Raw genomic sequence first — 72089 nt, 5'->3', positions numbered from 1 at the left:
GTGTGAAGAAGAACAAGATAAACCCTAGTTGAGGTGCTTGGGGGCGATTTCCGGCAGATTCAGAATGAGAATAAGTTATATACTTTATTTCTCAATGAATGAAAATACGATAGAATTCTATTATATAGAATTCTAAACCTAGCATATGTCTTGTTAATCAAGAAACATAATTAAAATAAAAGATTACAAAAGATATGGAAAATAAATAAAGATAACTAAATAAAATAAAAGATACTCTAAAATATTGGAGATGATCTTCGGCGATATTTGCTAGATCGAGGACCCTATCACTCAACTTGGCCATATACTACTAAAAAATTATTCCAATGCTTCTTCGCATCTTCTTGACAGCAATCAGCTTCGTGCAGGTGATGGAGGATTGGGTCGTTGCAGAATAGTTAAAAACTTCACATTTTTATTAGTATTTTGAATTTTGATTAGTTTCCCATTGTAAGATTTATTCTTTATATAATAGAACTTAATACTATATCTTTAATTTTGTTATGAATACTTCACGTTAGTGACGTTACAAATAGATGATCTTAACAATAACATAAGAAGGTGAAAGAGCCATCCGATTTAGGGATGAGAAAGAAGAGGGCAGATCTAGACGAATCACGAACGCAATTAAGGTTGAGAGGGAGTGGAGTAGTGACAGTGATGGACGTTGACTAATTAAGACAGGTTCGAAGACAGAAAGACCGTTTCCAACCGTGTCTAAAATTATTGAATTTGTTAAAACTTCACCCTAATCACCACCAACTATCATCAAAATATTCAGAAAAAGTAAAATATTGAATAAAAATCCAATTACCGGTGAATCACGGCCAGCAAACAAGAAATAAACACTGAATATAAATAAACATGTCAAGCCTAACCCCTAATTATATGCCAAATCCGAATTTATTAGTTATTTCAAATTTTCCAATTTCAATTCATACAATTAAGATTCTTGAACTAGTCTTGAATCTTTTTCAATTATCTTTTCAAACCAGAGTACTAAAATTGGACTGGATTAGCCGAATCGGTCGCGGCTGGGAACTCGAATGTTGCCCGGTCCGATTAGAACATAAAAATCTCCAAACTTTAATTCGACCTTATTAAACCGGTCCGATCATTAAAGCTCGCAAATGGTTGAACCGATGTTTTTTTTATTGTTAAATGAACATAAATTTAAAGACTTGTGTCACGATAGACTCAAGTCCGAAATCTTTGGCCTTTGATATTTAGCACTAGGCCAACATACGACATACATACACTTGAACCAATGTTTCTATTTTCAAAAGAAGTTTCTTTATTTATTTTGGTTTAATCACAGGTGTACTGAATTCTCTTTGGCGGAATCTGACTAATCCCGCTCGACTGGGTTTGCAGATTAAAACCAAAAGTCTCCCAGCAGGTGGTGAGGTTTGAACCCTGAGCTCAAGGTCGCCACAACTGCGCTACAGCCCGTTGGTTAGAAATTTACTATTTTTAAGTGAATGCAACTTCACGGAGAGAAGATGGCGAGGTGGCGGCCAAACCGATATAATCAAACATCACAAACTAGTTTAGCTTATAATAACATCATAGTAGGTTAACTTTCAAAATCAACCTTAAAAAAACATCAAACATCCTCAATATTGTAGTTTAACCTTCAAAATCAATACGCGGTTGAACCAGTCTAGTATTATTTTTTATTTTAAGTACTTATGTGAATTCAACCCGGCTGAAGGAGCCGGCTGACATGCGTTCAAATCGATTTGATCAAATCTGTCCCAAGTTTAACGTCAATAAAATAAAATATGTCGGAAGTTACTTCCTGTGCGAGTTAGAGACAAAAATAATACCCCATGCATCCTTCCATGAGAGCATTCCCAACCCTGTCTCTTGCCCGGCCACAATTCACCGACAAGTTATTATTCTCTTCATTTTCTACGCCAAGCCACAACTTCTACACACGTCCCATTTTACTTTACATTATTCATTCCAAATTTGCTATTTGAATCTGTTTTATAAAAATAAATATTTTTATTTTTGATAGCTTTTTTTCCTTTTAATGAAATGGATCTCATTTTTTATTAACATATTCCATTTATTTTTTTTATCTATTTCCTATTTACCAATTGTTTTTATATGTTATTATAAAATAGTATGTTATTTTTATGAAAGTCGAGACGGAGGGAGTATGAGCTATTTGGAATACATATTTAGATTCTTACCGAGAATATAAAATATTGACTTTTTAACGCATATTCCAATGCGGAAGCCAGCAATGTGTGCACGCATCATGATGCCAATAATGTTTACGTAGAGATTAATTTTTGATTGATTGTGTAATTGTGTTCCCATGTCCCCATTCAGCTTTGACTCTTTCTTTTTAGATTAGCATAAGTAAACAAAAAATCTTGTATTAGGATAATAGCTATGTACATAACAAAAGTTTGATCAAATTTGGTTATTGTTCTAATATTTGAAAACTTAATATTAAATCGCATGTTTAATTGTTTATAAAACGGAATTTTTTATTTTAATAAACAATGTTGTTTTGAGCATTACCCAAACATATGTTTTTGCACTTAAATAAAAAAAAATGTGATTTCACAATATAATGTATTTGTTTTTAAATATTAAAATTTGACTAAATTTCATGATTTAAATTACCACTATATATCCGTATTCTATTTTATAGGTCGTGGAACTATATTTTTTACTACGTGAGCATTAATAAATCCCCTTATACCCCCTATTTTACCATCTGTTCATGTAATTGAAGATCTCATGCGAATTATTCACTGCGTAGCAATTTACAGAAAACAAGGGATTCACATATAATAAATAAATGAATTAGCAATGAATTAAAAAATGTTATCCAAGAGACTCGAACACTATTCATTACTTTGTGTACAAACCGTACCCCTTATTCTCACACAGTTACACGTTGTAATAACATTAGTAGGTTCTAAAATTTTACAAAGGCATCAACGGAGGATCACCTCACCGGTCGCCGTGAATTTCTTCATCATCCCGAAAGATCCACCTTCCCTTGTACCACACAACCACCAAGAAGAATAAGATGCAGGCAGAAGCACTCAAAAGTGCCCGAAAATCGCAGTACATGTTGAAGCTATTGTTAACTATATCATCTTGGAAGCAGCTGAAATCCCCTCTGCAGAAGATGATAACGCCAAGTATGTTCAGCAAAGCACCAAGTCTCCTCGCAAGTTCCCCCAAAGCCGGCCCGTATCTCTTTAAGTGAGACGGAACCTGAGATTCGTATAGCGATTCAAACCCATCTTTCGCTAGTTCCACCGCCAGTCCCAGTATGAAGAAGAGTGGAGTTAGCCAATACACGCTCATCACCGTCCCCATAGCAAGGGTGCAGAATAGCACGGAGCACGACAATGCCACGCCGATTTTCAGCAGCCCCATCATCTCTTGCTTGGGTGGCTGAATCTCCCCCCAAGTTCTCTGAGCTTAAATCTCACCAGACTGTTAAGTGAAAGAATGGCAGTTGGATAGTCACGGCCCTTGAATGGGCTGGCGTCTAAGAAGAAGAAGGTGCTTGGGGAAGCAGAAACTAGGCTTAAAATGAGCACACATATCCACAACAAGAAAAATACAACGGCCTCGTCTCTACTCTTCTACTCTGACTCCGATTGTCTGCCTCTGTCGCTCTGACATAGCCTGTTGTCATTGCGTCATAGTCTGTGTTGTTGAAGGAGCATAACAAGAACACGGATAACAGACAGAGCATCACAGTGATTAATAATCCCGTTGAGGCTCCAAGCGGGCGAATTCGGCAGCCACTAAGGAGACGGGACTCCACAAGAGCTTGGTGAGTCGTTTTCTCTGAGAGTAATCGCGACACATCAGCTTTAAATGATCGTCAAGCACTTCTTTCAGAGTGACTGTCAGCGCCGCTTGCGCCGAGGCCATTACCACCATAGAAAGGTATAATGCCCATAAATGAAGCTGCTCTTTATCGTCATTTCCAGCAGCCACAAACATATAGTATGTGATCAGTCCCTGCCAATATCACACACAATTCACTATCAGTATCACTAGAATGGATTTGATCCAGATTAATTATATGTAGATCCAAATTCATATTTTTCGTACTTTCAAATAAATCCTACGAGTGTCCACCCGCCATGCCACCGCCACAAAAAAACTTGTCGTCTAGCCATCCCAGCTAAAAAAAACTCTTCCGCCACATCATCACAAAATAAATTAAGAAAATAAAAAAAACGGCTGTGGCGTATTACGATCCCCAAATCTTAGGTTTACCCTATTATTTAGTTATCTTTTGATTCATCAAATCTTTCCATATATTGTTATATTATTCAATAAGTTAGGGCATTAGTAGTTTAGTATTATAAATAGGATAGAATTTTATCATATTAGGGAATCAATGAATGAAGAAATATTTGCCCACATTACTTGTGCAATACACTTGAAACCCTATTGGCTGCCGACGGAAGAGACTTCCGCGCCAGTTCTCGCTTTCTAACCGCCAAGCTTTGAGACGCCAGAATCGTGTGTTGTGTGTGACGTTGACAGAAGTTCTTGAGACGCCGGAATCGTGTGTTGTGTGTGACGTTGACAGAAGTTCTTCGTTAAGAGAGGAGTGCTCTTAACAAACTGGTGCTTTCATCCCGTACTCATCCTCCGTATTCGTTCATCCATATCCCCCAAATTATTCACCAATATCAAAAAAAATTCAGGCGCAGCGCCACATCACAGCCACTCCTACTCCTCCACCTTCTTCATCCATAACCCATATCTCGCCAACCCAAAAAAAAAGAAGTTACCTTCTTCACCAAAACAAATACCACCGAACCCTCCACTCCAACTTCATTTTTCCCCTTATTAGTTATGGCTATTTACCAGCAATATCAGCCCCCGCATCAGATGCACTCAATTAATGCAAAGTTTGATCGCCTATTGGACATGATGGAGTCCCGTATGGACGCAGTTGATCGGCGCGTGGAAAACCTTTGTCGGAAACAATACCCCAGCCCACACCAATCTGGGAGGTCGCGCAACATCCCCGACGGCTTTTTCAGCCGCCATCCGGAGGATGCAGCCAATCGCTGCATTGGCTACCCTCGTGCACCTCCGCTGCCGGAGCCACCGCCACATCGGACTCCATCCCCACCGTCCGTGCAGCGAACCCTCCGTAGCTATCTGCCCCACAGTCAGCCGCCGGCCGCGCGCTCTAATTATAGATGTTATACTGCTCGAAAGAAGGCCCACCAGCCGCCGCCCGATGCCTTCACTGCTGGGGATCAGTTCAAGGAGCAGGAGCTGCGCCGAATCCCTCACTCGGGTAATTTTTTGCCAGTCACACACACAGCAGTTTCTGCCTGCGAAAAAGTTGACTCGTCGGGACCCGCCAGTTCTGAGACAGTATGTGGGGTTTCCGGTCGATGAAGCTCCAAGGACGCGCCCAACCATGTACTCGGATCCGCCTAAAAAGTGCATTCAGCTGCGAGTGTCGGTTGACGAGCCACAGCCCCTGATCGGATGGCCTCTACGACCACAACCGTCGCCCTTGCATCAGCCAGCTTGTTGGGACCCGCCGAAACAGCAGGAATACTCGACGCATGAACCACCAACACATGTGGATCCCCTTGACCGTGGGTTTATAAAATTCCAACCCTTGCCGCAGCCACCACTTCTGCATCGCTTTCGGAGTGCGGTAGACGAGAACAGATGTTATGGAGAGGTCGTTACTCACACGCATTCGCCAACATTTGACGGCAATGAGGAGCTTTGTGATTCAGAGGACTCCATATTAGATAAGGAGCTTTGTGATTCAGAGACACTCATGGATCGTGATCGTGGCTTGCCTAGTGAGAATTGGGGATCTAGGGAAGGTAGATATGGCAAACTCGACGACCAACAAGTTTCATCTTTTGTGGAAATCTGCCCACCGCGCAATCCCGATACGAGTACAGCGAAGGAGAAAAAGGCATTGTTGAACGATGTAGAGGAGGACGATTCCTCTAATGAAGTGAAGAAGGTCGTCGCCTCACTCAATGTTGTTCAAGTGCCATCCAAAAATGTTGTTGGACACTGTTGGGGTAAGAAAGGAGATGGTGCTTACACCGGTTTGCCCGCCATTGCTTGTGTCGGTGATGTACCAAGTATGAATCATCGATCAACATCGCTCGACACTGATGCAAGGTTGATCCCTCCACGGTATAACACGCAATATTTGAGCATTCTTGGAGGTGATAAAGGAAGAAATTCAGTTGGTCGATATGTGTTTGATCCAGGAGGAAACGCCTCGCTAAAGCTTTTGCTTTCAACTCTCGTCGTTGGTTTGTGGTTTCCACCTTGAGGACAAGGTGGATTTCAACTCTTCTCCTCGTTGTGGTTAATTTGGGTAATGTTTTTTTCATAATTAGTGTATGATCAAATGTTAGGAAATTTAACAAACCATCTAATATGTACTATAAGCTAAACTTACGAGGATGGAAGATACAGTGGAGAAATACACTACAACGAAACGGACCAAGCTGCCCCCGGTCGCATATGTGAAAACCAATATGAAAACACTGGTTATTCCTTGAAGCAGATTCACTACAACAAGACTTGGGAGGTCGTAAACTTCGCCGGCGCCGCAGATTAAGATCCTGACGAATGTCTTCTCCATCATCGTGCTCCATGCCAGCCCTGTGTTTTTGTAGCATAATCATAATCATATGGTAAAAGTCGAGTAGATTGATTTAGCAAGATTTTTACCTATAATGATCAGGATGGATTTGATTAAGAAGGTGTGGTGGCGGAACCAGTTTCGGATCGCCCGGAAACAGTTTCAATTGATCGGGTGATCTCTAATATTTTCACGGAGTAATCAACTAATTAAAGACGTATATGTAGCGTAATTAATAACTTTCATTCATCATAATCCCTTTATCCATAAAAAATAGGATTATCACAAGCTTTAATAAAAAAATCGATAAAATAATAGACAGTAAAAAATAGATAAAGTATGAGAGGCTGGAAAAAAAGAAGTATAAGAGAAAAAGAGAAAATATGGATAGTTAAGTAGGTATAAATTGTGAACAAGTGATAATGTAAGGATAATAATTTGAGATAAAATTTCCTTTTTGAAATGGTACTCTCTATTTTCAGTAGATCCATAAATAGCGAAATGTGACTATTTTTTATGAGCGGAGTAAGTATGATTATAATAGTGAATAGCCAACTTTTTTTTACTTTCCAATTCCCATAACCTTTTCCAATACCCAACCAATCATCTTTGATTCTTTGTACCGCAGCGTGGCTAAGTTGTTAATTTTTGTATAATTTGAAATAAGTGGTATAATATGCAAACTTACTAAATAGGTGTTTCAATTAATCAATTGTGAGTTTACTTTATTTAAGTTCTAAATGATCAATTAGAGAAACACGGGATTCTCCATATTGAGGATTTAATTGTTAAATCTTGGAAAGCTGAAATGAAAATTATATTAGAAAAAAAGTAAAAAAAAATCGATTGATTTATGTTCGAATTGACCAGTCAAGAATTCATTAGATCAATTGGGAACTAATCAAATCAATACTGGTTGTAATCGAATTTCATACTCTATCCGTCCACAGAAAATAATCACATTTATGGGCGGTTTGAGTTTTAATGAAAAATTATTGGTTAAGTACAAGAAAAAAATAAAAAGTGAATAAAATATGAAAGAGATAAGAAGAAAAAGTAAGCAAAATATGAGGATATTTTTTTCATTTAGAAATGAGACTATTTTTTATGGACTTCATAAAATAGCTAAATGAAATTATTTTTAATGGACCGAGTGATTAGATTCCAATAACTGTCACATGACTTAGCTTCGAATAGGATTGATGAAACTAATATCAATAATTAATTGTTAGATAATGTAAGTAAAATTGTTTTTGTCTTTGACAATTTGCCTCCACTTTGGATTTGGTTGGGTCTGTATTATTTTAATATTGTTAGGAAATAGTACTACTTGGTTGCTTTTAGATTAACAATTCCGAGTTAGTATTTTTCTTTATAAGAATTTAAAATTAATCTGTAGTACTATTTTTAATAACAGTTTATGTTGATAAGGTGAAGTAAAATACAAAACTCAGAGAAAAAGCAGACACACAAAAACTGCAATCTGCCCGCATCGGGTTATTTTATTCATGCTTCGAGCATATATTGATCTTCCAATAGGGTACTGAACTCAAAATTGACAGAAAATTAGTAATACTCGTTGAGGCTACTATTGTCCATGTCATTCTGGAACCATTTAAATTGTTAATGAAAACGCAAACTATGCTCGGAATGCTTCCAAAGACCAGCCGTATCTCATGGTCCCGACAGCAAAGTTGCAGCAATTAGAAATATGATCGTAATGAGCGGAGTACTTTTGCTAGATTTTTTACCTAAGATGAAAATGAAGGATTTGGTGAAGCCGACGTAGTGACGAAACACCATGGCTGAATAATAGGAGTACTAGGAGATTTCATCAGTTTACATATGCATATATACGATTATTATATTCTCCTCAACTTGCCCATATATAATACTACTAGTAATCCAATGGTTCCTCGAAAAGTCGAACCTGCTTTGCAGAAATCAGCTTTGTGCAGAGCGATGGAGGATTGGGTCGTTATAGATTAGATAATGAAATTCACATTTTTATTTTTATTTTAATTCGCTCCCCCATTATATTAGTTATTCCTTGTATATTTCCTATCTAGGGTATATTGAATTTTGTTGTGAATACATCACGTTAGTGACGTTTATAATAGACGATCTCAACATATAGAGAGTGAAACACTCAAAAAAAAAAAAAAAACTTTTAGTGACACAAGAATTGAGATGCAATTACTAGTGTATTAGAAATTTTAAAAAAAAAATCATAATTTAGGATGCAAAAGAAAACGTCCTAAGCGTATGATAAATTAGCTTAATCTTTTACTTTTCTAGGATGTTTTTATTTATGTCCCATAATTTTGATTGGGACACTAACAATAAGGACACTTAATCCAATCATTATTGAATCACGACCCACTAGAAAGAGATAAACACGCATATAAGTAAAAAGAGCAAATTGGCTAAAAATCATTATTTTTTGTCGAATTCTGATCCATCAAGCAGCTTTGAAAAACCATGAAATTTTAAAAAAAATCTCATTTGTCCCTTAAGAGCATCCACAATGGTCAAGATTTCGTCCGGATGAGGCCTCATCCGCGCACTCGTCCGGACTCGTCCAACCATTGCAGGTCTCCGAACAAGCACCTAGCCCGAAAGTTTGGTCGTGGAGGAAGGGGGCCCGACTGTCGTCCGTCTCCTCTTCCGCCCACTGCAGGAGTACGGACAACGAATGATAAAAAATATTTTTTTAATTATAAAAAAATAAATTTTCAATTTTAAAATTATTTTTTTAAATTAAAATAAAAAGACTATAATTTCATAATAATCCATACTAAAAGACGGATCCGTAAATTAGTTGAGGGTAAGGACACTGAATTACTAGTTTTCTCTTAGACAAATTTTCTGTAATATGGCCTCCTTATTGGCTGCCATATTTGATTACTCAGAGAAACTCGTTCTATTGTTAATCATTGTGACAGTGTGTTTTATCTTCGTGTTCTTCTTGAGTTCCCATTCCTACGTCAGAGCGACGTCGGAGCTACACCACAACATTGAGGGTACAACTGTAGAGATGAGTCTTTGGTGGTTGTGGGTTTTTTTGCTCATATTAAGCGTAGTTTCTGCTTCTGGAAGCACCTTCTTCTTTTTAGAAGACAGCACACCCAATGGCGACTATCTAAAAGAAATTCTACCACTAGACTACTGGCTGAGAGTTGCTAAAGCATCCAGCTTCGCGTTCAAGGATTTTGGGGATATTCAGCGATTCAACCAAGAGATAATGGAGCTGCTGAGAATCGGCATTCCATTGCTGCACTCGGTGTTGTGGTGCGCCATTTCTTTGGTAATGACTGCGATGAGCGTGTATAGGCTAACTCTACACTGCATTTTAATGGGACTGATGATGGGGCTAGCGAAAAACGGGTTTCAGTGGTTGTACGAATCTCAGGCTCCGTCTCACTTAAAGAGCTACGGCTGGGCTTTGGGGGAACTTGCGGGGGGCTCGGTTGCTTACTGAGTATACTTTGCATTATTGTCTTCCGCGGAGGGGATTTTTCTGGCATGTACAACGTTATTATGGCAGGTTTGAGCGTTTTTAACATCATGTTATACTTGTCGGTTGCATTTTGGTACATGGGCGAATGGACCCTACTGGAAGATCACGAAGTTTATGAGCACTTTGAATAAGATGAGTTGTTGATGTTCTCAGGGGTGGATGCAGAAAATTGTTTTAGTATAGAGGCTGTCTGTTTTGAATTTTGATTTCAGAATTTTGAGATAATAATTTTCTTGTGATGACATGGGGACTCAAATAAAACACCAAAAAATTCATTCATGTTCTATAAGTACAAAAATTATTTTGTACGGAGTACTATGTTTTCTTTTCTAGGATATATAAGTGTGGAGGAGTGTGATCAATTGCTAACTTTCTTAAGTTGCTAACTTGCTAACTCATCAATGCAGTGTATTAAAAATGTCAACACGATGACATTAAAATGTCAACACATAATTTTGTTGAACTTAAATATAATGTGTTGATATTATGTGTTGACATTTTGATGTCACCGTGTTGACATTTTTAATACACTGTATTGATGAGTTAGCAACTTAAATAGTTAGCAATATAACGTACCCCCTAAGTGTGGATTAGGTATATCTATAACTTGAGTGTTTGTTATGAAATCGACAAATGGGCCCATCTCCAATCACCTGATTCATCTGGGCCGGGCTCAATTGGGGGCTCGCAAGGCCCTGCTATTTACAGAAATATTCTGCGATAGGGCTGAATAATATATCCAACAACTGCACCATATTTTATTGGTTTCAATAATGCTCGACTTGTTCTTATTTATCTGCTACAAAAGAAGTTGGGAGAATAATTGTAGAACTAATCTAATAGGTAAGTTGTCTTATTTCATCTTTGAATAAAAGAGTGGCTGTCTACTTGTTATATTATATTCTTCGATGTTTCATAACAACCCTATGATTTAATTTAATTAATCGCAGTGGTAATATTTTACGAGTGACGAGTGTTTAGACATGGAAGTTGAAGTATATCCATATTTACTCATTCAAAGAGTTTGTATCTGACAACTTCAGCGTATTTAATTCAATATGACTTCTTCATTTTTCTCATAAAATAGTTTCATTACATGTGCAAGGTCTCCAATAGTTTTCCAGTCGATGTAACACGTTTAACCTCTATAATTATAAATGGGAGCTTAGAGATTTATATATTTATAGTGGTTCCACTAACATTTTAATAAGAATCCATAGAAAGTCATGTATCCAACAACTGTAGCATATATTATTGAAGATGCAGTTGTTAAGGAACATTTTGATATTCATGCTTGGACTAAAAATTCTCAAACTTATAATGTTAGAGGAACACTAAGGGTACGCTTGGTATTAGTGTTAAACATGGATACAGGTTATCATCCATCATTATCATTGTGTTCAAGTAAGTGTAGATTCAAATAGTGACATGAGAGAATGAAAAATTGAATGATATGAGTGACAATCAATTGGAAGAAAAATTATAGTACAAACTTTTATATGGCAGAAGGCATGTCATAATAATGGAGGATATGTGAGTGTAAAGGTGTGGGAGAAGATTAAAATTTTCTTTCCTAAATACAAAAATGGGAGTTACATAATCGTAACAACTAGGTTGCCAAACTTGATTTTTTTTATAAAAAAAAACCCTTGATTTCTCATTTGAATGGGTTTAATAAAGTTGGTATGAAATTTCAGATGAGACTTGTAGTCAGAGATTGATTTGTAAGATTGTGTTTGGGGAAGATAGTTGTCCTTTTGAGTTGGATATATTGGAAAGAATATTGTAGCAAATCCGAAAGCTGTGAAGACGAAGCTAGCTCATTACAATAATGAACTAGACTCTTTTTTTGTAACCTTGTAATATTGTTTTAAGCTCCTTCTATTGTTACTTATGTTCTAAGAATTTATGAAATTTTTGCAATGAATGAAGATTGATTTCAAAATAAAGTGTCATGTATGGGTAAAACCATGTCTGCCTAAGTACATCAAGAAGAAAACGGCTAATTGGCATATTTATTTAATGAGATTAAATACCCTAGGTTAACGGATAATTGGCCGAGGTTAATTAATTGTATTTATTTAAGGCTTACTGAAAGGCCCATCATCGCCATTCTCCCGGCCCGTTATACTGAAAGGCCCAAATAGTTCCATCATTAAAATGAGTGGGCTGGGCTCCTTGAAATAGGCCCATCAAGGAGTAGAAATAATGGTGTAAATATGCCTACTACGCGAAAGTCAACACCAATCACACAGAATCAGATCCATATTTCACTGAACACAGCACACAGAATCATTATTTTGCTCCTAAGATTTAATCACCTACTACGTGAAACTGTGAAAGTCAATACCTGTCACATTTTATGAACGCTGCGGATATCATTCACACCATTAATTATACAGTGTGCACTGTGCCGTCATGTTATTCTCTATATATATCCAACCAAAAAGTTTTGGTCATATTATTCAGACATGTATCTCATCAAAGATATCTTATTCTTGTTTCCTACATACATCATCGGCTTCAAAAAATCAATTCTGTTCATCCTAGGTAAAAATATCGCAAAATCAATCTACTGGATTATTATTATGATATGTATTGATTGTGCTAAAAAAACTCAGGGCTCATATGGAGCTTCAAGATGGTGGAGAAGACATTTCTCAACATATTAATCACGCGTCTCACCGCAGAGAATAAGTACGACCTTCGGAGTTCTGTGGTACTCGTGAATTTGCTGGAACTAATATCCGTTGTTCTCGTAGTGATCTCCACATACGCAACCAAGATTTGCAAGGGCCGCTTCTTGATGGTGGTGTTCTCCACTACAGTATTCATCGTGGTTAGTGTTGGAAGACCGCTTGATCAGGCTGATTCCCAAGGCCAAGCACGCCCGCTTAATCAGACTGATTCCCCAGGTCAATCACGCGACTTGATCAAGCAGAATTACCTGCTTGATCAGGCTAATTCCTCAGGTCAAGCGCGCGACTGGATCAAGCAGGATTGCCCGCTTGACCAAGCAGGTGTTCGCCTAACCAAACAGAAGTGTGGAGAGAAAAGAGAGAGCGCATTGGCTGTGAGCAAGAAGGAGTGCACGAGATCACAGACAGCTAAGGGAGTTGAGGACCACTTCTATACGTACAAGGATGTACTAATGAACAAGATTAAAGTAAAGGACAGTTAGTTAAAGTTATGCAGAGCAGTGAGCTGGAGTTTGTTAGATTCTTGGCGTTACATTAAGTTCTAGATTGTTCTCTTCATTGTATAAATAGTGGCAATGTAATCTTGAACAATCAATCAATGAAATACAGAGTTTAAACTCCATTACAATGTTTTACTCTAAATTACAAAGTTACATAGCTTCGATTTTATTCTTTCATGGTATCAGAGCGGGATCTTCCTGATCCTGTCTCTATACTCCCTTTCTCTTTTCTTTGGTTTCTTTCCACAAATGGCTAGCTCCAGCGCAATGTCTGGAGGAGTGGCTCAGAGTCAAGGAACTCAGCCATTCTATGCGCAGCTCCCTCCAATTTCAGTAAAGCTAACTGATGGGAACTTTTTGATGTGGCAACAACAAGTGGATGTCACGGCCTATGGATATGGACTTGAAGGATTTCTGAATGGTGAGAGAAGACCTCCACCTCAGTTGATTCTCACCACAGAAGAAGAAGGAGGCTCAGTGGTGAATGAAGAATTTGTCTCATGGCAGAGACAAGATAGGAGAGTGGCTGCTTGGTTGTTGTCTTCTCTCTCTGAGGGAGCTCTTGGTCTTGTTGTTGGGCTGAGATCTGCAAGGGACATATGGAATGCCCTAGAAACAAACTTTGCTAGCAGATCAACAGCAAAGATTATGCAATATAGACAGCAGATGCAGAATTTGAAGAAGGATTCTCTGACTATGAGCGAGTATGTTGGAAAAATGAGGAATTATTTTGATCTTCTTGGCTCAGTTGGGTGTAGGATTTTTGAAGATGAACAAGTCCTACACATTCTTGGTGGTCTTGGGCAGGAATATGATCCAGCTGTTTGTGCTATAAGCTCAAGGTCTGATTCTTGGAGTCTGGGAGATGCTACTGCCTTTTTGCTCACTTTTGAGTCAAGAATGGAGTCCTCAAGAACTCACTCCTCTAGTACAGAGGGCTCACAGCCAGCACTGAATCTGGTCCAACAGGCGACGCAAAAGAGGGATTACACTCCTTATGGCTCTAGATTTGATTCTGGAGGAGGAAGAGGAGGATCCAGAAATCAAAGAGGTGGAAGAGGTGGAAGGAGCTTTGGAAGAGGAAATGTCAAAGTGGTCTGTCAGCTGTGTGACAAACCAGGACACACTGCAGCCAAATGCTGGCATAGATTTGAGCAACATTATGCTCCTCCACTCTCACAACTCAGAGGAAATGGCCTAACTCAGCAGCAACAACAAGGGTCTTTCAATCCAGCGGCACACCTTGTTCAGACATCAGCTCCAAGGCCATCAGCCTCTTTTAGCGCTGACACTTCTTCTGAGTTTGGTTTTGACTCATCTTCCTCCACTAATTGGTATCCAGATTCAGGGGCTACTCATCATGTTTCAGGAGATCTAAGCAACCTGAATGTTAGCTCTGAGTACACTGGAGGTAATAAACTCTTACTTGGAGATGGGACAGCAATTTCTATTGCCAATGTTGGTGAATCTTGTTTGAAATCTAATTGTTCTGGTTTCTCTAGGAAACTTCATTTAAGAAATCTTCTTCATGTTCCTAGCATAACCAAAAATCTCCTTAGTGTGTCAAAATTTGCCAAAGATAATTGTGTCTTTTTTTAGTTTCATCCTGACTTTTGTTTTGTCAAGGATCTGGGAACCAGGGAGGTCGTGCTCAAGGGAACTTTTGACAAAGGCCTATATCATTTCCTAGTTGATCATTCACCAATCAAGGGAAGCTCTAGCTCCACCATTCAGCCCTCCTTTCCTTCATTCAATCAAGGCAGCCCAGCCATTCATTCTGTCATCTCTAATGTAGCAGCAGCTAGTGCTGATAGCAGTAGTGATCTTGCTTTGTGGCACAATAGATTAGGGCATCCTACTCTTGAAGTAGTCAAAAATGTTCTTAAGAGCTGTAATATCTCTTCTTTATCAATGAACAATTCTCAACTTTGTCATTCATGTTGTGAATCAAAAGCTCATAAGCTGCCTTATAGCTCTTCAGACACAATCATCTCTTCACCTCTTTATTTGATACACAGTGATCTCTGGGGTCCATCTCCAGTGATCTCAAGGAATGGATTTAGATATTATGTCTCTTTTGTTGATCATTATTCAAGGTTTACATGGATATATTTCTTGAAAAACAAGAGTGATGTAGCTGATGTTTTCAAGAAGTTCAAATTGTTGACAGAAAATGTTTTTCAATGCAAAATGAGGTATTTTCAGTCTGATTGGGGTGGAGAATTTCAAAGCCTAACTGCATTTTTTAAGGAGAATGGGATTATGCATAGAATTTCTCGTCCCCATACTCCTCAATAAAATGGCTTGGCAGAGAGGAAGCATAGGCATATTGTGGAGACTGGTCTTGCTCTTTTATCTCATTCTTCCCTTACAAATAAATTCTGGGATGATGCTTTTGCTTCTGCTGTGTATTTGATAAATAGAATGCCATCCAAAGTGATTGATAATGTGTCTCCATATCAGAAGTTATTTTCACAGAAACCTGATTATTCATCATTAAGGGTTTTTGGGTGTCTGTGTTTTCCTCTGATGAGACCTTACAACAAGAACAAGCTTGAGAAGAGATCAGTTAAGTCCATATTTTTGGGGTATAGTGGATCTCACAAAGGATACAAGGTTTTGCTTCCAGATGGGAGAGTGATGGTTTCAAGAGATGTTATTTTTGATGAAAAGGTGTTTCCTTATAGACAAAACTCTCCTGATATTAACTCCACCGTAAGAAATGAACTGATTTCCACATCACATCGTGTTTTAAGTTCTTTTGTTCCATCTGCTGCATCTCCTTCCTTATCAAATGATGATTCAAGCCCAGGATATTCACCTCAAAACTTGGTTTCTACTCCTCAGTTTCATGATAGTTTGGAGTCTATTCCAGATTCTTCTTCTCCAGTTGATAACATTCCTACTCATCAGGATCCTTCATCTGATCTCTCACACCATCAAGAATCGGATGCTGCTGTCATTGAAGAGCCTTCTAGACATCATATGACAACTAGATCAAAGGCTGGGATTTTTAAGCCTAAGTTGTATACTCTTGTGTCTTCATCACATCAAGTTCCAAAATCTGCTGCTGATGCCTTGCTTATTCCCTGTTGGAAGGCAGCTATGCAATCTGAATTTTTGGCTCTTCTTAAGAATAAGACATGGATTTTGACCACCTTACCACCAGGAAGAAATCTTGTTGGCTGCACATGGGTTTTTAAATTGAAGCTTCATCTTTCTGGAGAGGTGGCTAGACACAAAGCTAGACTTGTGGCTCAAGGTTTTTCACAGCAACCGGGTTTTGATTTCAATGAAACCTTTAGTCCGGTGGTTAAGCCTGCAACTATACGATTGATTCTTACTATTGCAGTGACATCTGGATGGAAAGTGACACATCTCGATGTGAATAATGCATTTCTGAATGGTGATTTGAAGGAAGACATCTATATGAAGCAACCCCTGGGTTTTGAGCAAGGAGGACCTCATTTAGTGTGTAAACTGAACAAGGCAATCTATGGCCTTAAGCAGGCTTCTAGAGCATGGTTTTTCACCATCGTTCAGTTCTTCTTTCTCTCGGCTTTGAGCAATCAAGGGCAGATGCATCAATGTTTATCAGAAAGGTGAAATTTGAGATTACTTATCTTCTGATCTATGTAGATGACATGTTGATAACAGGAAATAGCTCTATTGCTATAAAGAAAGTGATAAATCAATTGAATGATCACTTTTCTTTGAAGGATCTTGGAAGTGTCAGCCTTTTCCTTGGAGTAGAGATAGTTAAAACTGAACATGGTCTGCATCTGTGTCAATCTACTTATATAAAAGATCTCTTGAAAAAGGCCAATATGCCAGGTGCCAAAGGGTGTCCTACCCCCATGGTTTCCACTTGTGAGCTTAGCAAATGTGTTGGAGAACCAGTCTCTGACGGAAGACTCTATAGAAGCATTGTGGGAGCTCTCCAGTATGCAGCCATCACCAGACCAGACATCAATTATGCTGTGAATAAAGTGAGTCAGTATATGGCTTCTCCCCTTGACACACACTGGAGAGCAGTGAAGAGAATCCTGAGATATCTATCAGGAACTCTTGATTTTGGAATTCAAATTCTCAAGTCTAATGGAGCCTTATCTGCTTTCTCTGATTCTGATTGGGCAGCAGACTTGGATGATAGAAGATCTACAACTGGCTTCTGCACATATTTTGGAAGAACTCTCATATCATGGTGTGTTAAGAAGCAAACTGTTGTAGCTCGTTCAAGCACTGAGGCTGAGTATAGAAGCCTGGCTCATGCTGCAGCAGAAGTAGCTTGGCTTACTTCTGTTCTTGGAGAATTGAAGATTTCTTCGAGATCAGAACCTGTTGTGTGGGTTGACAACTTAAGTGCCATAGCTCTTGCTTCTAACCCAATGTTGCATGCAAGAACAAAGCATATTGAGCTTGATGTTCACTTTATTAGAGATAAGGTTTTGAATAAGGAAATTGAGCTCAGACACGTTCCTACTCAAGATCAAGTGGCTGACATCCTCACAAAGCCTCTAAGTCAACAACCTTACATGAAGCTAAGAGACAGATTGGATGTAGTTTCTCTAGCTTCATTACGGTTGAGGGGGGCTGTTGGAAGACCGCTTGATCAGGCTGATTCCCAAGGCCAAGCACGCCCGCTTAATCAGACTGATTCCCCAGGTCAAGCACGCGACTTGATCAAGCAGAATTACCTGCTTGATCAGGCTAATTCCCCAGGTCAAGAGCGCGACTGGATCAAGCAGGATTGCCCGCTTGACCAAGTAGGTGTTCGCCTAACCAAACAGAAGTGTGGAGAGAAAAGAGAGAGCGCATTGGCTGTGAGCAAGAAGGAGTGCACGAGATCACAGCCTTTGACAGCTAAGGGATTTGAGGACCACTTCTATACGTACAAGGATGTACTAATGAACAAGATTAAAGTAAAGGACAGTTAGTTGAAGTTATGCAGAGCAGTGAGCTGGAGTTTGTTAGATTCTTGGCGTTACATTAAGTTCTAGATTGTTCTCTTCATTGTATAAATAGTGGCAATGTAATCTTGAACAATCAATCAATGAAATACAGAGTTTAAACTCCATTACAATGTTTTACTCTAAATTACAAAGTTACATAGCCTCGGTTTTATTCTTTCAGTTAGTAGTTTTTATCAAATTAATAGATTTGTTAGTCTTCCTAAATAACAGTATATAGTTTTGTAGATTATGTACATGTTTAGTGATATTGGCAGGGATCCATACTCAACTTTCCGGTGGCTGGACAGCTCAATTTGTGGTTATTCTACCCTGCAATGGTTCTGGCACACGCGGCGCTCGCGGTCACGTTGAAAGCGTTTCTTGACGACCAGTTTAGGCCCAAGTATCACGACGAAAATGAGAGACAACAGCACACCAAGTTCTGGTGGGCTATGGTTTCCGCTTCGGCTGCCATCTTCAATCAGTTGTCGCCTTTATCGGGATTTCACTTGAAGAAACTCGCTAAATTTCTTATCATTGCGATGGGGTGTTTCTTCTTAGTGTTCTTGTCGGGTTTCGAATACTACAGCGACGATCGGGAGAGCAGACACAGCGTCACGTTGATAGAGAAATCAAAGAGGCCAGTGAATATTTTGTCCTTGTGTATTTGTTTATCCATTTTAAACTTAGTTTCTGCCGCCGGAAGCACCTTCTTCTTCTTAGAAGCCATCACACTCGCCGTCCGCGACTATCTACCTGTAATCATCCTACTGGACAAGGTGGCGAGGCTCACAGAGTTCGTGGTCTCTGAGTCGTCCAGCTACCTCCTCAGGAAGCTCAGAGAGAGAAAGCGATTCAACCTACAGAAGATGGAGCTGCTGAGAATCGGCATTGGGATGTGGTGCTGAGTGTTGTGCTGCAACTTCGCCGTGGGAGTTTCAACACACAGGAAGTACGGCCCAGGTGGTGTAGAAATGAGCGTATACTGGCTAATTCCGCAGTTTTTTTTACTAGGACTGACGCGGGGACTCGCGAAAGAAGGGTTTCAGTCGTTGTACGGATATCAGGCTGAATCCCGGTTCAAGGGGTGGGCTTTGGGAGAATTTGCGAGGGGAGTTGGTTTGTTCTTGAGCATGATTTGTGTTTATATCTTCAACGGGAGGCGCTTTAGTTGGTTCGAGAAGAATATAGGCAGCAGTAGCCTCGACAAGTATTATATTTTTCTGGCTGTTTTGAGCGTCGGAAACGCTATGTTTTACTGCTGGGTTGCGGCTTGGTACCTAGCCTGGCCGTTCCTAGCGAAACCTGGGGATAAACAACAGACTACGGTGAGCGATAGCCGAATGCGCACTCCACAAGCCAAGACAGCGTCCCAAGGGAAAGATAGAGAAAAACGGCATAATGCAATGCACACTACAGAAGCCAGGCCGTCGTTGCAAGTGAATGATAGAGATAAACGGCCTAGAGGAGTAATGGCTAACGGGATACACACGCGTGAAGGAAGCTCATGGACATACAACAGTGGTGACAAGAAGCCGAAAGGTAATAAATTTATGTGATAGTTATGGTCCTGAAGCAGCCATAATTTGATTGCATGAAAATTCAAATTATCGATGCTTATGTTTGTTTGTTTGTTTCTGTTTTGTCGATATGTTGTTCATAACAAAAATGTTGTTGTTGTTGCTGCTGCCTTTCTGAGTGAAATAAATCCCTTGTTTATATAAAGCACTTTGATTTCATAGTTACATTATTTTCCGACAATTTCAGAAACCTAAGCGAGAAATGAATTCGCATGAGATCTTTAATTACATGCGATATAAGCTCGACAGATAAAATAGAATATTTTGTGATTACATATGCAAAACTATACGGCAGAAACGATAGCGTCAACTAAATATATTAATGTACTACTAGTATAATTTAAATATAATTGATATTGCGTAACCGCGTGGAAGGACACATTATCGTGATACCGGGGAAAACGTTGCTTTGCGCGTTGGAGCATGCGTGACTACAACTTCAAATTGAAAGGTCATTTAGTATAAAGTACTAATCCTATTTACTAAGTAGTACTCCCTCGGTCCTGGCTAAGATGACACATTTCTTAGTCGGCACGAGATTTTAGGAGTTATTGGTTAATGTATTTAATTGGAGAGAGAAAAAGTGGGTGTAAGTATTAAAATAGAGAGAGAAAGAAAGATGAATATTTTAATAGGGGTGAGAAAGAGTGGTTGAGTGTATTAATTGGAGAAAGAAAGTTTCCAAAAAAAGAAATGTGTCATCTTAGTAGGGACAAACTAAAAAGGAAAACGTGTCATCTTAAGCGGGACGGTGGAAGTAGTAATTAAATATTCATGGATAGTTGCCTTACTTTTTCTTAGTACCAAATTACGTAGATAAAAAAAAGTCAACTTTTGCAAACTTTGACGTCTCAGTTTGATTTTATCGGATAGGCTCGGCCGGCTCCGTCGTCAGCCAGGTTGCATTCACTTGGAAAAATAAGTGCGTATAAAATTAAAAAAAATTGGTTCAATCGGCTGTTGATAATGAAAGTTAAGCTATACTATGAGGATATTTGATGTTATTTTAAGGTTGATTTTGAAAGTTAAACTACTATAAGGATATTTTGTGTTATTATAAGGTTGATTTTGAAAGGTAACTACTGCTATGATGATATTTGATGATAAGTTGAACTAGAGTTTGTGACATAGTACTCCCTCCGTCCCAAGATAAGCGAGTAATATTCTTTTTTGGGACGTCTCACTATAAGTGAGTCATTTCCCTTTTTGGGAAAAAATCATTTCTCTTACTTTATTCTCTCTTCACTTTTCTACTTTTCTTTCTCTCATACTTTACTCTCTTCACTTTAACTATTTAAATACTAATTCATTAAATATTGTGCCCAAAAGAAGCGTTTCGCTTATCTTGGGACGGGGGGAGTATTTGACTGTATCGGTTTGGGGCCACTTCTCCATCATTCCTCCAGCGATGTTGAATTCACTAAAAAAGTAGTAGTACTACTTTCATCCCAGAGTAAGAGTCGTATTTAGTTATGACACAAGTTTTAAGATATTGTATAAAAAAAGGGGGTTAAAGTAAGTTAGTAAAAGTGGGTTAAAATAAGTTAGTGGTATATGAGTCTCATTTATATATATATATTAGTTTTATAATAATATCACTGGAATAAGTAGGTGGAATGTGGGGCCCACTTACCATTTATGGTAAAAGTGAAATAGAACTCTTATTCTTGGACGGACGGAAATGACTAAACATGACTCTTATTTAGGGACGGGGGGAGTAATTTTTATGCGTGTGTGGATTGAATGGTAGAGTGGTTAGTATACACACTAAGGTTACGAGTTCAAGTTCACTGTAACACAACCTTTAAATTTTTTTTTTTTTTAAAAACAACCGTTAAATTTTTTGTCTATTTATATAAAAAAATATTGTTTCTTTATTTAACAATTGGTTGAACTGTTTGTCGGTATATTGACCGAACCGACCGATTTTTCAGGATAATAACGATCCGAAAGTTTGGCAATTTTTATGCTCTGGTTGGACAGGGCAATGTGCCGATTCCCGGCCACGCCGAACCGGCCAATCCAATTCGATTTTAAACTCTGATGAAAAGACAATTGAAATATACTTGAGTCTAGCAAAAAATATACTGTATAATGATATATATTGAAATCATCACTTTCCAAACTACAATGTTTTGAAAATCGGACAATTCGACCGTTTTAGCTGCGAACTGGCACATAATTTGGTTCGGTATACATATAACATATTTAACCCAATAAAATTTTGAGTTGTTTAATACTGAAAAAATCATTTGTGTCACATGAACTGTCGACCGTTGGACCTATTCAAAAAAAAAATTAGCATTTCCTAAAAACATAGTCTGTACAAAGTCAAATTTGAATATTAGTGAACAAATATACTCTATTCATCCCATAAAAATAGATTATTTTTGTCATTTTAGTTTACCTCATAAAAATAAACATAACCTTTTTTTCTCTAATGAGAAGGGTCTCATTCTCCTACTAACATTACTCTAGTTAATATTTTCATTTTATATTTCTCTTACTTTATCAATTGTGCATTAAAACTTGTGTCATCCGAAAGTGTGTTATTTTTATACGACGTATAAAAACTGTAACCCCACCACAAGTATAGTTGTGAAATATTTTGAAATTTAAATATTCTTAGTATATAGAAACATTAAATTATTTTTTTATATTAACTAATAATTTATATTTAATTATAAAATTTATAGTTAAATAATTTATATATTGAATTTATAATTTTTATTGTCGATTAATTAGTAGTATATTTTTATCATTGACTAAAATTTAATATTTATTGCATAATACTTTTCTGTTTTTATATTTATAAATTATAGTACGTACAATTATTTACAAAATAGTTTAAACAACACAAAAAATGAATTTCCTATTTTTGAGTCACCAGAAACAATCAAACAATTATATTTTTTGTCACGAGGGTTATATTTCTCTTTTTTTTTCAACTTCTAAATTTTTTGAAATTTTCTAACATGATCTGTAGTTCTTACCAAGTTAATGTATTTAAAGACTAAAATACGGGAGGTTGTGTATTAGAGCATCCGCAACGCGGTGCCGTCGCCGTTCCTATGCCGTTCCGGAGGAACGGTTTCGCGGCGGCACGCGTTGCAGCGTGCGTTCCGTCGCCATTCCGTGCCGCCACCGTTCCCATGCCGTGCCGCGTTTCGTTCCTCCGGAACGCGGAACGAAACGTTCCGCCACGCGCCGAGGCGACGTGGCGGACTCCCATTCGACGCGTGAAGCCCACTCGCTGCCCCGCGAGTGGGCTTCGTCCCGATGACGCAATAATTCATTTTTTTTAAAAAAAATTCGAATTTAATAAAAAAAAATAAAAAAATTTTTATTAACGGTAATGAGACCGTTAATTTTATAGCCGTTTGTTTTTTTTTTATTTATTTATTTACTCTATAAATACTCCTATTTCATACTCATTTCAATCACAAACACACATCTATTTCTCTCTATTTCCACCCCAATTTTCATCTCAAATCAACTCTATTTTCCTTCTCCCAAATTTAATCAAACTAATGGATCCTTATGAACAAATGCGTCAAATATTGGAACAATCACTTGAAGAAGATCGACGACGGGAGGCGGAAGAAGCCGCTCCGCCCCAACGTCGCTCCCGTACGTACATCCATCGTAACCGGGAGGAAGCCGCCGCAAGGTTAGTACGCGACTACTTCTGCGATAACCCGGTTTGGGGAGATACGTACTTCCGTCGCCGTTTCCGCATGGGGAAACCGTTATTTCGACCCCGAATCCCCCGGAAGCTCAACCGCAAGTAGTCCGCCTCGAAGTGGAGCGCATCCGTCTATACAAGAACGGTTATCTATTCGTGCAAGGACACGCGACTCTAGCGCCCACACCCAACTCCAACATGATCTAATTGAGCACATTTGGGCAAACTTTGGCGGATGAAATTATTAAAATTGTGTACTTTTATTTTTTTTATGATTTTAATTGTGTGCTTTTTATTTTTTTTAAGTTTAAGTTGTAACTTTGTTTTAATGTTGTGTGTTTTTTAATAAAATGTGTTTGTTTTTTTAATTGAATTGAGTTGAAATTAAAAAAAAATGAAATTGAATGAATAGTAATTTAAGGAACGGTTAAGGAACGGTTAAGGAACGAGGGTTGCAGGTTCCGTTCCTTAGTTAAGGAATGGAGTAAAAAAGTACAGTGGGGCCCTCAAATAGTGGTTTAAGGAACGGTTTAGGAACGGTATAGGAACAGCGTTGTGGATGGCCTTAGGAAGTTGCTGGGCGATTTGGGAATCGGATGTTGCAGAAGAAATAACATAAACCAGTGGCGGACTTACTAAGGAGTTTGGGGGTCCCATGGAACCCCCAACAATTTCACTATTTATACTACATATAGTCATAAATTTTTAAAATTTCCTCAGCAGCTCAAGTGGCAAATGACTAGACTGGCAGTTCCCTTGCTTGAGTCGAATCCTCTGGAGCCATTTTTGGCTTTTAATATTTCTATTTGTCTTTTTGCTATTTTTTGTATTGTTTTTTATTTTCTTACGGCTATTAGGCACAAAAAAGTTTATGTTTTTTACTCCTCCTTCATGACTAACTTATTTAAAAGCATAAATTTCTCTAGTTTCAATATCATTTAATTATTTTTATCTCATTACCCGTCTCTTTCGCATCTTTATATTGTCAAAACTTTTGACAACACCGACACTTAAAAAATATCTTAGAGTTGGACCCCCCAACATCAAAATCCTGCGTCCGCCACTGACATAAACAATGACTGCCACGCTTATAAGAAAGAAGAAGTCTCAACTCCTAAACTTTAATTACGCCATTACATTGTTAAAAAAGTGACATGTTTGACTTTATATTAAAGATAAAAGTCCATCACTTTTTACAGTGATTTTTTAAGCAGTTTTGCGAACACCCTTTAATCAGAATTTAGAAGGGAAAAAAAAGAAAAATTAACAAATAGAATCGTCTAATTAATTCAGAAGAGTATAAAATTTAAGAAGTTAACAATCGTCGACGCAAAACCTTATTTCTTCTACATAAAACTTTTGCAACCAACTTGAGTTTGAGTTTTAACTTTTAAGTTTGAATTTGAGATGTTTAGAGCATCCGCAGCGGTGTCCTAACGGACGGACGCCGTCCGCGCATGCGCTGTCCGCCGATGCGCAGCTGTCCGTCCGTGCCGACGGCACGGCGTTGCTCGATAATAAGAGCACGCCCGTGCCGCTGAGCAGGCTGACGTGGCGGCACGCGATTGGTCAACTTTTTAGCCGTTGGATTTTCCTCTTTTTTTAAATCAAAATAATACCAAAAATTAAAAAATAATATTTTTGGATTCCCAAAAAATAGAGCCGTTTATTACCATTTTTTTGAATTTTTTTTATCCCAAAATCATCTATAAATACACAAATTCGACAACGAGTAGTGGGTTTTTTTATTTTATGAATTTAATTATGTAATTTTTATTTTTTAGGATTTAATTAATGTAATTTTTAATTTTTAGGATTTGAATTATGTGATTTTTAATTTTTTTGTAATTTGTAATAGTATTTCGGATATTTTTAATGTATTTTAATATTGAGGAAATATTTTTATTTAAATTGAATAATGGAATGGTAGGACCCTTGAGCTTGTCCTTGTGGAAGAGCATGAATGTGAGTGTTGTGCTCTTGCCTAAGAGCGGGGAGTAAAAAATGAATAAAAGTGGGTCCGGACACACATCCGTGCTCTTGCCAAAGAGGCAAGAGCACGGATGGGGATGCTCTTAGCGGGTTGAACTATTTGGGATCCTGATACGGTTATATTATTATTATTATTATTATTATCATATCTCTATTATTTAGTATCATATCTTCTATTTAGGTTATTATTGATTTAGCATATCTTTCTCATATATGATCTTTATTATCTTGTTCACCAAGTTAGGTTATTCGTAGGAGTATTATAAATAGGACCATGCACTACTCTAACAGTAATAATAATGGCAGGGACTGATGCTCAACTACGTGGAGGCTGGAAATGACGATAAAGGGCAGCTTCATTTGTGGCTATTCTTCTCTATGGGGCTAATGGATTTGGCGCAAGCCGGACTTAGAGTCACGCTGAGAGTGTTTCTTGAAGACCAGTTTAGGGAGGCGGATAGAGAAAAGGCCGATAGACAACGATACACCAAATTCTGGTGGATTCTGGTCTCCGCCGTTGCAGTCATCTTCGCTCAGTTGGAGACTTTGACAGGGTTTCACTTCAGAACACTTTTACAAGCGTGGTATCGTTTTTCTTCCTAGTTTTCGTATCTGGTTTCAACTTCTACCACAACGACGGGGAGAGCAACGAACGCAACGACGACAGAGCCACAAATGAGGGTTCAAAATGGAAAATGAGGGTTATTCTTTTGTTGCTGTGGGTTAGTTTATCCATTTTAGGCCTAGTTTCTGCTTCCGGAAGCACCTTCTTCTTGATAGAAGCCATCACACTCACTTCTCACCACAACAATCTATTTTCCATCCTCGTGCTCGCAAATCTGGTGAGATGCATGGAGATCGCGGCCTCAGAAGTGTCCCGGTGCGTAGTGGCACAGCTTGAAGAGAGTCGGGATTACAATATCCAGAAGATGGAGCTGTTGAGAATCGGAATTGGATTAGGTTGCTGCATGATGTGCTGCAACGTTGCTGTCGGGACCGGGACACACAGGAAGTATGCCAAGGGGGGTTGCAACATGAGCGTGTATTGGCTAATTCCGCAGTTCTTTTTTTTGGGGGGCTGATGCGGGGATTCGCTAAAGATGGGTTTCAATTGTTGTTTGAATCCAAAGTTCGGCCTCGGTTTAAGAGACATGGCCGGTCTTTGGGAGTGCTTACGAGGGGATTTGGAAGCTTTCTGAGCATAGTTTGCGTTTTCATCTGCGGGAGGGGCGATTTAAATGGTTCCAAAATGACATACACAATAGTTGCCTCAACAAGTATTATAGCTTTCTGTCAGTTTTGAGTTGGGCTAACTTTGGTTTGTACATTGTGGTTTTTGTTTGGTACACAGGCTTGGTTCCTATTGGAAGATCAAGATATGCACGAAGCGCATAATAAGCAGAAATAAGCATCTTTTCTGTTTTTTCTTCTTTTTTTTCGAGTTTTGTAGTATTTTACTTCATTCACATTGGATTAGGGGTGAGCAAAAAATCCGAAAACCGAACATCCGAACCGAGCCAAACCGAAAATTAAAAATTCGGTTCGGGTTGTTCGGGTTTTCGGTTCGGTTTTGAGATCTAAAAAATTTCGGTTCTCGGTTCGGTTCGGTTTGGTAGGAAAAAAACCCAAATAAACCGAAACCCGAATTATATTTAATTATTCATATTATATATATATTACTCCTATTATTTAATTATAACTAAAATCTAAAATACAATTATACAACTACAGCACAGAAGCCCTAATTCACTTCGCAGTTCCGCCGCTCCTCTGACCTTCTCTCCCTCAAACCCCTCCGTCGCCGGTTGCCCCTCCGTCGGCCAGCTCCGGCCCGACCCCCCTCCAGCCGATCTATCGCCTCTCCAGCTCCTGTCGGCTGTCGCCCTCCAGCTCCTGTCGGCTGTCGCCCTCCAGCTCCTGTCGCGGAGTGTCGCCACAGCTTCGCCGTCGTCTCCACTCTCCACAGCTCCGCCTCCGACTCCAGGTAAACTCTACTTACACCATCAATTGCATTCCTATTTCCTAATATGAAATTATAATTAATTGATTATTAGTTTTTGCCTTTTGTAGTTTTGTTTTAGATTCTAATATTCTATCAAATATGAATGAAATTTTGATGAGGAGTATGGGCAGTTAATACATTGATGAGGATTTTTTCCAGATTCTAATATGAAATTTTGAAAAAAAAAATTCTGTCATTTTTTCCAGATTCTGTCATTCATTCCAAATTCTTGTCATGGAACTTCATTTTGGTTTTACGAAGACATTTTGGTTGATGATTTTTATTTTGGAATGTTGATTGCATATTTATATTTGTTGGTTGATGCCTTGATGGATTATGAATATTATCATTGTTATGTTTTGTAGGTTGAAAATTTCATAAGTTTATGTAATGTTGAATTTCGGATCTGCACTTTTTTTTTTCTCCAGAATTTCGGTTTTAGTATTCGGTTTTAGGATTTTCGGTTTTTCGGCTTTTTACAGAATTTCGGTTTTTCGGTTAATTCGGGTTTTTAAGTTCGGGTTTCGGTTTTTCGGGTTTCGGTTCGGTTTTGATTTTTAGCAAATTTCGGTTTTTCGGGTTCGGTTCGGTTTGGGAAAAAAACCGAACCGAAACCCGAATGCACCCCCTACATTGGATGTATGATCTATCTGTATTGGGGTGATAGAGTTGTCCTTTTTCCACTGTATTCTTTTATCAATATTTATTTTATATTGACAAGAGTGTATTGAACAAATATAATTCTTCGTGAGGGGTCTATTTCTTTATGTCGTGTAGTTTTTTACTTTATCTTATGATCTTATGCACATGATGCTTTTTTTGATACAAGAGGGTGCTTTTTTGATTGAAAAAGGGATAGGAGATGTTTTATCAATTTTGAAAATTCTGTCTATTTTTTTCTTTTTATTTATTAATTTCTTGTATTTTCATCTAATCAATTTATTTTTATGTTTCGAATCGATTAGCAAATCTTTTTTTTTAGATTTGTTAGTTCAACGGTTTGATTAGCTCGAAAAATAGCTTTTCTCTTTGTTTTAATTCAATTTAATTGCTTTTGGTTCGGATCCCTAATAGCTTATGCATAAATTTTTTTTATTTGCGGAATGGGAGTTGTACGATAAATTATTATAAAAATAATATTTTAAAATACTGATTTGTACATTTCAAAGAGAAAGAAAAATATTATTCACTCTCTGCCCTACAAAATAGACAAAAAAATTTTTTATCAATTTCGTCCATTTCATAAAACTAATCCATTTCATCTTTGAATCTTGTTTCACAATTAAATACTAGTTAAAGGTTCTCATGTCCATTTCTACCTCTTTCACTATCGTATACTAGTATCATCAAGTTTGCATAAATATTACCAATCCAAATTTTCTATTTTAGGAGGGGAGGGGGAGGATACATATGATCTAATTCAATTTTCTGCCAAAAGTCATATACTTCTAAACTGTTGGTTAAAATTGACCATTTTACTTAAGTATCATCTAACTCAGAATATACTTAAAATTAAAAACAACCATATCTATTAGACAACAAGACATAAACTATCGATATATATTACTACTGATACATACCCACCACCAATTGATCAAATCCACCGCGGAGGCAATTTGTCAACGACAGAAAACTTATCTAACAATTTAATAAGGGTTTATACAGTTTACTATCTTCGTTCTTAATAAGGTATCCCCCCAACCACTCATGCTGCACCAAACTCAAAAAATTATTAGTTGTATTAATCTTTTACAAGCTCAATTCGAATTGTATATGAATTCGATTCAGTTGAATTGATTAGTTCCCAATTGAATCAATCAAATTTTTACCTTTTTTCCAATATTTTTTTTTTCAATTTTAATTTTCCAATATTTTTTTTTTCAATTTCAATTTTCCAAGATTTAACGATTAAATCCTCAATGGATTAACAGAACTCCGTGTTTCTCTCAATTGATCATTTAGAACTTAAATAAATTAAATTCACAATTGATTAACTGAACCACCTATTTTATGTTTGCATATTATACTACTCCATTTCATATTAGTAATTATACTCCATTTCGTACATTTTAAAATAGTATGGCTAAATAGCCCGATAATTTGTAGGAATAAATTTGAACAAAGCAAACAAATAACAGATCTTCTGAAAGTAGTGCGAAATACACTTTCAGATCAAATCAATTTCGGAGGTTCTACCGAATTATTTGACCGGATAAAGTTCAGAATTTTCTGAGAGAATATTCGTATGTTGATTTTCAAGTATATAGAACCAGATGAACATGATAATATGAAGAAGACGAAATAATGCGTCTTTTCATTTCAAAACTGAAAATTCAGTTTAATTTAAGTTTCGGGAAATTGCAAATTGGTCCTTCGAAAATTCAGAAATTAATTTCCGGATGAATTTTCTACACAGTAACTTTGATGGAAATAAAAAATTTCCAAGCTGACCAGCTCGACCCCAGCCAGGGGCTCTGCCCCTTGGACCCCGCCAGGGGCTATCGCCCCTTGGACCCCGTACAGGGGCGCTGCCCTCGCACCCCCGCCAGGGGCGCTGCCCCCGGACCCCTGTTCATTAGGGACTTCGTCCCTAACATCATAATGAATTCAAATAAGCGTGCACTCCGCACCTCCGGACTTATATGATGTCTCATTATGATAATACTGATCAATCAAGTTAATCCAATTACACTAAAATATCTAACATTCCTCCCCTATTTTAGTGCAATCCTTGATTAACTAAAACAAGTAATCTCAAACATTCAAACTTTTGCATATATGAAATATCGTGACGATTGAATTTCACTTTAGCACACTATACATTCCATATATTCGAATACCAGGGTATCTCTAAGGATTGAACCCTGGGAACTCATATTGAATACACAAAGATAATGTACACAAAAGTTTACATACGAATATGTTCTATCTTGACACTATATTTTACTAGCCTATGTCCTTATCCTTCATAAACATGTCGAAACCAAGTCCCAGTTTCTTGAAGCGGCTAAACTTCATGCTTATATAGGTAGCTCTTTAATTCTTGCACCTACATATGCAATTTTTCAAAAGAACTATTAAGAATATATACATTCAACCTCTTTAACTTGTAGGTCCGAACACATACCTTGTGATGATTCTTTAATGTGTTCCAATCTCCAAATATCAAGCTTTCCACATTGAATTCAGCATCTAGTGTCGTACTAGATGGGAATTGGGTATCTCAATATCAAGGATTTTTGATGGACTTTAATCCCATCCCTACAGCCGATTTATTCACGAGATCTCTACTCAACCCTTTGGTTAAGTGATCGGCTAAATTGTTGTGAGTTCTTACAAACTCCACGGATATCACACCATTCGTGATAAGTTCACGTATCATGCTATGTCTAACACCTAAGTGTCTTGACTTCCCATTATACACTTGACTATATGCCTTAGCCAAGGTAGTTGCACTATCGCACCTGATAGATATGGGTGATATCGGTTTAGGCCACAATGGAACTTCATAAATCAGATTCCTTAGCCATTCAGCTTCTTTACCAGCTGCTGCTAATGCCACAAACTCAGATTCCATTGTCGAATTAGTGGTGCAAGTTTGTTTCTTCGATGCCCAACAAATAGCACCACCTCCAAGAAGGAATACCCAACCACTTGTGGAAGAATGATCTTCCATATTGGTAATCCAACTTGCATCCGAATAACCTTCAAGAACAGAAGGAAATCCAGAATAAGTCAAACCATAATCCATAGTTCCTTTCAAGTATCTAAATACTCGATTCATTGCTTGCCAATGGATTAAGCTTGGATTGTGAGTATATCTACTCAGTTTTCCAACAGCAAAGGCTATATCGGGTCTAGTACTAACCATAGCATACATGAGAGATCCAATAGCCTTTGAATATTCAAGCTGATTTACAGCAACTCCTTTATTAGGCACGAGTTTTGCACTAGGGTCAAAAGGAGTTTTCACTGGAGAACAATCTTTTAGATTAAACTTTTCCAATACCTTCTCAATATAATGTGATTGAGAAATAGAAATGCCATGTTCTCCACGTATGATCTTGATTCCAAGAATCACATCAGCCTCCCCCATATCTTTCATATCGAACTTAGATGACAAAAATTCCTTTGCTTTATCAACTTGATCTTGGTCAGTACCAAAGATCAACATGTCATCTACATATAAACAAATGATCACTCCTTTACCAGAAGCATCGAATCTGCTATATACACACTTATCTGCTTGGTTTAAAACGAAACCGTTAGACAATATCACGTCATCAAATTTCTGATGCCATTGCTTGGGGGCTTGTTTTAGTCCATAAAGAGATTTTACCAATTTACAAACCTTATTTTCATTACCAGGCATAACAAAGTCTTCCGGTTGTTTCATGTAAATCTCTTCATCTAATTCACCATTCAAGAAGGCAGTCTTAACATCCATTTGGTGAATTACAAGATTATGTATAGCTGCAAGTGCTAACAATAATCTAATAGTGGATATCCTAGCAACTGGAGCATAGGTATCAAAGAAATCAATACCTTCCTTTTGTCTAAAGCCTTGGATAACCAATCTGGCTTTATACTTGTCTATGCTTCCATCAACCTTCATCTTCGTTTTGAAGATCCATTTACTCCCCAAAGGTTTACACCCAGGTTATTTCCAGGTTTTGTTATGAATGATAGAATCAATCTCATCTTGGATTGCCTCTTTCCAGAATGCAACATCTCTCGAAGCCATAGCTTCTTTGTATGTCCTTGGATCATCACCAATAGTAAAACAATATTGGTATTGAAAGTTAATTTCATTCCTTGATCCTTCTACCAAATACAATTGGTAATCATCTCCAAATGACTTAGCTTTTCTAGCTCTACCACTTCTCCTAACATCAGGAGGTGTATTAAGCACTTTTTCAGTAACACTAGAGTTACTAGAACTTGCAATCATGTCTCCAGGTTTAGGCAAGGACGTGAATCTATCCTCATTGCCAAAATCAGCATCCCTTGACTCAATAATAGAGTGCACAGATACATAATCATTGGGTTCTATGACATAGAACCTATAGCAAACAGAATTTTCAGGATAGCCAATAAATACACAATCTATACCTCTTTGACCTATGGTTTTCATTTTAGGGTCAGTTAGCCTTACCACAACCCGACAACCCCAAACTCTGAGATAACTCAGTTTTGGTGGTTTCTTATGCCAAAGTTCGTAAGGGGTTATCTTGTTCCTTTTATTAGGAACTCTATTCAACAAATAACAGGCTGTTAACATAGCCTCACCCCAAAATCCTTCACATAGGCCAGAATAGCACAGCATTGAATTAACTATTTCTTTCAATGTTCTATTCTTTCTTTCGGCTACACCATTTTGTTGTGGTGTATATGGAGCGGTAGTCTGATGTACTATACCAGTAGATTCGAAATATACTGGATCATAATACTCACCTCCCCTATCAGTGCGAAGAGCTTTAATCTTCACACCATGATGGAGTTCTACACTTTTTTTAAAGATTTTAAATTTATCAAGAGCTTCATCTTTTGAATGACACAAATAGACTTGACAATATCTAGTAGCATCATCAATAAAAGTAACTACATACTTTTTATTTCCAAGAGACGGAGTTGAATGAAAATCACACAGATCACTGTGTACAAGTTCTAATACCTTAGTGTTTCTATTGACACCCTTATTGAAAGGATGTCGAGTGATCTTAGTTAACATGCAAGTTTTACATTTTTCAACATTCAACTCAAATGCAGGTATTAAACTCATTTTCGACATATCTTTCATTCTTTTGTAATGAACATGTCCTAGTCTAGCATGCCATAATTCTGATTTACTAATGTTGTTACTAGGATTAGTAGAAGTCATGCAAACAGAATTAACATTAGAAACATCTAGATTCAATTTAAACATACCACATAGATAACCGAATCCAATAAACGTACCATGTCTAGATAGAACATATTTATCACTTTCTAATACTTGTTTATAACCACAATTATTTAAAACAATACCAGACACTAAGTTTTTACGAATACCAGGTACATAAACAACATTCCTTAACACTAAGGAATTTCCAGAAGTAAATACTAGGCTAACAGTTCATATTCATTTGATTGGTTCAGTTGCAACGTTGCCCATCTTCAATGAAGATCCATCTTCAATTGGTTTAAAATCCTTGAACCATTGACGATCCTTGCATACATGACATGTTGCACCCGAATCAATCCACCACGAATGATCATCATCCTGCACGTAAAATGCTTCAGAGATTATTGATGCATAATAATTCTCAACCGAATGATCATTAGGTACAACAAACAAACCTGATTGTTTTCCAGGATCCTTGGATCCACTTGTACCAGCCTCATTCTTTCCTTTACTTCCATTGTTTCCAGACTTGCAGTCTCTCTTGAAGTGCCCGGATTTACCGCACTTCCAACACATCAGTTTAGGCTTCTTATTCCCAGCCTTACTGTCGTTCCCTTGAAACTTTCGTTTCCCTTGAAATATTTGTTTCTTTTTACCAGCCTTTGAGGATTCACCCTCTTCCATCATGTTCACAGAAGAACCAACCATTGTTTTAGTATTACCAACGGAGCCCTTTTCCATATCACGTATGGACTGTTCGATTTGGAAGTCACTTCCAAGTTCGACCAGATTCAACTCCTTCATCTTATGTTTCAGATTATTTTTAAAATCCTTCCAGGAGGGTGGCAATTTGTCAATAATACTAGAAACAGAAATGGATTCATCCATTTTCATATCATATTGGGCAAACTGTCCCAATATCCTTAACAGTTCGTTGTACTGTTCCATGACAGGCCTCGAATCCACCATTTTATAGTTAATAAAATTACTAACAAGAAATTTCTTGCTAGAGGCATCTTCTGCCATATATTTGGCTTCGAGGGTATCCCATAATTCCTTAGCAGACTCTACGTTTTGATACACATCAAAGAGGGGATCAGACATACCGTTCAAAATGTGGCCACGACATATGTAGTCATCGTTCTCCCATTTCATCCGTCTCCTTGATTGTTCCAGAGTTTCATTTTCAACAATCTCGGGCATGGGAGTACTCAGAACATAAACAACCTTGAGAGTCGTCAACATGAAATGCATCTTCTTCTGCCAACGTCTAAAATCCTGGCCAGCGAACTTGTCCAACTTCGCGAAACCCTTCGTCATATCCTTTGCCGATTCCTTGTTTGACATCTTCAAATTTGATTTGATCTTTGTAGGAATAAATTTGAACAAAGCAAACAAATAACGGATCTTCTGAAAGTCGTGCGAAATACACTTTCAGATCAAATCAATTTCGGAGGTTCTACCGAATTATTTGACCGGATAAAGTTCAGAATTTTCCGAGAGAATATTCGTATGTTGATTTTCAAGTATATAGAACCAGATGAACATGATCATATGAAGAAGACGAAACAATGCGTCTTTTCATTTCAAAACTGAAAATTCAGTTTAATTTAAGTTTCGGGAAATTGCAAATTGGTCCTTCAAAAATTCAGAAATTAATTTCCGGATGAATTTTCTACACAGTAACTTTGATGGAAATAAAAAATGATAAATTATGGATAAATACCATTAACTACTCGTTAGCAGGGTTAGAACTTTGAGAAGTAAAAATATTAGAGAGATGAATTTCCTTAGGGAAACAGCAAGCGCCATGGATTGCCAGAACTGCTTTCGTGCAGTCAGGAGCTGGTTTCGTCACAACACCATCCTCATCAAATCCACCCTGTTCATCTTAGGTAAAAATCTTGCAATCGAAAAAATTTAAGCTGATCGTAGATTATCATCATCATCATGTATTTATGTATTGATTACGCTACAAAAACATAGGGCTGGTATGGAGCACGATGATGGAGAAGACATTTGTCAGGATCTTAATCACGCCGTTGCCCCACAGCGTTGAAGTTGTCTAATGCAAGGGCATGGACTACGTTGCTACAGTTCTGTCCAGTGGTCTCGTAACAGTCGGTTTTTTTTCCGATGTTGATATGTGAGCCCCTTATTCAATATGATCCATATGATTTGAATTGATTTTGGAATCTCTTAACTATAATCAGAGGTTCTTAAATTGTATCATTATCATATTGAAATGCTCGTTTTTTGTATGCAGCATTGTTGACCGTGAGATCGCAAAGAATGAAGTCAAGACTAATGCTCTGGCCGGCAAAGGTGAGTGAACAATCCAGCAACTCCGTTGGCATTATATTGAAATAATTGTTATTCCTTGATTGATTTCATTCCTATGTTTGATAACTACAAATTAATATAGAAATGAAATGGAATAAAATATGAATAATTAATATGTTTGATTCTACCAAAAAAAGCACTACACGCACTTCACACACTACCCACATTTCACACACTACACAGTTAGAATTTATGAGGCCAGGTACGACTCCATTTATTGAAGCTTGAAGGGGAGATCAACCAAACCTCAATCGGGTTTCTAAAATTCAAGAGAGGAGGGATGGAAGTCTAGAAGAAGAGCATGAATATGACAACAGTATTATGTAAAATGGAGTGATCACTGTATGATTGTTTTTCTGAATCAAAACCTAAATATTCTGATTATAAAAAAAGAAAGAATGGCTTCACTCTCACAACTACTAAGGGAAGGAGGAGAACAAAACTACAAACAAACCTCACATCCATGCCCACATTAACCATGAGTAAAAAATGCCAACATACAACCATCAAACAAAACACACAAACACACTACTAGAGTCCCTTTTCCCTTTGTTCTCATTGCATTTTGCAAGAAAACGCGGTTAGTCGAGGCTGGAAGAGTGACTCCACCTGCCACATAGATAATCTTCCAAGGAAACTCTCTGCTCAATGCTACTCAAGGAGAGCCAGTCCTCCTCCACGCCAAGCATTGCAAGGTCGAGGTGGGACTGCATATTGGATTGTGAGATGGTTTCATCGTCTATTGCATCAAACCCTTCCACGGAGTTGCTAACTTCTATGTGGACCGGCCCTTCAGAAGCGTTCACTTGCAGTCTTGCCCATTTCACAGCCTCATGATCGCCTCGGAGAAGCTTCAAAACCTGTCAACAAAGGAGTGTTGAGTTGTCTCTTCTTGGAGTGAGACGAATAATGGCTGTGGTGAGAAAGACTAGAACCGCTTACTTGGCACGTCTGATGCACAGTGATGCAGCTAGAATCATCCACTCCACTTGATCATGATCATAGTTGCTTCCTAGGTTCGGAACAAGCAACGTGGTGAACTTACTCGATGTCAGAATTGGCTTCGCCTGTCGAATCACTGAGACTAATCTTCACATTTGCTGTCAATGTTAAACAAGACTGCCAAAGAACATACACATACCCCCATAACAAGGCTCTGTTGTCCTTTCAGGCAGTTGCTGCTTATCGGTTTCCTCCCCGAGAGAAGGGCAACAAGAACTACTCCATAGGCGTAGACATCTATCCTCTTGTTTACCTTCCCATACATGAAATACTCAGGAGCCAAATAGCTAAGCAGAAGCAGAAAACCATGTTGAGTCACACTGTTATCTAGTCCAAGAATGCTTTTGAGCAGAAAAAAGTTACTAACCCGAACGTTATGTAAGTCGAATTCGGTGATGCCCATCTAGCAAGCCCAAAGTCTGAAAGCTGAAATTGCAATCAGATAGAATTTTGTTAGTGTTGAGCCAATCCATGAGTAAGGAATAAAATATTTAGCTGATCAGTATAGTTTTATCATCTGAGGCTTGAAATCATCGAATAAAAGTATGTTTGATGACTTAACATCTCTGTGGATCACAGGGTGCCCTTCTCTGTTGTGAAGGTGCTCCTAAGCCTCAGCTACGCCTATAGCGACCCTATACCTCTCGTTCCACCCAAACAAGAGCGGATACTTCTTATCACCTAGTTTGTAAAAGACGATTCCATTAGGTAACAAATTGGCAACAAGAAATCAAGATATACATAAACTGATAAAGATCATTTTGGTGGATGGAGTTTACCATGAAGATTATCTTCAAGGCTTCCTCTTGATAGAAAATCATACACCAAGAGGAGATGATTGTATTCAAAACAGAATCCAAAGAGTGAGATTATGTTTTTGTGGTGTATCGCGGTGATGATCTCGATTTCTAGGACAAACTCCTTGAGAGCAGTTTGAGAAGGATTCAAGATCTTCACGACAACCTCGATAGACCTGAATACTGCCTCCTTTACCTATTATGCTCCCTAGAATTTGACAGATACAACAATGTAGTCAAATAGGCGTCGCAAAAACTAAATTAAAAGACTAATCCAAATATAATCCAGCAAAAGATAAAAACTTTGTCTGAAGTTGGAGGTAGCTAGCTCAAGTTCCCTGAACTTAAACAGTCTGCACGTGGTGGAGTGCTTCTCGTGAAGGCCCTCCAGCTCCTTCGGCAAGGACCTTGAAATGCAGTCACGGCTCGATGGAACAGACACGGCCTCATTCCCAGCAGGAACAATTGCACCACCCTCTCCATCTAGTTGATGACCTTTGTCATGATTTGAGGAGTCATAGTCTTTCCTAGTCAAATTCTCTATAAACAAACCATATCTACTCGGTAGTCTCATCACCCACTGAACCACGGAGATCTGCCTCACTTGCTGAATCTGTGAAGAAGTCGTGTTACAAACCATGGCATGGCGAAGAAGTGGCCAACCAGGCTTCACTTCAGACATTCCCCCTAGAAACAATGAAACCGAACCGGATGCAACCTCCACCTTCTTCAATGGAACAATCTCCATCAAAGTATCCCCCTCCCTCTCACATTTATCCTTTGAAGGCACCTCAGATGCCTACCTGCATGACTTCTGCCAAGTCACAGAATCTGGCGTGCAAATAGAGTATTCCTTCTCAACCGAGTCTGGTTTACCACAGCCACCTTCTCCCCATGTCAGCATTGGCCTAATCGTATGATGATCTTTGATGATCATCATATGATTATGATGATCTTTGCAGAGCAGAAAGTATAACCATTCCTATGATTATGTTTGAGTTCTGCTCAAGTCAAGATCAAAGGCAGCACAATAAGAAAAGGTGTCTTATAAAATTTTTATAGTACACAATCATGAGCAACAACAAAAACTACCTTTGACACTAACATGTGACGCTGACAAACTGGATTCATGCTGAAACACAATCTTCCCATTATTCACAGCCAACACAGAGCAGTCCTTTGACAGTTTCTTTGTGCAGTATTAGTAACAGAAGCTGAGGAAAGAATCGTGTGATGAGTTTGAGCCGTTCCTACTATAACCTCGGACGCGTAGTAAGATTTAGCTTCACGAACGAGGATTTTTTTAATCGATGAACCTCTGCATATCTTTAGTTTGAGATCAACCTACATTATTACTATTAGCATCAGATCACCAACTTTTAGTTCAAGCAATGCAAGGGGAAATAGTCAATTTTTGGGTACAAATATCTTCTTTTGTCATCAGAGAAAATTTGTGCTACTGAATCTGAAAGAGAAATATGTCTCTACGAGGCCACACCTCGCCAAGTACTGGAATCTGGTGAAGAAGAGGCCCAGCTATACACTATTTAAAACATGGTGCTTTGTGCAGATCAAAAGCTTACTTTAACAATAAAAGAGAACTGCGTTGATTTTGCTAAGATCAAAATTGGTCTCCAGTGCTCCCCATATATCCTTTGCAGATCTGTAGAGAGCAGCCATCCTGCAACTCTCCTGTCTTGCCTCTGCCTAGCAATGAAGGCTGGATTAATCACCAAAGATCCTGCAGCGGGATCAGCTATCATTTGCGGCGGTGGGCTGGCTTCTCCAGTGAGAAAAGACTCAAGCCCGTATCCGCACACTGCAACATCTACTTGTTGCTGCCAAATCAAGAAATTCCCATCGGTTAACTTCACTGAAATTGGAGGTAGCTGAGAGAAAAGAGGTAAAGCGGACAAGGGAATGGAAGCGGCATTGGAATCGTTTGATTCTGCCATTTTGAAAGTAATAGTAAGAACTCAGAGGGTAGGAGAGACAGGATCACTATGATCCTGCTCTGATACCATGGAAACAATCAAGCAAAGACACGAAGAAGAAAGTAGAAGAGAGATATTTGATAAACTCCATAATCGGATGACTCACAGTTTCATTGATTTAAGGATATGTAACATACATTCTAAACTTGTAGCATAGACTAGGAAGGATCTAGAACTCTTCACTAATCTTTGTACAAACCGATTACAGACAATAATAATAACAGAATCATTAAACTTTCTTCTTCATCAATGCTTTAACAGAAATTGTTGTGTAGATGATAGCAAATCTCCTCGTTGTGTAGATGATAGCAAATCTCCTCCGGGATGATGGAACTTGAGTGATTGAACCTCCAATATTCTTCCTCTCTCTCCCTTTGATAATTTTTGTGTCCAAGGATCCCCAAAAAACTCACAAAAACGCCACTTAAAAATCATGAAAAACTGCCAATTTGCGGTTGCACTTAGGTTGAGTCGAGTCAAGTATATACACAACACGACTCGGTCGACTCAAAGCTTCTGTCCTGTCTCGGTAGTTTTTGATCACTTAGGATGACTCCGGTCGAGTCACTTCTCGCCACATTCCAACTCAGGTCGAGTCAAGTATAAAATCTGCTTCCCAACTTCATTTTACGTGATTCATGCCATTTGTGTGTGCAAATTTCAAAATATCTCTCAATTTAAATTATTTTTTATAAATCATAGTATTATATTAAATTAAGAGTGGTTATGTGGTTTTCTAACAAAATTGTAATTTCACATTTATTCAATATTATATTTAAACTTAACAAGTGTTTAGTAATGCGTGGGTGGCAAGAGCATTTAGATTTTGGAATTCAAGAAACTCTATTGCACGCATTTATTTCAACTTTACAAAAAAAATAGCTTTAAAATTTAGTAGCCACAAAATTGAAATGTTGTTGTTCCTCAAATTTTAAGTTATTATGATAACCATGCTCATAATCGTATGCATAAAATTCCAAGCCGCATGCCTATTTACTGATTTATTAATGCTCCCATGGAAGCAAGAGGAAGTTAGCATCAACATGAACTCCAATTTAATAGGTATGATGACTAAGAACTACCGTTAAACTATGATTTCAAAACAGGAGTTGCATAAAATTTTCTTCTACCTAACTATCGATATCCCATAATAAATACATTATTTGAAAAGATACTAGCCCAACTTGTAGGGATAACGTTTTCTTAGTCGCTTAAGAAGTAGTAAAACAGAGAAGGTATGAATTGCATGCAACAATAAAATGGCCTAGAGAGTAATAAAGCTCATGTATAAGTGTTGAAAAGACACATCATGATTGTCCCTGTCTAAAAGAATTTGCCACATCATGCACACTAACAAACATATGTTATCAAGTAGATAGAGATCCATTAACAATTTGAATACCATCATCATCATTTCTTCACAGCATTGTGACCAATATTGAAAAGGTTAAGAGAGTTTTGGTAAAAATGAAAAAATCTGAAATTTCAACATCAATGTGGCAGGCTTCATTCACTTCCATTTCCCTTTCAACACATGTTATCCTCCACAGTTGTCAGCAATGCTGCAAACAAAAATGAGCATTCAACATAATACCAAGGACCTAACTTTAAAGAAATTAAAATATCAATTCAAATCACATGTAGATCATATTTGATAAGGGGCTCACATATAAACATAGAATAGACCTAATCTCAATCCCAGTTCATGTCTTCAATTAAAGATGTTACACTAGGACCATCTCTGCACAAAATAATAAAAAATTTAGAAAAACATTTACAAAACTAAAAAAAAAAAGTGGAAATAATACAACCAAGCTTACCCAGTCAAGGAACTTTGACCGACTATATAGTTGAAGGTCTTCACCACGTCTAAAAGTAACCCAGGGGACATACGCATAATCTCACGATGGTTGCTACGATTGCTACGTTGGCCTTTTACATTCATCTGTTAGTGAACATGTTCATAATCTTCAAAATTAACATTAAAATACCAAAAATATAGAATATAGTAATAATTATATAAATGGTACATACATGTACGGCGCAATTCCTCCAAAATTTCAATTGATGAATCGGACATCTGTATGAATAAGGGCTGTAATTCAATACCGTGGTCAACTGTTGACTGCAGTTTTGAGCCCTTTGAATCCAATTATGATCATTAAAAAAGCATTGATAAGAATGCCAGTTTAGATCCTCAAAAATCAGCCGAAAGCAAAATAGCATAAAACAATATACGTCACGATCATTCCAAATAATTGGAAGCCTCATGCTCCAATTTCTTTCAATGGACATAACACCAAACCTGGGTGATAGACTACAAAAAGAAAGTTTAGTGTTAAGGAAATTATTTGATAAGAAATATTAGAATAATTCTGTAAAAAAATTAAGTATTACCCAATACTCAGTTGGTCCAAACAGACTTTACACTCCTTCACAAGTTGAGGAAGCTTTGCGTCACCAGCAAACGGATATAGGAAAAACCATTCCATCAACTGTATTAGATGCCGGATGTCTTGTATTTGATGAGTTATGAGATTTTGACTTTGTAGTAAACACAATTTTGGGTGGTTCTTCATGTTGAACAGTACACCGTCCCCTTTGCCCTTTACAGCAACACCATCCAATATATTCCCGTGATATAACTTCTTCCAATGTATAACTCGAAGTCCAGCAATGACAGGACCAAAGATTGTTCTAAAATCATCTTTTATGTCATCCCACCAAAGTGAATTATCATTTCCCCTATGATAATGTGCAGTCGCTCTATGCTTCTCATTTCTATTCCACGTAGTGCCCAGTAGTTTCTTTAATAAAAAGTCATGCAAATTGAAACTAATTTCTTCCGCCAAAGCATATTCATTTAAATCATCATAGAGCTTATACTTCAAAGTTTCTGAGTCTTTGATAGAGCTGAAATCATTTTGAATGTCATACCAATCTAGATTTTTTCTAAAAACAGTGGACACGACACAATTTGAAGACCTAAATGCATTTTTAGAGGTCATGCAAGTTTGGGCCAAGTAGAAAGATGTGTCAAGAGGACTGTTGATTACTTTGTAATGAATTATTGGGTTGCAATTAATTGGCTGTATACCCCTTTTGTGATCTAACTTCGCAGGCTCCATTGAGTATGTGCTGAAAATGGATTGTAAAATAACAACAAAAAATATGTAATCATGTTGTAAGATTAGTCATGTTCAAATCAACCAACACATATGAAATTCATTAGCAAACTAAGTGCACAAACTCCACTTGTCTGCATTCTATAACAAAACACTAAAATGATCTAATTATCATCTCCATTAAGTACAATAGACATTGTTTGGTGTGCCTATTTATGTTTCAACATATGAGGACCACAAAAGCAATGTATGTTAGGACGTGTTTCATGTATAGTTCTAGTAATTTTGTTTACTCAAATTTCTCTATTTTGCTTGAACAAAAATTCTGGTGGCTCTAAAATAATTTATAGAGAGGAAAATTCAGACTATAATGCAAATGAATTATGGTTGATTTCAGATTGAAGTTCTAGATTCAAATATACATAGAACATTAATTAGCAAGGAAACTATTGTGCAACAGAAAAAACTACAAAAGCCTAAATTAATTAGTAGGATAGGTAATCTTTTTTATGATTCAAGACAAGAGAACGATGGGATGCTAACCTGTGAAAGAGAAGGCAAAGAACAACAATGGCGCGACGTCCCTTCACCCGAAAGAGAGCGCACGCGAATAAAGAGATTGAATGTCAACTCAAATGGAGAGAGGTGAGGAGAAGGATACCAGCAGCTGCATCAGAGAGAGATTTAATTACTCGTAAAATACCTAAGATAATGAAAACTAAGAGTATTATAACTTTTTATTAAGGTTGTGCACTATGGAAATAAACAAAGAAGCAATCTTACTAATCTAAAGTGACAGTTTGGTGAAAAGACAATTTTATTCTTGTTGGAGGGAAAATGTTAAGCAATTTTGTAAACCCTTTTGGTCATTTTGAGAAATGACAATTATTGGATAGAAAATTGGTCCAATCAAATGATAGCTTCCCAATCAAGATTTGAAACAGTTATATAGCAACATTGAATCTGCAAAATGATACATAGAGGGATAAGGGGGAGAAAAAGAAAGAGGAAGGAGAAAGAGTGCATCGAGGCAGACCCTCAATCATCGCCGGAGCGGCGGCGGACAGCAGCAGCGGTTGTGGTGTGATAATGAGAGAGAAAGGTGAGAAGGAGAGCCGACGAGACTTAGCGGTGGAACAATGAGGAAGGACGGTGGCGCGGCGTGTGAGGGCAGCTGGGCAGCGGCGAGGCGCGACGGGTGACGAAGGCGGCGAGGCTGAGGAAGGTGGGGAACGGAGGCTGGGCGAGCTATGCAGTGCGGCGGGTTTGGAGGAAGCAAGCGGGCGGCGAATCACGGCGGTGGACGGCGAGGCAAGGCGTGCTGACGAAGTGTGCTTCGAGGCAGGCGGGGCGGGCGGAGAGAGAGAGAGCGAGAGAGAGGGGAAGGCAGCGGCACATGGCGGCGAATCACGGCGGCGGAAGGAGTAGGATACCGTTGAGGGGAGAGAGAAATGATTTAGGGTTTCATGGAATACTATTAGTTATTGTATACTAATTGGGCTCTAATTTTGGGCCTTTAAATGTGGCATATAATTTGGATTCTAATAGTGTAGTGTAGATAAATAATGTTTTTTTAATTAAATACTAGAATTTATGTTAAACTCTATTATTATTATTATTATTACATTATAAAGCAAGGTTCTAATTAAGATTTTAAAATCAAATTAAATTTGTATATTAATTTCTTGAATATTTTTATTACTCTTTGGTATATTAAACATATTTTTAGAATTTGAAATGTTTCATTTATTAGGAAGGAGAAAATTATTAATTTAGAGTAGGACAAGATAAGTACATTTTTTTTTTAAATATTTTTTTGGTGTTTTGAAATTTTTTCTACCGTTTCATTAATACTCCCTCCGTCCCACAATAATTGTCACTCTTTTACATTTCGTTTCGTCCCACAATAATTGTCACACTTCATTTTTATCATAAATGGTAAGTAATTGTGCGACGGAGGGAGTATAAATAAATTAATTAAATTGATATATTACTTTATTAAATATTTTTTTACTATTTATTATATTGAATTTATTTAAAATAAATATAAATTTTATTTATGTTTAATATTCAAGTCATATAATTACTAAAGATAGTATACATAGTTAGAATTGAGTTGAATTTGATTTATTCTATAACATAGTACTCCAGTATATTGTTATTCAAGATATTTACTCATATTTTTAATTTTAGGCTTCTCAAAATATTGGAATATATGTGTATAAATATTATCTATTGAATTTAAATTTGGCTAAAGCGAATATATTAATTGTGAAAATTTTACTGTATTTCAGTATTTGCTTGCTTATGTCGGCCTATTTCTAAAAAGACATGTTTTTAGTCATGGGCAACTGTATGTTGTATTTTAAAGAGGCACAACATTTTATTATATAGTGATGATGTTGATGATACTTTTGATTCTATTATTTTCTATGATTAAAGTGTAGTTGATTTTTTCTATATTGATTTTAAGTACTTTAATCTATTTTTTTAAATAAATATTGATTGATAATCTCTGTTTAATGTTAGTATTATTCTATTAATTTGATTTGTTGATAATCTCAAGTTAGTGTGAAGAAATCACTTGAGTCGTGCAACGCATAAAGGTTTGACATTTTGCATTGGTTAAATATTATATATTTTTCATTGTATATAATTTATGTCGGGGATGTATTTTAATTGGTTAAACATTTTGCATATCTCTAATAATATTCATTTGGCCTTTGGACATGCATCCTAAGTTGCGTAAACTATAAGGAATTATATCAATTATTGTATGACATATACTTTGTATCTCCTGCTATTAGTGTCTGATAAGCTTCATCCTTCTATCTATATCCCTAAACGGTGAATCTTACTAAATTATAGTTATAGAAAATGTTGAGTGTTTTTTCAAATACATATTCCCTCCGCCCGTGAAATATTATCCAATTTTGCCATTTTGGTCAGTCAGTGGAAAGTTGTTCACTTTGCTTTTTTTTTTCTATTTTTTCTATTTCATCCACACATCTCCTCTTTTGTTATTTCTTTTATTTTATACTACACTCATATCAAATATTAAAATCATCTACTAAAATATGAAATATTTCATTGAGAGTGGGTTGAGAGAAGTACAACTGTACAAATATTTTTTTATTGTTGTTTATAATATTACAAATACTTATTTTAGTTAGTTCTTATCTGTAAATATATTTTTATACGTATTTGTAAATATATTTTTATACGTATTTACTCTATATTCTTTATTTTAAGTTAATATATCTTCATTATTTAAAAATCTTTTGTCCTGTGCATAGCACATGTGTTAATACTAGTCCTCTTAACGAGGCAGTGGTCACAAAATTTGATACAAAATTACACAGACTCCTAATTGATAAAACTGCAAATTTCATTGGCTAGGAATAATAATTGAATAACAAAAGATAAACTAAATCTAAAAGGTTACTACTACTACTACCCATAACAAATTTAAATAAAAAAATGCCCTAGCAATTGATTACAATTCATTCTTGTGAACTTGCCGCTTTTAATTATCGAATTAGAAACGACTAAGGTACTGAAATCATACCTTCAATTTTGAAATTGCCGCGAATTATACGGCGGCGATGGCGGAGGTTGCAGGTGGTGGTTTGCTGGGGTTTAAGGAAATAGTGAAGAAGTGATAAAGGCTGGGGTTTAAGGAAATGGTGAAGAAGTGATAAAGGGAAAAATTGACAAATGAATATTGGAGACTGAAGTTGCTGTGGGCAAAACGCAAAAAGTAATTCATCAAACGGCAGTTGGCTGTTTAGAGGTACTACTATAATAATGCAAAAAAATTCGAAACTTAATCCTGGAAATTGGCACCAATAATTTTTAAGATACTTTTAAAGTTTGAAGAAAATACTATGCCGTTGATTATACTCTCTCACCTTAAAATTACAAATTTTGGTAAGTATTAATATAAAATTGATGAAATAGTAAGAGAGAAAAAAATACTAGTAATTAAAATAATAGTATTAATGAATAGTAGAATCTGCAGAAGGGTAATATATGATGAAAAAGTTTTCAAAAATTTAACGGTCAACTTGACTTGATTAATGAATTAATATATAGACCAAAACATAGACTAATAGCATATGACATGCACATGACATGGAAAAATTAATTTTGAATTATAAAGCAATTCATTCGATTCAATCTCAAACGTATTAATTCTTATATTGCTCTTTCTCATCCCATCTCTGGCTAGGTGCATGGATGTTGGCGATAAAAACGACATCAACCAATCTAGAATCGAATGATATCGTAAATAAAACTGCTCTTTTATATTTAGCATATATGGCAGTATTTTCTATATCAAAACTAATCAGATAAAGTATTGTTGTAAATTGAAAGAAATAAATGTAAGTATTAAACATGAGTACTATTTATAAATAAGTCACACATACAATGGCTTTAGTACAGTACTTGAAGAAAGCGAAAAAAAATGGACTTTATAAATTCAATCGTCAGACGATAGAATACCAACAATAATTAAATTCAATCCAGTTCAATGACAATCTAGAATATTAAATTAGAAATCCAAAATACTACTTTTAGTATCTAAAAGCAAAATTCATTTTCAAACATTCCACTATTATAATGTAGCAATTAGTTATGTTTTCCCCAACTAAGTCTTCTAAAATAAAAATCGGCCCTTTGGAGTACAAAAATTTGGCAAAAATCGCCCCAATTGATTAATTGATCTCTAATGTCACCTCTTAAACTTTCATTTCGTTCTATTTTTATTGTACGATTTCTCTCATATTTTTCCTCAATTTCCATTCCTACTTTTCTTTAAAAAGCAGTACCCCGTCCCATATTTGCACCTTTTTTTTTTATCTTAGCAGCATAAATTTAAATATAAATAATTAATGTAATTAAATTAGAAGTTTAGGACCATTCACTTTGCCTTTCTTTAAATATTATTTATATTTTGTGTGAGAGTGTAGGAACACATTTTAGTTATACAAAATCAAAATAAAGAGATTTAATTTTGTTAGATACACAGATTGATACTCTGTAATAATAATCACTATTCCCAATCCAATGGTAACAGTACATCAAAAATGATCATTTCTGACAAAACACATAAACACACGATTCAATCATTCTATTTGTGGCAAACACCAATCTAAGTAAAACCTTTCTAAAATGTTTTTCAATTTCACAAGTCAACCTAGAGTAAAAAAAAATCCTAATGCAAATTATTATTAATGATCATTATATTTTTATATATAATTAACTATAAATGTAATACTAAGTCTCAATAATTCAATCGATCAGCATAATATACAACAAAAATAAGAAAATGTGGTGATTCTTTCTTGATATATTTTGCATATTTTGGTTTAGAGACCTTTCATTCTTGGCAAGGTATGTTTCCTGATTTGTATTCAAATTGGAACAATAAGAGAAATAACAGCAGCATACGAGATACATCTCCACACTGAATCTTATGATAGGGGAACAAATAATATCTAGCAGAAATACAGAATAGACCACTGCAAGAATTGATTTTGCAAATTAAACAGAGTTGCTTGACCAGATAACATAACACTTAGTACTGGTTGTTGGACTATTTACTAATGTAACACTTTATTATTTTTTCTTTTGTGACAGCATAATAAGATATAACAAAAACAAAAATAAAATAATAAACTAAATAACAGATAAATGAACACAAAAGAACTCACATAAAATTTAATCATCTTTAATTATAAACACATTTATTTTGTATTACTAAATAATAAACCCAAAATAGCTATTCTTTTTTACTTCATAGTATTGCTGCTCTATTGAGACACATATACATATATTTATAAGAATAAAGATAATCTGTAGAGAAATGATAGTATGTTCTTACGTGAGCACTACTTGACAACTTTATATATCAGCATAGCTTTTGGGATATAAATTAAAATTTGACTACTATTAAATTTCATTAAGAGCCATTTACGATCATAAGATTTAATAATGCTCTTCGCTCTCCAGCCTTTGAAAATCATTGTCATTAAATTTTACTAATATAGATGGATTTAACCAAATATAATTGAGAGAATAGTAGAAAATAGACTTCTATATTGTTCTGCACACATGGCTCCTAATTTGATTTTGTGGCTATTGTTGTTATTTGAAAAATAATGATGCACTCTTCAAAATCATTGACAGCATACTTAGTATTCTCCAAAGTAATGATAAATTGAATTTCATTAGCTACATGAAATAATGATTTAACCAAATCTAACCAACTTTTTCTGCTATTAGCCCTAAAGTAATTTATTAATATTGGTAAGATTATTGTTTTACTCAGAGTTAGAGAAGATGTACGTAATAATTTTGAACAGTTAAGATTTTACTATTTTATTTCCATCTTTAACTTGAAATTATATGAATATAAAGTTTCGAAAATAGTTTGGCTGGAGTTTCAATATGTTTATCGAAGCAAGCAACTAATGGGATTTGTGATCAAATGGATTGAATTTGACTGAATTTTTCAAGGCCCTTTCTTTAAATTACTGTATAGGGGAGGATAGTAGTAAATGAATTTGTTGATAGTTTTGAAATTTTCACTGGAAAAATGATGAATCAACAATGGTTAGTATTGATAATTCTTCAGCAAAAGAAATGCTACATTCAATCTTGAAGTGTGCTTCAAATAAGTTCAAAAGACTTTACTTATTTATTCATTTATAAATTACTATTAAATACTACTAGAAAATAAAGCAAGATTCATAGTTAAAGCTAAACGAACTACATTTTCTCACCAATACCTGTATTAACAATAACTCGTATCCTTCGAAATCATTGATATGTGATGGATTTCTTCTATTTATCCTTCCATTGTAGGTAAACACATATTATAAAAAGGACTAATAACAACGCTGCGAAAATGCTTACAGATATAACAACTACATGACTAGGGGAGTTTGGATTAGCACTAGTTAATGTCGAATTCATCGACAACGCCCATGCACTACCGATACGACTATATTTAGCCAGAGATGGGGCGAGAAAGTGCAAAATAAGCATCGATATGTTGAGAGTCAATCGAATGAATTGCTTCATATTTCAAAATTAATTTTTACCATGTTGTGTGAAATGTCATGCTATTTATATGTGACTCGTAATTTATTATATCTTTTTATATATTTTTTGTGATATTGCTATAATAGCAAGATCACTGTCCGCATGCTGCTGATTATCCTTATTTTAATTTGTCATCCATGCTTTTTATTTCTAAAGAGCTTATCGCACAAAATTTCGTATTTATAAAATTTTGTGCGTCTTTTAGTTGTGGCTTTGAGAACTTCGTCTGTGTACCTTCAATTGTTCGCCGTCACCAAAATAGCCAGATTGTTATTTTACTACCATGAAGTTCAGAACACTGAGTGGAGATATACAGAAAACAAGTTGAAGCAAAATAGAAAATCGTTTAGGGAGATTTTTCCCTACCGGTTTGGAGTTAGACTACGACTTGTTGCTGCTATTGTTTGAGACTAAGATTTTTCCTTCTGCTGTTTTTTTGGGTCGTCAAATGAATACTTGAGAGTTGCTTTTGTGAGTATGTTTTCTACCATTGGAATTCTTGAAGAGGAAGAGGATAGCCGACTCATTTAGGGTCATCTAATGCAGAAACTCATGTAATCGACACAAACTTCCCACATCCACTATACAAGAAAGGCTACTGAATACTTTTGAGTTGCTTTTGTGAGTACGTTTTCTACCATTGGAATTCTTAGAGTTGAAAGATGAAATCATAAAACAGAGGTTCTTGATGTCGAATGCCTTAAGGTGACTGAAAAGGTTCACTAGCACACTTTATCAGGTTATTTTCTCGGACCCTTTAACTGAAAAGGCGACAAGCATACCCTCAGCCATCTCCCATCTCTCAGAAGCTGCATATATATTCGATAGAAGCATATAGTGATGAGAAAGCTCAGTTATGAACTCCAACACTTTTTCTGTCATATAAGTATCAGAGTAGGTTCTACATGCCCCCAGCAGCGACCCAAGGATCGCGTCATTTGGCTCCATAGGCATCCTCTTCACTAGATTAAAAGCATCCTCAAGCCTCCCTGCTCGTCCCAGAAGATCAACGAGACACCCATAATACTTCACACTGTGTTTCACTCTGTATCTCTCCATCTTCGAGAATGACTCCAATCCCTCTTCGACTAAACCTCCATGAGCACACCCTGATAGAGCAGAAAGGAATGTGATCTCATCGGGTCTCATGCTCGACTCCTCCACTCGATGGCCTCCCTGCATCTACACTATTCCAAGTTGCAGAGTTCTTTGCCAATGCCTCCTCAAACACCAGCCTAGCGTTTCCTAGATCTCCACATTTTGCATACATGTCAACCAACGAGTTAACAACGAACTCATTCAACTCAATCCTGCTTTTAAGAAGCCTCTCATGAATCTCTCTGCCAATATCCAACATCCCTGCTTGAGCAACACTTACAAGTGTGACCTCATCCGGTTCAGAACCATCTTCTTGCATCCTCGTAAAATCATCCATCACTTCACTAAACATACCATTATGTGCATATCCAGAAATCAACGAATTCCAGATCACCAAATTCATCAAACTCATCACGTCAAAAAGCTCTCTTGCTTTCGCCAACGCAGCTTCCACGTAACCATTCCACATGTACCCTCCAATCATCGCATTCCAAGAGATTGAATTTCTATCAGGCATTTCGTCGAACTAGGATCAAAATCGGTGAATCCATAACAATCGAAGCTTCCGAATTCAACTGTTTTATTAAGCACAAAAATTGCTTCAAATTCCTCTACAAAATTGAATCAACCACCAAAATAAGGGTAATAATCGATCTTTAGCTGGAATTTGGGGTTGGAGTGAAGCAGGGTTTCGAATTCTCGGAGAATCAATAAAAAAAATCAGAATGATTTTAACCCCAAAAACGGAATGATGAGTATACTTCAATTGGTAATATAGGGTTTATGTTATGAGAGATTTGGAATTGGGGAACAAATAGATTCTTGAATCTACACATCAAGGTGAAATTAGTATAGATTTTGGAGAGTGAAATTATGCTGTAGTATTATTGATCTCCCCTGATTATCTTGACACATTGACTTTATCTTGACACATTGACTTTATCTTGTCAAAATATTTAGAATAATTTGTGGGAATCGAGCCTGTCATTATTTTAATGTTTTTAAAAGCATTGTTTATATCTCTTAAACAATGACCATTTTTATTCCTTGTTGATTGAACTTTTACGTGTATAGAATTTGACTGAATTTTGTTAAAAAGCACTTTTATGTGTTTATAGGGGAAAAAGCACTTTCAAAAATATTATAACTGGGTGAGGTTTCAATGTTTTTGTCAAAGTAACTAATTTGAGTGAATTTTTAAAAGCCATTTCTAATATTTTTTTATATAGAAAATGACAATATTTATTAGTACTTGATTCAACTTTTACGTATATATAGAGGAGAATAGTAAACAAATTTATTTATAGTTTTGACAACTCACTTTAGAATAACTCTTAAGCAAAAGAAATGCTACGTTCGATACTTCGTTCTTGTGCAGTGCACTTCAAATAACTTAATATAAGACTTCCCTTATATGTTCATTTATAAATTACTATCAAATAGAGGAATTTGAAGCAATTTTTGTGCTTAATAAAACAGTTGAATTCGAAGCTTCGATTGTTATGGATTCAGTCAGATCAATCTCAGCGGGAAATGCAACACTTCTCCCACACTCACACACCACAACCTAAGAGCACACCAAAATAGCAATTTATAAAGACAAAATGTAGAAATTGAATGATATTGAAGTGATAATCAACGGATAAAGAAATGACAATACAATACAAATTGATTACGATAAACAAGATAGAAGTAACCAAGGTAAATGCTACGGATCCCCAAGCGCTCAGCGCACACAGTGACACAACACACATTTTTCAAGAATCCCGTTGAAGAAGAGAGTCTCTGCCATTTATACCCAATTTATTTCCCATTCTCTCCCCTTTGCATTTAGACCCTCAAATTTCATTCTCTCTCATTTCTGTTTAGGCTGACGGGGCCTTCAGCTGGCATATCAATTAAGTCAATTGAACTGAGCTTCTTTTCCCCTCTTTAATTTGTGACCGTAACACCATCGCTCTTCTCTTTGCATTCGCAGTCGAATCGCAACGAATCCCCAATCTCCAGCCGTCAGAATCACCATCTCCTCCTTCACCACCGACGCCGTCTCTTGTATCGCTGCCGTCCCCCCATCCGCCTCTGAGGAAGCCCCTAGCTCATAAAAGAAACGGAGATTTGGGCACACCGCCGCGAAAGGGGAAGGCGAATAAGGAGAAGAAAATCGGGTTGATGTTTGTGGGAGTTGCTTCGCTTTTGCAAGTTTGCATTGTGGCTTTCTAGCTAATCAGCAGAAGACAGCTCTTGAAAGCTCAAAATGGCTATCAAAGAAATTGAACTTGATTTCAAAAATCCAAATACTTGTATCTAAGTGGAGTATTTCATTCATTCTTCCTTTATTGATGGTGATTGCAATGCTGCTGAGGATGAAGAATTTGAAGAATTTCTGACTCGGTAAAATTTGATAGCCTTTTGTTGGATTTTCATTGATTTTGTATAAATAGAGCACAAAATTTCTAACTTTAGTTGTAACACATAGTAGTTAAAAAGGAATTGTCCTACCTATCCAACTCTAGAATCGAATACTACAAAGAACTCACTATTCACTCGAGTTTTTATTCATAATCAATGTGTAGGAAGAGGTGGCTGAGTGGCTCAAGGCGTAGCATTGTGATTGTTATGTAGGCTTTTGTTTATAGAGGGTTCGCGTGAGTTTGTTGATATCTACTGGATTATCATTAACAATATGTTGTTTAGCTGGAAACATATGTAACCATGTTTTGTGAATAGGTGAATTGAATAAAATCTGCTTAAGAAAGTCATGAAGAGGGCTTGTAGCTAGTGAGTCTTGTTGGATTGGCATACGTTGTTTGTTGTCAGTAGTGAAATATTTAGTATGAAGGGTGTGAACTCACGAAACCGGCTATTCTTTCAAAGGATAATTGTTGGTTAAACGAAATGCCATCAATTTACTTGTGGGGATCTTATATTAGGAAATTATCTATATATTTTTCACATGTCCTACTTTGAATATTTAAGAACATCCCAGGGAAAAAAATTATTTGTCCTTCTAGTAATGAACTGCAGAATGCATATTTCATATTGGCTTCTTGTATTTGAGATTGATGTTTTTGATAAGAGTTTTTAAGAATGCATATGCGTAGCAGTTGATGTGAGGGATGTACTTGTACTGACACATTGCATGTAGATTTGTTTGTTTTCTTTTAAAATTTCTTAATTAGTGTTTGTGGATTTTCTTCAACATTTGGCTACTTCTTGTTTGATCGTTTTCGCATTAGGCTGTTGGTATCTACCTTTTCTTTGACATGAACTTTTTATCCTCATAGGACGCTATTGAATGGGCTTGGTTTAGTCCAACAAATACTAGTTAAAATTGTGTCCATTTGAGGAATGGTTAAGTGCCTTAATACTCGAAGAGAAGATGATTTCGATTCCACTCTTACTGTGATTAAACTTTTTTCTCTCAAACACTATTTATATTATTTCACGTGATCAGTTTGTGCATCTGGGAAATAATATTTCTGTCCTTATTCTTATTAAACAGTCATGTAATCTAATGACGTCGGATGCTCCAGTGGTGCAGCTGCCCCTTCATTCTATGTAAAGTAACTTGCAAAAGTGGTGATCAAGAATGCTGAGATCACTCTTGTTTTCACCTGTAAAATGCTGCTGAGTAGCTGATCCCGGGCTAAGCCTTTCTATCACCAGTTCGGCTTTGGACCATGGTGGTGTAGCATAAAGAAGTGATTATTGTAGTGATTGAAACCAACAACTAAGGTGCGCATTTTCATGCTAACTCACTTGATACCAATAAATTGTTAGTTTTGGTTGAATTATTATCTATTTGTTCAAATCTTGAAAGCATAATGTATCCATGATTAAAAGTCTTAGTATTCTTTTGTTTCCTATTTTCAAACTTACTTTATATCCATTCAGTTTGTGCTTTTAAAATTTAGAAATGCTGAAAGCACAATAAGTACATAATGATTGAGTATATATATTTTGTCACATGAATCAAGAAAAGAAAAAGCAGATTGTTGGAGTGAAGTGATACATACATTATTCTTTGTCAAATTTTTCTTCTTTTCCTTTTTCTTTTATCTCAACCTATTTTATTAGGGGTAGGATTGTTAATGTACACAAAAGCAGGTAGATTGGAGTAAATAGTTCTATGAACGAGTGCATCGCATCGAGTCCGCTTTGACACAATCTTTAAATTTAATGTCTACAATTACAAAAAAAACTGGATTTTTGCCCCAAAAAAATCTGATGGCAACGCCATGAGTTCTGATGAATGTCAGTTTCTTCTCTATTAGAGGTGTTTCATAAATGTATGCGATCGAGTATAGTTCTACGAACGAATATGTTAGATACATTTTACTTGATTGGGACTGAATAAAAATATTTTTGGAAACTGGTACTATTTCTTTTCTCTTTTTTGCTTTTGGAAGGTGATGGCTGAGTAAGGACTAGTAAACGATAAGATTTTTTATATTACACCTAATGAAGAATATATTTCAGAACTCACTTCTATGAATGTGGACATTCTACTTTTATATATCCATTGAAACTTTATACTCGAAAATCAATCTGATCTATTCAGTTTGTGCTCTTTAAGAAAAAGAAATCCTCAAAGCACAAACATAATAATTGAGAAAAAAACATTTAGTCACATGCATCAAGAAAAGAATTATTCCTCACAGTGAAATTAGGCCCATCATTATGATAAAAGACAAGAGAATGCTAAAAAAAGGAGATTCTTTGAGTGAGATACTTTGTCGTTGTGATACAGTATTCTTTGCTGAGGCTGGATATTTTATATGATGGTGGTGATAAATGCTAGCTCTAAACTGTTTTAAATATAGGATATTTTGTTTGTCAGTTATTGTGAGAAGTTAATTAACAACAGATAATGAATTAGAAAGTAAAGTTGATTTCCTCGTCTGAGGAGGAGGAGAAGGAAAAGGAGGAGGAGGAGGAAGAGGAGGAGGAGGAGGTGGAGGAAGAGGAAGAGGAAGAGGAAGAGGAAGAGGAGGAGGAGGAGGAAGAGGAGGAAGAAGAGGAAGAGGAAGAGGAAGAGGAAGAGGAAGAGGAAGAGGAAGAGGATGAGGATGAGGATGAGGATGAGGAGGATGAAGAGGAGAAGGAAGACGAGGAGGATGAAGAGGAGGAAGAGGAAGAGGAAGAGGAAGAGGAAGAGGAAGAGGAAGAGGAAGAGGATGAGGATGAGGATGAGGATGAGGATGAGGAGGATGAAGAGGAGAAGGAAGAGGAGGAGAAGGAAGAGGAGGAGGAGAGAGAGATGTTTGATCATTGGATGCACAAGCATCCACTTACTTTGGTGGAAACTCAAAGAGGAAATCAATGTTATGGTTGTGAACAACCGTTTAGTAGTGGAGAGCAAGCTTATGGATGCAGCAAGAGATGTTGGGATTCAAAATTATTTGTTGGCGAAATAATTTGCTTCCTAGCTTTACGGTGTGTGCATTGTTTTTATTTTTTCATTTCATCCTGTTGATTTTTTGTTTTTGTTCCTGTTTGCAGATGTTGAAGAATTTTTCCAGCAATGTGGTCCTGGTAGGATTTCGGTTTGTACACTAATCAATTATTTTTTTTTGGTTCATTTTTAATTGCCGGTTTTGAATCGGTTTGGGTTGACCTTTTGATGCATATTTGTGTATTCGTTACTGTTTCCGTTCGTACGGAGTTTCATTTTGATGTTTTGGGTGAAGATTAATGTATCTGCAAATTGTGATTTTGAACCAGACTTAAACGCCAATTAAGTTATCATTGCCGATTTTCAGCTTATTTGTGCCTCACCTAACACCATCAAACTTTGTAACTCAGTGGCGTGGAGCCTTTAAAGCAGAGGGGAAACCCGGGTTCAAATTGTGTTTTTAGATTATTTTTTTTCTGTAAAAAATAAAGAAACGAAAAAACTGCATCACTCACAGAAACTACCAAAGCCGACACTGCTCTCGATGAGCCAAAACTCCAGCTGGTTTGATTCCATCAAAAACTGCATTACCAGCAGAAAACCTAAAGCCGCAATCTTGACGTACATCCGCAGCCGCTGCTGCTGCGGATGCATTGTGATCCCAGCTGTCCCATTAGTCCTAAAAGCCTGCGCTTCACTTTCTCTGCTTAATTTCGGGAAAGTTGTGCATTCTGAAATCTTGAAGTTGGGAGTTGAATGCAATGTGATGGTGGGGACCTCGTTGGTCGACATGTACGGCAAATGTCGTGACATAGCAAGTGTGCGACAACAGTTCGACGAACTAGTACTATTTTTAAACATGAGTATTTGGTTTGGAAAAAGCAACTCACAAAAATAGTACTAGTTCGAGTATTCAGTAGCTAAACGTAGTAAACATAGTATTTGGTTTGGAAAACTCGAACTAGTACTATTTTTAATTACATGGAGTAACATATAATGAGTGTTTTTTTATTCTGTAAACATTCATTTTCCATGACTTTATTCACGAGCACAGCCTTTGGAAAATAAATTAATTTAGAGAAAACACCAGACATAAATTGTGAAAATGGACTTCTATAGTTCCAAACACATGCTCCTAATTTGATTTTAGGCTATAGTTGTTATTTCAAAAATAATGATGCACATAGTATTTTCCAAAGCAATGATAAATTAAATTTCATTAAGCTTCATGAAATAATGATTTAACCAAATCTAATCAACTTTTTTGGCTATTAGCCCTAAAGTAATTAATATTCGTAAGATTATTGTTTTATTAAGAGAAGCTCTATATATGTCACACTGTGAACAGTTAAAAGATTGAACTATTTCATCTCCATCTTTATGTTGAAATTATTTGAATATAAAATTTCGAAAATAGTTTGGGTGGAGTAAAATTAATTTGCCAAAGCAACAAAAGTGAGCAATTAATGGGAGTTGTTTTTCAAAATGGATTGAATTAGACTAAATTTTTAAAACCCCTTTCTTTATATTTCTGTAATAAAATGACAATTTTTATTATGATTGAACTTTACCTTTATATATGGGAGAATAGTAAATAAATTTATGGTTTTGACATTTTATCATAACTGATAAAAGTTAAAATTTTATTATATTTAATTTCTGTTTAGATAGGCTAAAATCAAATATAGTACTAATGTCTAATAGATTACTTCCACAGACGTATCAATTACATTAGACTATATAATTAACAATGAAGTCATTAACAATATTAAAGAATCCAAAAATCCTGCCCAGAAAAAAAAAGAAACAAGAGTTCTCCTGCAGCATAAAATCTAAACCAAAGAATAGATCCCACGGAAGAACACTAAAACCATACTCATAATAATACAAATATCAGCTGCAGAGGGGAAATGAAACACATAATCCCCAAAGAAACACACACTGTTGTAGCAGCGATGAAATGTTATTACCTATCCAGTTACAAGACATGATACCTTAACCAGAATTTGCCCAGTACGCTGCTTCAAAAGCTCGATCACGCTGAAGCTGACGTCTCTCTTCGTACTTTACCTCTGCCATCGTGCACCTATGCAGCAGAATGGAATCCTCAATCACGATGCACCATCCTACTTTACAAAATGAAGCTGTGGAAGCCTATCATACATGTTAGCTTTATAGAGGTAGCTTGATCCTTTCGGACCACTTGAAGATGTCCGAGTACACCCGGTCACCTCCCAGCTCCTCCCCTGTAGCACCGGCAGCAACCCTCATAATGTCCTAGATCAAAGCAAAGTTTCCCATGATGTCAACGTGAGCACCACTCTGGGTTCCGCGGCCTTCGAGAAGAGTGGATGGAGGAGCATGATCGCACTCCCTTACATAAGTTTTCATTCCTGAAGGATTAAATCTGGTTTTTCCACGCCATGCTTTTGCGCTCATGTAGCCTGCACTTAAAACAGGCACAGTTTCGTCGCCATCAACGGTGAAAACACCATCTTTTACGCATCTATCTATATCTTCTTCAACTACGGACGTATCAATTTGAAATGGAATGTAGCAATCTGCAGCTGGGACCTGCTTGTACACATAAGCTCTTTCGGTTGGAATGCCAATTCCATACATAGAGAAGATCTCCATGTCAGGGGCATTTGGTAACCTGCGAGAAATGAGTGTTGTTAATGTTTTACTGAACACATATAAAATTGCGAGAAGAAGTAGTAGACATAGATCAGATTTTAGAAATAGCATACTCATTGGCTAACCTTGTTTCTAATGGATTTGACCAATATCTGTAGTGCGAATACTTGGGGTCGTCCAAGTTATCAGCAATACCATAGGAAAAATGAGCACTTCCACGCTCCATCATTTTTGGGGCAATATAGTTTAGCAGATCTAGTAAAATAAGCTTTATATTCAGCAACAGCTGTGATGCCACTAATACCCATGTCATGATACTCTGTCCACACATCTTCACAAGTATCGTTTGCAAAATTGTTGCCCTTTACAGCATCCTGCACAAAAACAACTTCATCACATCAATATAAGGTCTAGTAACAGTCCTTGGCACAATTGAAAAGACACATTCAACTGCGTCGCTAGGGTCAGAGATCGCACATGCACTTGGTGGGGGTTTCCGTCACTAACCCAATACATTCATTGAAAAGACACAATGTCGCTTAGAGAGGTTTTCAATTTAAAAAAAAAATTCAGAGGCAGGCATAGTAAGTTGAAAGAGATTGAGATATGAACAATGCCCACAGCATGACAGGAATTTCTCATGGCTCGGTTGCTGTCCTTTTGTAAATGTAAAGCACATTCACTTCGGCGCAATCAAAATTTGCTTTAACTAATCTTCACAAATAAACTGTTACGTAGCGTTGCTTGATAATTTAAGCTGTTGTCATGAAATCTTTACTTGGCCAGACATATTTATTCTTCCAATAATTTAAGCTGTTGTCATGAAATCTTTACTTGGACAGACATATTTATTCTTCCAGTCTCAAGAAACGTACCCAAGAATAGGTAAACTGTGAAACTGGTGGAGACTAAATTAGGCACTTCCCATAGTAGGACTAAGTTAGCATAATATAGACGAGCATGACATTGTAAAGTATCACTGAACAAAGCAAGAAACGTTACCCTAAAATCAATCCTCTGAATCTCAGAAGAATGTGCCTCAGCTACATCTTTCCCAAATGATATTATCCTTCCATAATGGGCAAATTTTACTTTCTGTTTAACATTTCCGTCTTCTGTACAGGTTAAGTCCTCGGGTTGGCTGGTATTATGTTTTCTTTTGCTTGCAGCATAACCCTGCTCCGGTGACCAATCAAGTCCACCCCAAATGGTATCTCCGCCTTTAGGTATCATGGACATTGTTGAATCCCATGTCCTAGTCATCTTCATTATGTGCTGCAAGGTTTGGATTCGGAATAGATCCTTATCCAGGACACCAGGAGCAACGGCCCTGAAGAGAACGACCAAATACCAGGTACCAGTAAGCACATGAACTAACCATAGAAAAGATGGGGTGGTTAACAATTTTAACATTAAAATTTTCACTGAAGCAAACAAGAAGTTCCATGTTCATAAATCTACCTGGCAACAGCTATATCTCTACCTTCTGCAGAGAAAAGCCCAGAAACAGCTTTAGGAACACCTAAAAATGGGCCCCCAATGTTCATCACAGCCTTTATATGTTTAGCACACCAATACGGTCCACCTCCTCCACCCATCGGAGCAGGTGCCTCCACCCATTTCATGAAATGGAGAAAGTATAGAACACCCATGGAATGTGGAATAATTACTGCCCTGTGTCCACTTGTAGCAACCATCAGTTCGATATTACTTTTTATTCGACTCAGTGCTCCATCACGAACCTGAAAAGTAAATAGGAGTATTTCATAAGAGAAGTGCATCAATAATCCAATTGTCTTGTGATTAAACCTCTCAAGATTGATAATGTTTAACATGTACTTCTGTGTTCTGGAATGAAAGCCTCCAATCATATGCAGCCATGTACATGGCTTTCTCTTCATACCCAATCCGAGCAAGATTAGCTATTAGAACTGCCCAAACAAAATATCCAGGAGCAAAGTAATCTGCAGCAACTAGGCCGGTTACAGGCCTGACTCTGACACCGGGAGGATCCAAGCCAGTTTCATTATCCAATGACATGTGCTCCACCCAACATAGTGGCCTACAAAAGAATTTAAACAAACTCATACTCCACAAGAGATGCAAGACAAATCTCTTGGTAGTGTTTTTACGAGTATAAATAACAATAAAAGTTGAGAACTCATATAAGAAGCAGGTCAATGATTGATAAGAATCTTTTGGGGAATGACTGATGTACTGATACTCAGATACCACACATTAGTGAACTAGAATTTTTTTTAAAAAGTTTATGAGATAATATACAAATTGAGAAAATGACTGCACCTCAGGTCATGTGTCTCAGTAGCATGAAAACATCTTACAGCAAACTCAAGAGTCTCAGACACACGCACACACACAAGCCAGCAGGCATCCACTGATCCACCAGAAAGTGGGGAGTGATACCACAACTAATTACAATACATGGTTAAATGTTCATTTAATAATCCTGCAAATTCAATCTTAACTCCTATGCAGATGAAGATCTAAACTATTGAACTTTTATCAACAGCCCCTACAGCTAATTACCACTATATGGGTCTTCTCTAATCAAGTATAAATTCTATTCACTCCAGTGTACTGGGATTGCTGCAATTTAATACTATACTGCATCAGTAACTAGCAAACTCATTGCACAATCATCACAAGTAAAGAAAGTTGTCATTGTTCTTACACTTAGTAACCACTTCAAGCCAATGGCAAGAAAATCTAGCTGGAAATTTTTAAATCACACAAAAACAAAAAACCAAAAAGTATTTTCCTGGCAAAAAATGAACATTAAATCGACCAACACACAGATTTGTTGCATTCTGCACAAACAAGCCTCTAAACATAGAAAATGAAAAACACATAGAAACCAATTTCCTAAATTCTAAATACTAGCATAACAACTAATCTAACTACTCCAATTTATGGAAAGAAGCTCAAATCCAGTAAATCTTTCTAATGGAGTATATCTTTCCTACTCTATCCCCCTCTTTAAAAAAACAACCAACAAATTCATCCACAAATTCACTTCATACCATAACAGGGAAGAAACTCCCAAAAAAATCATCAGCACAAAAAGACAAATCAACCGACAAAAAAGGCCAAATCAAATCTTCACCTCTTGTAAACTTCACCGAAAGTGCCTCCCCACAGCCTCTTCCTGAACAATCCTTCAGCACAGCTATGCCCCTCCCACAGCTCCAGCCCTCCCGTCACAATTCCGGGAACAAAAACCACCGGATGCTTCGCCCGCAGCCCCTCCTTCTTCAGTTTCACCCCCGGCGGGTCGGGCATTGGCCCTGTAATCGCCTCCGTCACGTACTGCAGGAACGAGGAAGGCATCATGTTGTACGAGAACAGCAGCGCCCACCACACCACGCAGACGCGCCCAATAAACCAGCAGCAATTGTCCAGGCACGACCATTTCCGCTGCTTCTTCGGCTTCCGGAGCTCCGGCCTCTTCTCCTCCGCGGCGGCGCGCCTCCGTCGCAGCGATGGCATCGCCAATCACTACGCTATGGCGGGAAAATCGACCCGATCGGAATTAGTAATTGTGTTTTTTTTTCCTTTGCGAATTAATTGGAATTTTTTGAGATAGTGATTAGTAAGTACCTAGCTGCTGCTTTACTAGGGAATAGCACCGGCGGCGGCGGAGGATTTGGTGGCGCGGGACGGAGTTTTAACGGTTGAACGATTCTGTTTAGTGTTTCGCCGTTTCAAGTGTTAATACTGTTTGAATAAGGAAATCAATTAATTTGAGAACAAGAAGGCAAGAGATGAAGTTGCGGCAAGAATAAAGAAGGAAATCAATTAATTAAAGAACAAGAAGGCAATAGATGAAATCAATCAAAGATTATGTAAAATCAAATAAAAAGGATATTAGTATAATTAGAATATATTTTCCATGTATAGCTAGAATTAGAGCCTATAAAAGGTGGTGTAACCATGGAGAGAATTAACCAAAGTCATTCACAATGTAGTTTTTAAAATTCTCCCGTCTTTTACTTTCTGCAATCATCTTTTATTTTCCGCATTTTACTTTTCAATATGGTATCAGAACAGGTTCGATCATTTGGATAGATCGTTGTCTCTAGAATAAAAAAAATGAAAACCCCATCATAAAAACATTAAGGAAGGAGGCAGCCAACTTTTCTGGGAAAGCGTTAGAGGAATTTGTGAGTATAGATCCAAGTTGGTGAATCTCACTAAGGTTACAGCCAAGTATTTTCAAAATCTGGTTTGGGCTCTAGAGAATAATCTTTCGGAAGTTGAGGGCTGCAACTCTGCCCAACGAGAAGTTCTTCACCAACAAAGTGACGGCATAGTAAGACCCAATGGAAACGGCGTCAGCTCTGTGCCAGCAGCAGCGAGCAGCGGTGGTAGCCAAGGCGATAACAACGGCGGCGGAACCCCAACAACGATGAGTAGACGTCGACGATGATGAGGCTGCTGCTCTAATAATGACAACCGTGGTGGAGATGGCAGCGGCGAGAAGCAAGGTTGGCTGAACAACGCTGGCAGCAGCGGCGTTTGCTCGCTGAGTGAAAGAGCTGTGGTGCTAGACGACCGAAGCGAACCACGCGAACGACGGTGTTGTGTCACCTCGAAATCGGTGGGAAAAACAGAGGCGGTGACCTCACAAGGCCCTTGATCTGGCGAATTGAAAAAAAAACCCATCACAAATCTATGATCTAGAGCGATAGCAGCCCCAATTACAAATCTGATCCAACTAAAACCATCACAAATTCAACTGTTGAATCTCTGGCTGAGGGGGAGAGAACAATCCCAGCCGGAGAATACATCGAGGTGAGAAGATGAAAGGCCAGTGGCCAACCCTGAGCAACTACGCCCGAAGAAGAAGGATGACTGTAGCCGAAGAGAAAACAACATCAGTCAAGATAAGAAGAATTTCATGGTTTGTCCGGCCGAGGGGAGAGGAAGAATGCGACCGAACAACTCCTCTCCAAATCTATGATGGTCGTGAAGGCCAAAGATGACCGATGATGAGAGGGCGAGAAAGCAGCAAAGGCGCTTAATTTGAATGATGTTTTCTCCAAATATCTGGAGATTAGCAATAATGCCAGCAAAGTCTTTAAGTTAGAGGCAAAGCAAGAGCAGGTAGTTGACTCGGAAGAAAAAGCTGCAAATGGTACAGCTCCTGAGGAAGTTAAAGGCAAGAAGAATAAGAAAAAGAGCAATGATGGCACTACAGTCAATGGAATCAAGAAAGACTGTCTAGAAAGAAAAGAAATGAAAATAATGGGCTCATAATTTGAGTTGGAATGGACCAAGAATGGTCCAAAGATGGCTCCTAGATACGAGCAAAAACTGTCTAGATTAGCTCCTCGACAAGAGTCAAAACTGTCTAAATTAGCTCCCCGACATGAGTCAAAACTGTCTGATGGCTCCTAGATACGAGCTAAAACTATCTAAGATGGCTCCTTGATATGAGTTAAAACTGTCAAAGATGACTCCTAGATACGAGCTAAAACTATCTAAGATGACTCCTTGATATGAGTTAAAACTGTCTAAGATGGCTCATTGATATGAGTTAAAACTATCTAAGATAGCTCCTAAATATGAGTAAAAACTGTTTAGACAAGCTCCTTGACACGAGTTAAAACTGCCAACAAAAAATTGAAGAGCTCCTTGACACGAGTTAAAACCGTCAACAAAAAATTGAAGAGCTCCTTGATAAGAGCCTAAACTTTCAATGAAGAAAAATTGAAGAACTCCTTGTAACGAGTTTAAAATTTCAATGATGAATGAAGAGCTCCTTGAAACGAGTCTAAACTTTCAATGAAGAAAAAATAACTCTTTGATACGAGTATAAATTATCAATGATGAACTGAAGAAGCTCTATGATACGAGCATAAACTGTCAAATGAAATTGAAGAACTCTTAAATACGAGTATAAACTATTTATCAAACTAAAGATCGTGCAAGTTAAGTGTCGAAAAACTCGATACTCAACTTGAGGGGGAGTGTTGGAATAAGGAAATCAATTAATTGGAGAACAAGAAGGCAAGAGATGAAGTTATGGCAAGAATAAAGAAGGAAATCAATTAATTGGAGAACAAGAAGGCAAAAGATGAAGTTATGACAAGAATAACGAAGGAAATCAATCAAAAATTATGTTAAATCAAATAAAAAGGATATTAGTATTATTAGAATATATTTTCCATGTATAGCTAGAATTAACCATGGAGAGAATTAACTAAAGTCATTCACAATGTAGTCTTTAAAGTTCTCCCGTCTTTTACTTTCTGCAATAATATTTTATTTTCCGCATTTTACTTTTCAACAAATACTGTAATCAATAAATCAATCTAGTGGAAGCTGCCACAATCTAGTCGAATTTATGGGTTTAATTACTGAATAAAACAAGAAAATAATTTTAAAAATTTGGTCGAAAAAATTGTGAAATTTAATATTGTAGCTGAATAAATGAAATTAATGAAGATTCAGAATATATGGTTTCATTCAAATTATAGTTAGTTGGACATTTATGAAGAGTATTAGATTTTATATTTTTACAGTCGAATTTTTAGTTTGTGAGAATAAATTTGATTTTTGCTGATAATTTAACAAATGTTAGTTCTAAAGAAAAATGTGAAGGTGATTTTTTTTATATCAGTCTAATTTAGCAATGATCGCAAATTATATTTGAGATTAATTATCTGACATAAATCTCTAACAATCGGATTCTTTTTTTTAGATCTATGACTTTTTATTTATTAATTGTTTGTTCTTGGCAAGAACTTCAAATCTTGATAACCCTGTATGACGTGGCACGTACATAAAATCAAATGGAGTAGTTTGGATTTTCAGTCTCACCTCGTATTTGTTTTTTGTTTTGTTTTTTGATTTTTTCAGTTAGTCAAGTTGAATTTTATATATTTGAATATTACAATTTACAGCTCCTTTTATGCTCTATGTATTCTAAAGTTTCTAGAAAATTGTTTTACTTTGCGTATCTTTTTTATTTTATTGCTTTCACAGATATATAAGAACGGTCGTTTTTGTTCATATGAGTAGTAATTTGAATTTATGTATTAATCACTTTAGCAAAAATTGTTTTTATTATTTATGTATTCTTGCTTTTATTATTTATATATAAAAATAATAAACCATGGAGTATATGTTTATAAGAACGGTCATTTTAATTTATAAGAATAGTAAATTTTATCTATAACAACAGTCACTTTTACAAAATACTAGTACTATGATTTTTGTATTTTTGCTTTTATTATTTATGTATAAAAATAATTGTTATTTCTTGAAGGCTGAAAGCTCATTAGAGGGACGGTTTGCGCACATCTTCTCTTTTTTAAATAGTGAGTCAAATGATTTCTAGTTCAATTTATTTTTTAAAACATGAATAATGATATTTGATTATATTGGAGTATTTGTTGTCTTAGGTGATATTGATGGCTGGCTATAGTAACTTGGTAGATTACTCCTTTTAATTAGGCATGCTTAACCGGTTCTCCGGTTCTCGGGTACCCGGTACCAGTACCGGAACCGGGAACCGGAAAAACCGGTTCCGGTTCGTATGCTTTCGAAAATTTCGGTTCCGGTTCTACCCGGAACCGAATAATATATCAATTTTAGATATTATAAATTTTAAATATAAATTAAAATAATAAACTAAGGATATTTCATTTGTTTATTATTGATAAAATATTTTTGATTATCCTATTAGCAAAAGTGATTACTTCCTTTGCAAAAAGAAAGTATTACTTTTTGTGATCAATCTTCAATCTTTCGCACCATTTATTAGATCAAAATTATTTGTTGATTCGCTCCTATTATGATAACTCAAAAATAATTGAATTTTAAAAAAAATAACTCATAATTAATTAAAAAAAAATTATTAAAAAAAATCAAGTTTAAAGTGAATGATTAAATGTATTAATATATCGATTTTTTTCTAAAATCAAAATAGAGTAATTAAGATTTTGGTCTTTTGAATATTATTGTCTTATTAGAATATTGGTTGTATACTCGTATTTTGTTGTGTATAGATTTTAATTTTTAGTGTAAGATTTTTTAGGAATTTATTAAATTATTGTTTTAGGTATTTAAATATTGGTTGATGCATATTGTTATCTTGTTGATTTGCATTTTTGTGTGTTTATTTGGACTTTTAGGTATTAATTATTTTAGGTATTTATTGAATTATAGTTTTTAGGTATTGGAATATTGGATGATGAATATTGTTATTTTGTTGATTTGTATTTATTTGAATTTTTCGGTATTAATTGTTATATTTCTATATGTTGAATTATTTAAAAAAAATTAAAATTGAAACTACAAATCGGTTCCGGTTCGGAACCGGAACCGACCGGTTCTTACCCGGCCGGTTCGGAACCGGAACCGGCCGGATCCGATTCCGGTTCCGGTTCCCAAATTTATGAAAATTTGAAACCGGGTACCCGGTCAACCGGACCGGGTAGAACCGGAACCGACCGAATAAGCATGCCTACTTTTAATGGAGCACTATCCAATAAACTCAGTCGCTTATAGAGCAAGTGCAACTACTACTAGTTATTAATTTTGCATAATAAATTACCCGTAATGAATAATTAATATTGTTTCAAGTTAATAAGTATCTTAGTTATGAGAAATCACATGATACATAATGATTTATATATTTCATAGGATTCGGATACATTAAAATATATTTTTAAATCTATTAATTTTATAAATTATAAGACATGTGTAATTAAAGACATCAATAAATTAAAACTCAATTATTTATTTGAAGTAATAGAGAAACAAATAAACCTACCTTTAATATAAAGTAGTATGGGTAATTAATGACATCAATAAATTTTGAGATATTAGAATTAACCCGATGTATATTACAAAACAAGTGTTAACATGAAAGGAAATGAGAGTGGTGATCAAGAATGATGCCTAAGTTTTAACATACTGTATTTCTCATTCACATGTAAATAATTAAAATTTTAATATAAAAAATTATGATTGCGGGCTCGGACCATTTTCCAAATTATAACTTGCAAGTCAAATGTTGGCCCATAATTAATTGGGCCCAATAATACAGGCCCAATTTAGCAACCAAAGTCCATGAATATTTATTTGGGATTAGTAAAATTACAATAATTTTATATTTGAAAATAGAGGAAACATCTTTTTTTGTCCACGAACTTTGACAAAGTATCATTTTAGGTCCGTGAACTTTGAAAATATCATTTGAGGTCTGTCAACTATAGGTTAATATCAATTGAAGTACTTTTTACTATTTCCAAGTTTTTCTGGACGAAAATACCCTCAATATCTTTAAGGGTATATATTTTTAATAAACTTATCATATACTCATATTTTTTATAAATATCTTTACTATATATTTTTGATGAATTTTCTAAATATAATTTGACCTTCAATATTATCACTTAATTTTATGACCTGCAAGAAAAGATCCTTATTCAATTTTTTATTATTAAAGAAAGGTTCTTTATTCAATTTTAAAATTCTTTAATATAAAAAATTGAAGAAGCAATTTTACTTGCATGTCACAAAATTAAGTGATAATATTGAAAGTCAAATTATATTTAGAAAATTCGTCAAAAATATATTGTAACGATATTTATAAAAAGTTTTGAGTATATGATAAGTTTATTAAAAATATATACCCTTTAAGGTATTGAGGGTGTTTTCGTCCAGAAAAAAACTTGGAAATAGTAAAAAAGTACTTCAAATGATATTAACTCATAGTTGATGGACCTCAAATGATATTTTCAAAGTTCACGGACCTAAAATGATACTTTGGCAAAGTTCGTGGACCAAAAAAGATGTTCCCTCTTGAAAATATTCAAATTATGTAGTCATATTTTTATTTAGGGATATTGGCGTCTAATATCATGGAACTTTCAAAAAATTGGATTGTCCCCACGAATTTTAAAGTTGACAAATAATATCACGAACTTACCCCGGGTTTGTTTTTAACCACGAATGAAAAATTTCATGTTATTTTAATAGATTGAAGAACAATTTTGGAGGGTGTGCTTCAAGAAAAACTATCTTCAAAAATTGAAAATTTGAAGCTCTCAGAATTGTTGTCCAGAAATTACGAAAAAAAATCTGTATCATAATATTATTTGTGTAATTTTTTTCATTCTTGGGAAAAAATAAATCCGGGGTAAAGTTCGTTGCCAATTTTAAAATTCGTGGAAAATATACAACTTTTTGAAAGTTTTATGATATTAGAGACCAATATCTCTTTTATCTAATATGTTGACTTTTTATGTACGTCATATTTTGTTGCATTTTATATAAAATGCAGGGACGAATTAATATGGGGACACTTTCGATATTTTTCTTCTAATATATAGCAAGTTATATTTTTTTTAATCACATCATATTTATCTGAATATTGTGGATTATTTTATAATATAATCTAGTTAAAATTCTATTGTTTTAATTTTTATTACTTAATAATATCAAATACAGTATATTCTAGTTAAAAATTATAATAATGAGAATAGGCAAAAGGATATACTCATTTATTGGCAAAATAGTTCTACGGCACTTATTGCAAAACGCGGTCGTATCCAGAGATCTCTACCCATATATATAGTACTATTATATATCTTCCCCATAACTCTCCTCCCCATTATTCTCCTCCCCATTAAACCCTAATCTTTGGACTCTCCATCGATCAGATCTCTTCCCCAGGCGCGTTCCATTCTAATTTTTATCTAATTTCCTTTTTATTTAATCCGCTACGGCAGTTCTTCATTTGCTTGGATTTCTATTTTGCTTGTATTTGTTCTTGGGGCTAATTGCCCGAATCTTATTTAGGGCTCATGATTAAGGAATTCTGTATATATGTTGAATTCGATTAAATTGCATGCGTATAGGCTTAAGTAATTTAAATTAGTGTAGTATAGTTTGGGGGTGAAACAAATCTCGAGTCATTTTGAAAAATGACCGAAAATTGTATCCTTGGGATTTTGTTTGTTATGTATTAGTCCGTTCAATTTGAGTTTTTTAAATTAATTAAGTTTCTACATTTGGACGATTCAGCGACTGACTAGCCTTTCATCATCTTCATTCGAGGGTTTTCTTCTTTTTATTTAATTTAATATCAAATGAATAGATTTAGGATTTAACATGCAATTCCTAGGGAAAATTTCATTGAACAACCCTAGTTTATGATGACTGGATCACATAGAAATTTACTAATTCATTGTTTATTGCCTTAGATAGATTACTATGATCATTAATGAATACGTGAATAAATAATATTTGTATTGGTTTTCATTCAGCAGCATATGGAGAGCGGTGGATTACACTTCACTTTGCTTACCCATAGCTCCAATATGGATATGGATTCGATAAACGGATTCTTTGATCAGACTCTGCGATATTGTACTTTCAGCGAGTCGGAGTTGGAGGATTGTATTGATCTATATCCTAAAATGTCTGAATTTCAAGGACTTTTAGTAAAAGACATTCCAATTCAATATGGAGTTTTCCGTGTCGATGGTACCTTGTTCATGGTCGGAGGTTGCCGTTTGGAGGATGATATCATAGCCTCGGAACCAACCAACTGGATGTGGTCTGTATCGCCACCACCTCCACATGTTGCTTCTCCAAATATGTGTTGGACTCGTTGCCCCACGGCTATGAATGTAAAGCGAATCATCTCCGTGCTAGTCCCATTACGCGATGGCAGGATATTCATCTGTGGGGGCACTGCTGATCTAGAAAGTTGGGCTGAGATCTATGACCCAGCGAAAGGCCTGTTCGAGGCTAGGAAATTATCTGATGATATTGGATATCCCCGGCCAAGTTCTTGCTTTCAGTGGACCGACGAACTGGTTGTGATATACTATCACTGTTGGGTTTACAGCAAAGAACTATTCTACTGCCCATGGTACAGCGGCGACTTAGGCGAAGATAAACAACATACAAAACCATCTCTCCTCTCGTACAACTTGCGGACAAAGGAGTGGGAAGTCATAGAAGAAAAGCTCCCTGAACCATTACCTCACTCATATAACAAGATGAAGAGGAACCTTGTCTATGTGGGGTGCGACACTCTATTCATTATCGACAGCACATATAATTGGTTCAGCTACAATCTGTCCTCCAAGGAGGTTGGGAAAGTCAAGTTTGAGGTTCAGAGTAAGGAGGATGTGGATGAGTATGACTATATATATGAGCTCGTGGTGGGAGCTGTCTACGCTGGCAATAATGTTAGTCAAAGTACAGGTTGGGTCATCTACATATTCCAGCTTGATATGGACATGTTCGAGACGTGTCTTCGATATTCCAAGGTTGAAGTTGTCCAATGCAAGGGCATGGACTACGTTGCTACAGTTCTGTCCAGTGGTCTCGTAACAGTCGGTTTTTTTTCCGATGTTGATATGTGAGCCCCTTATTCAATATGATCCATATGATTTGAATTGATTTTGGAATCTCTTAACTATAATCAGAGGTTCTTAAATTGTATCATTATCATATTGAAATGCTCGTTTTTTGTATGCAGCATTGTTGACCGTGAGATCGCAAAGAATGAAGTCAAGACTAATGCTCTGGCCGGCAAAGGTGAGTGAACAATCCAGCAATTGGAAATGGAAAACACGGTTTGTGTTGTGTTGAATAGTTTGCCTTGTTGTTTAGCTAACTCCGTTGGCATTATATTGAAATACTTGTTTTTTTGTATGTAGCATTGCTGCCGAAAAAGCGAGCACGAGAGTCGCTGTTGAAAGAGAAAGGAGAAGAGAAGATTGATGATGAGTGAATGAAGGGGAACTATAACTGCTTGTATTACGTTGAAATCTGTTGAATGAAAGCAACTAGATTTGCTTGGATTATGTGTTGAATGGCTTCTTTTTATACCCTTTGCTTTACTTTGCTAATTCATCCAATTCCAGTTTCCTTATTATAGCATAAGTATATTGAAATTTCAGATTTTGTTTTTCCAATGCGTAAAACTTCAATACAATGTTTGTGTTGTGTTGAATAGTTGCCTTGTTGTTTAGCTAACTAGGTTAAAAACGCCTTTGGCTCACTGGTTCTGCAGCTGCAGCTACTACCTGAACTGCTGTGCCAGAAGCAGTAACCGGACATGTTTCAATAGAGTTTGTGGCT

At 36.5% G+C, this 72089-nt stretch overlaps 4 protein-coding genes, 2 long non-coding RNA genes and 3 pseudogenes across 10 annotated transcripts; 4 read left to right on the top strand and 5 right to left on the bottom strand.

The window, feature by feature from the left end:
* Nucleotides 1-2976: 2976 nt before the first annotated feature.
* Nucleotides 2977-3411, bottom strand: LOC121800564. Its single transcript, XM_042200113.1, has one exon. It carries the CDS (start codon nt 3409-3411, stop codon nt 2977-2979), a length of 435 nt encoding a protein of 144 aa, XP_042056047.1.
* Nucleotides 3412-12617: 9206 nt separating this feature from the next.
* Nucleotides 12618-13344, top strand: LOC121798264. Its single transcript, XM_042197181.1, has 2 exons — nt 12618-12713; nt 12785-13344. Exons 1-2 carry the CDS (start codon nt 12635-12637, stop codon nt 13342-13344), a joined length of 639 nt encoding a protein of 212 aa, XP_042053115.1. The 5' UTR covers nt 12618-12634.
* A 13755-nt stretch (nt 13345-27099) lies between these two features.
* Nucleotides 27100-35901, top strand: LOC121798192. 2 transcript variants are annotated; one of them, XR_006050031.1, is made up of 4 exons: nt 27100-27555; nt 35204-35352; nt 35444-35603; nt 35724-35901. It is a non-coding gene; the product is annotated as an uncharacterized LOC121798192 (long non-coding RNA). The 2 variants fall into 2 exon arrangements; XR_006050032.1 differs by having other exon boundaries at nt 27105-27555; nt 35252-35352; nt 35724-35894.
* A 396-nt stretch (nt 35902-36297) lies between these two features.
* Nucleotides 36298-40041, bottom strand: LOC121798191 (annotated as a pseudogene).
* A 914-nt stretch (nt 40042-40955) lies between these two features.
* On the bottom strand, nt 40956-44372 carry LOC121798190. Of its 2 annotated transcripts, XM_042197069.1 has the most exons (7): nt 43755-44372; nt 43262-43385; nt 41991-42731; nt 41628-41910; nt 41414-41538; nt 41261-41334; nt 40956-41155 (listed from the first exon to the last, which is right to left on the bottom strand). In XM_042197069.1, the coding sequence occupies exons 3-6, from the start codon at nt 42719-42721 to the stop codon at nt 41286-41288; spliced, it is 1188 nt and encodes a 395-aa protein (XP_042053003.1). In that variant the 5' UTR covers nt 42722-42731; nt 43262-43385; nt 43755-44372; the 3' UTR covers nt 40956-41155; nt 41261-41285. The 2 variants fall into 2 exon arrangements, with proteins under 2 accessions (XP_042053003.1, XP_042053002.1); XM_042197068.1 differs by having other exon boundaries at nt 41991-43385.
* A 5761-nt stretch (nt 44373-50133) lies between these two features.
* LOC121800102 lies at nt 50134-51780 on the bottom strand (annotated as a pseudogene).
* An 863-nt stretch (nt 51781-52643) lies between these two features.
* On the top strand, nt 52644-56903 carry LOC121799117. The gene is made up of 3 exons (XR_006050146.1): nt 52644-53317; nt 54429-54661; nt 56429-56903. It is a non-coding gene; the product is annotated as an uncharacterized LOC121799117 (long non-coding RNA).
* Nucleotides 56904-58120: 1217 nt separating this feature from the next.
* On the bottom strand, nt 58121-62806 carry LOC121798189 (annotated as a pseudogene).
* Nucleotides 62807-69544: 6738 nt separating this feature from the next.
* LOC121801204 lies at nt 69545-71857 on the top strand. Of its 3 annotated transcripts, none has more exons than XM_042200656.1 (4): nt 69545-69665; nt 70262-71364; nt 71485-71543; nt 71666-71857. In XM_042200656.1, the coding sequence occupies exons 2-4, from the start codon at nt 70265-70267 to the stop codon at nt 71737-71739; spliced, it is 1233 nt and encodes a 410-aa protein (XP_042056590.1). In that variant the 5' UTR covers nt 69545-69665; nt 70262-70264; the 3' UTR covers nt 71740-71857. The 3 variants fall into 3 exon arrangements, with proteins under 3 accessions (XP_042056590.1, XP_042056592.1, XP_042056591.1); XM_042200658.1 differs by having other exon boundaries at nt 71485-71581; XM_042200657.1 differs by having other exon boundaries at nt 69601-69665; nt 70259-71364.
* Nucleotides 71858-72089: the final 232 nt, after the last annotated feature.

Source organism: Salvia splendens, chromosome 4, assembly GCF_004379255.2.
Source record: "Salvia splendens isolate huo1 chromosome 4, SspV2, whole genome shotgun sequence".
Classification (NCBI taxonomy): Eukaryota; Viridiplantae; Streptophyta; class Magnoliopsida; order Lamiales; family Lamiaceae; genus Salvia; species Salvia splendens.
This window is presented reverse-complemented; position numbering and strand designations above follow the sequence as displayed.

Coding starts and splice junctions, on each gene's coding strand:
- LOC121800564 (XM_042200113.1), bottom strand. CDS start 3,411: ATGGGGCTGCTGAAAATCGGCGTGGCATTGTCGTGCTCCGTGCTATTC.
- LOC121798264 (XM_042197181.1), top strand. CDS start 12,635: ATGTATCTCATCAAAGATATCTTATTCTTGTTTCCTACATACATCATC. Junction 12,714..12,784: donor ATCAATTCTGTTCATCCTAG/GTAAAAATATCG, acceptor AAAAAAACTCAG/GGCTCATATGGAGCTTCAAG.
- LOC121798190 (XM_042197068.1), bottom strand. CDS start 42,721: ATGGAGCCTGCGAAGTTAGATCACAAAAGGGGTATACAGCCAATTAAT. Junction 41,911..41,990: donor TTGGACCAACTGAGTATTGG/GTAATACTTAAT, acceptor TTCTTTTTGTAG/TCTATCACCCAGGTTTGGTG. Junction 41,335..41,413: donor GGTCAAAGTTCCTTGACTGG/GTAAGCTTGGTT, acceptor TATTTTGTGCAG/AGATGGTCCTAGTGTAACAT.
- LOC121801204 (XM_042200656.1), top strand. CDS start 70,265: ATGGAGAGCGGTGGATTACACTTCACTTTGCTTACCCATAGCTCCAAT. Junction 71,365..71,484: donor TTTTTTTCCGATGTTGATAT/GTGAGCCCCTTA, acceptor TTTTGTATGCAG/CATTGTTGACCGTGAGATCG. Junction 71,544..71,665: donor TAATGCTCTGGCCGGCAAAG/GTGAGTGAACAA, acceptor TTTTGTATGTAG/CATTGCTGCCGAAAAAGCGA.